Source organism: Loxodonta africana, chromosome 4 (assembly GCF_030014295.1).
Source record: "Loxodonta africana isolate mLoxAfr1 chromosome 4, mLoxAfr1.hap2, whole genome shotgun sequence".
Taxonomy (NCBI): Eukaryota; Metazoa; Chordata; class Mammalia; order Proboscidea; family Elephantidae; genus Loxodonta; species Loxodonta africana.
In genome coordinates, this window is record NC_087345.1 from 13,860,952 (window position 1) to 13,931,866 (window position 70,915).

General features: G+C 49.6%; 1 protein-coding gene across 2 annotated transcripts; it reads right to left on the minus strand.

Moving 5' to 3' along the window:
- Window positions 1–8,651: 8,651 nt before the first annotated feature.
- On the minus strand, window positions 8,652–40,110 carry SYNGR1 (synaptogyrin 1). 2 transcript variants are annotated; one of them, XM_003419754.4, is made up of 4 exons: window positions 39,985–40,110; window positions 20,027–20,273; window positions 18,205–18,350; window positions 8,652–13,428 (listed from the first exon to the last, which is right to left on the minus strand). In XM_003419754.4, exons 1-4 carry the CDS (start codon window positions 40,081–40,083, stop codon window positions 13,207–13,209), a joined length of 714 nt encoding a protein of 237 aa, XP_003419802.1. In that variant the 5' UTR covers window positions 40,084–40,110; the 3' UTR covers window positions 8,652–13,206. The 2 variants fall into 2 exon arrangements, with proteins under 2 accessions (XP_003419802.1, XP_003419803.1); XM_003419755.4 differs by lacking the exon at window positions 8,652–13,428 and adding an exon at window positions 16,479–16,802.
- Between the last annotated feature and the right edge of the window lie 30,805 nt (window positions 40,111–70,915).

Here is a 70,915-nt window from a genome sequence, read left to right on the forward strand (position 1 = left end):
TATGGTTTTGGCCTTCAATGTTATGCTGTGAAAGGCCTTCCCCACCCCAAACTCGTGTAACATGAATTTAAATGATGATCTTTTCTCCATTTGGACTTTTAATGCAGTTTGAGGGATCTGACTTTATTGTTTCCAAATGCAGAGTTATTTCATATTAAAAGAATTTATTTAATAGTCTCTTTTTCCTTCCACTGCTTTGAAAGGCTGCCTTTATCAGTTTTGTAAATCTTACATGCCGGTTTCTTTGTTTTGAAAATCCCTACCTCACAGGGAGGCTATGAGGATGAAATGCAGTCACATCTTCAAAGCCATTGGCACAGAACACAGAATGGTGGTTCTCTTTCCTTCCCCTTCTAAAACCCGTCTCCCCCGTCTTCGTGCCATCTGTTTCTGCCATTTGACTTTGGGATGCTGGGAACAGCTCCAGACACACAGAAGGGGCTTACTAAGGCTTCACCGTTAGGCCCCCAAACTGCTTTTTGGCCTGTTATCTCCTCAGCCAAGGTGCCCTTGTTCATCAGGGCTCTGACAAATAGGATGGAGTCCATTACGTGTGAAGCCTCAGGAAGAGGAGAGCACAAAACCAAAACACCAGTTGCCATCAATTTTGACTCATGGCACCCCTGTTTGCGTCAGAAGAGAACTTTGCTTTATAGGTTTTTTTTTTTTTTTTTTTTTAGTTTTATTAATTTTGTTGTTGCTGAGAACACACACAGCAAAACATACACCAACTCAACAGTTTCTACATGTATAATTCGATGACATTGATGACATTCTTCAAGGTGTACAACTATTCTCACCCACCTTTTCTAAGTTGTTCCTCCCCCATGAACATAAACTCACTGCCCCCTCAAGTCCCTACGTAATCTTTCAAGTTGCTGTTGTCAGTTTGATCCCATATGGACAGATCTTAAAAGAGCATAATCCTCAAGGCAGATGTTCTTTACTCGTTAGGCTAAACCACTGTTTGGCTTGAAGACTTCAGGGGATGGTTTTGGTTTAAGGTTTAAAGATTATCCTACGACACGCAATACAGAAGAGGTCAACACAAAAGCAAAGAAGTCACTGGAACAAACTGAATGCTTCAGAGGCCAGAGTAGCAGGGGCGGGGGTTTGAGGACCATGGTTTCAGGGGACATCTAAGTCAACTGGCATAATAAGATCTATTAAGAAAACATTCTGCATCCCACTTTGGAGAGTGGTGTCTGGGGTCTTAAATGCTGGCAAGCGGCCATCTAAGATGCATTAATTGGTCTCAACCCACCTGGAGCAAGGAAGAATAAAGAACATCAAAGACACAGGTAATTATGAGCCTAAGAGACAGAAAGGGCCACATAAACCAGAGACTACATCAGCCCGAGACTAGAAGAACTAGATGGTGCCCGGCCACAACCGATGACTGCCCTGACAGGGAACTCAATAGAGAAACCCTGAAAGCGCGGGAAGTAGTGGGATCCAGACCCCAAATTCTCATAAAAAAGACCAGACTTAATGGTCAGACTGGGACTGGGAGGACCCCAGAGGCCATGGTCCTCAGACCTTCTGTTAGCCCAAGACAGGAACCATTCCCAAAGCTAACTCTTCAGACAAGGATTGGATGGAAAATGATACTGGTGAAGAATGAGCTTCTTGGATCAAGTGGACACACGAGACTATGTTGGCATCTCCTGTCTGGAGGGCAGATAACAAGGCAGAGGGGGCCAGAAGCTACCTGAATGGATACAAGGAGAGAGAGTGGAGGGAAGAACTGTGCTATCTCATTAGAAGGAGAGCATTTAGGAGTGTATGGCAAAGTGTATGTAAATTTTTGTATGAGAAGACTGACTTGATTTGTAAACTTTCACTTAAAGCACAATAAAAATTAGTTAAAAAAAAAGATTATCTTAGGACAATATTTTTGGGGGTTTATCCAGCCTCCATGGCTCTAGAATGTTTGGATTCCAGCTCCGTAGGGTTTTCAACGGCTGATTTTTTTTGAAAGTAGATCACCAGGCCTTTCTTCTGAGGCATCTCTAGGTAAACTCAAACCACCAGCCTTTCAGTTAGCAGGCAATCACGTTAACCATTTGCACCCCTCAGGAAAGGACAAGGAGGGGGCAATTAGTTCTGCCAAGGGAACCTGGGAAGACTTCACAGAGGAGGTGACTTTTGAGCTGGGTCTTGGAGGGGTCAGTAATTGAGCAGGCAGAGAAGGGAGAAAGGGCATCCCAGGCAATGGGCACGGCATGATCAGACCTGGGCAGTGGTTGGACAATGGTGAGAAGCATGGCGGGAGGGCGGGAGGCCGGGGATGGACGCTTCAGGGAGGGGTGTGCATACAGGAGGGATTGGACTTTCTCTTGTAAGGTTAGAGATTCATTTAAGCAGAGGAACCACAGGACAGGATCCTATTTGGGTTTTAGGAGGATCACGCTGGGCCAGGCTGGAGCAGGGAGAGCAGTACTGAGAGGCTGCTGAGCTGACCCTGATAAGAAGGGGTGGGGCCTGGACTAGGGTGGTGGCCATGAGGATGAAAGGAAATGGGCGGTTTCAAAAAATATCCAAAGAGATAAAATAGAAAGCCGCTGGTAGTGGACTGGAAGTAGAAGAAAGGGGAGTTGAGGATGGATGCTAACTGGTTCCTGGCTCGGGTAGCTGGGTTGATAGTGGAGGATTTGCTGAGGTGGGAGCACCAGCGAAGAAGCAGGGGTCGGGGCCCAGGGGATGGATCAGGAAGTGTGGAGGATGGAGAGGACACAGAAAAGTTGAAAATATGCAAAATGCAGCACTTTACCGACGGCATTCCAGGCATCAGCCGTAGATGGCAGAACGAAGGCAGGGGCAGAGGATGTCGGGAAGTGGGCAGTTTGAGACATATTATAGGAAGTACAGTCAACAAGATCTGGAAATTGCTTGGATTTGCAAGAAGAGAGACAAGTCTGGGATAATACCCAGGGGGAGGCCTGCGGCGGGGAGGGGGGGCTGCTGTTGGTACCTTTCACTGAGATGATGAACACAGAGGAAGGAGTAAGTTTGGTGGGAAGATCATTCATTCATTCAATTCTCACTTAAGCACCTACTATACTATAGGAAGAAACCCTGGTGGTGTAGTGGTTAAGATCTATGGCTTCTAACCCAAAGGTCAGCAGTTCGACTCCACCAGGCACTCCTTGGAAACCCTATGGGGCAATTCTACTCTCTCCCGTAGGGTCGCGATGAGTTAGAATCGACTCAACTGCAACGGGTTTGTTTGTTTGTTTTATACTATGGGAAGTATAGGAAGACCCTCAACAAGATGGATTGACACAGTGGCTGCAACAATGGGCTCAAGCATAACAATGATTGTGAGGATGGAGCAGGACTGGGCAGCGTTTTGTTCTGTTGTATATAAGGTTGCTATGAGTTGGAACTCACTCGACGGCACCTAACAACTGCAACAACATATGATAGGGAGAAGCCCTGGTGGTGTAGTGGTTAAGCATTTGGCTGCTAACCAAAAGGTCGGCTGTTTGAACCCACCAGCTACTCTGCAGAAGAAAGATGTGGCAGTCTGCTTCTGTAAAGATTGCATACAGCCTTGGAAACCCCATGGCCAGTTCTACTCTGTCCTGTAGGGTCGTTAAGAGTTGGAAACAACTCGATGGCAATGAGTTTTTGGTTTTATATGTCAGAATATGGAGTCCTTGGGTGGTGCAAATGGTTAAGCGCTTAGCTACTAACCAGAAGGTTGTTGGTTCGAATCCACCCAGAGGTGCCTCAGAAGAAACTGAAAAAAAAAAAAAACTGTTGCCATCCAGTCGATTCCGACTCACAGGCACCCTATAGGGCAGAGTAGAACTGCCTATGGAGTTTCCAAGGAGCGCCTGGTGGATTTGAACTGCAGACCTTTTGGTTAGCAGCTGTAGCACTTAACCACTACGCCACCAGGGTTTCCCTCAGAAGAAAGGCCTGGTGATCTATTTTTGAAAGATCATAGTCCTCAAAAATCCTTTGGAGACCAGTTTTGCTCTGATACACGTGGGGTTCCCATAAGTTGGAATCGGCTTGATGGTAGCTGGTTTGGCTTTGGTATATGTCAGGACCCAAAAACCAAACTCGTTGCTGTCAAGTCGATTCTGACTTATAGCGACCCTATAGGACAGAGTAGAACTGCCTCACAGAGTTTCCAAGGAACAGCTGGTGGGTTTGAACAGCTGACCTTTTGGTTAACAGCCTAGCTCTTAACCACTGCGCCACCAGGGCTCCACCAGGGTTCCATTCCCAGCCACCTGTCTGTCAGCGGAGGCTCGTCCGTTGCTATGGCGCTGAACAGGTTTCAGCAGAGCTTTCGGACTAAGACGAACTAGGAAGAAAGGCCTGGTAATCTCCTTCCTAAAGTCAGTCAGTGAAAACCCTATGGATCACAACAGTCCAATCCACAGCTGATCATGGGCATGACACAGGACTAGGCAGCGTTTCATTCCACTGTGCATGGGGTTGCCATGAGTCGGGGCTGACTCAATGGCAGCAACAACAGTAACAGTCAGGAATTTTGCATTTGGGACGGAACACTGACAAAATTCCTGCCTTCATGGGGCTTACATTCAATGAGAAGAGACTGGCGATAAAGAAATAAGCAAGTAAATATGTGTCAGGTGGTGACAAGTGCTAAGAAAATAAAGTGGGGGTGACCAGGGACTGCATTTTAAAAAGGCATGACCAGGGACAGTTCCATAGACCATTTGAGCAGAGACCTGGAGGAAGTGAAGGCTGGAGCCAAGCAGCAATCTGGGGGACGTGCATTTCAGGCAGAGGAAACAGCAAGACCAAAGGCCCTGAGGCAGCAATGTGCTAGAACAACTAGGAGGCCAGTGAGGCTGAAGCAAGGGGGAAGACAGCGGCGGGGTACGGGATGGGAGAAGTAGCAGGGAAGACCCTGTGGGGCCTTGTAGGCTATTGAGAGAACTCTGGCTTTCATACTGAGACACACGGGAAAATATTCTTAAGAGAGTTGAGCAGAGGAGGGTCATAAGCTGACTTGTATTTTAAGAGCTTAGTGGTTGAGACTACCTTGGTTTGGATCCTATATCCACCATTTCCCGGCTGGTTGACATTGGGCAAGTCACTTAATCTGTGAGTCAGTTTCATTATCTGTAAAATGGGGATAATAATAATATCCACTTCATATGGCTATTGTGAGGATTAAGGTTAACATACAGAAAGTTCTTAGAACAATGTTTGGCACATGTTGCTGTCAGGTGCTGTCGAATCAATTTTCAACTCACACTGACCCCATGTGTCAGAGTAGAACTGTCCCATAGGGTTTTCTAGGCATTCCATGGACCGCCAGAAGAACAAACAAATCTGTCTTGGAAGAAGTACAGCCAGAATGCTCCTTAGAAGCAAGGACAGCGAGACTTTGTCTCACTTACTTTGGACATGTTATCAGGAGGGACCAGTTCCTGGAGAAGGACATAGTGCTTGGTAAAATAGAGGGTCAACGAAAAAGAAGAAGACCCTTAACGAGATGGATTGACACAGTGGCTGCAAGATAAGCTCAAACATGCCTAATACTGTGAGGATGGCGCAGGACTGAGCAGTGTATCGTTCTGTTACACGTGGGGTCGATATGAGTTGGAATCAACTTGACAGTACCTAACAACAACAACCATCTTTACAGAAGCAAGTCTATAGATCTTTCTCCCAGGTGGGTTCGAACTGCCAACCGAAAAGTTGGCAGTTGAGCTCTTAACCACTGCACTACCAGGGCTCCTGTCTGGAACATACTAAGCGCTATACCAATGTGAGAAGTTATTACAATAACAACTGTTATCATGGCTACTTGTGTCGAGAATAGCCTGGAGGTGCGAGGGCGGAAGCCGGGACACCAACCGGGAGACTACTGCAGTGGTCCAGGAGATGGATGAGAGTGGCTTGGACTGGGGAGCCACAGTGGAGGTGGAGAGAAGTGGTCAGAATTAGGAACAGTTGACAGGATTTACCAATGGATCAGATGGGAAACATGAGAGAAAGAGGAGCCAAGGATGACTGCAAGGATTTTGCCCTGAGCGCATGGAAGATGAAGCTGTCATTTACTGAGATGGGGAAGGCTGGGGGAGGAGCAGGTTTGAGGAGGGGTGTCAGGAGTTTGATTCTGAGCATGGTAGATGGGAGATGTCAATAGCTCAGTGTCGAGGTAGGTGGACATGTAAGTGGTCCAAGCTGGGGATGTACATGTGGGACCTGCTAGTGTACAGTGAGTATTTGGAGTCTTGAAACCAGATGGAGAAGACACCCAAGAATAGGCCTGGGATCCGCTATGTTGAGAAAGTGGGACACCGAGGCTCACCTGATGCCACAGCCCAAGGGATGTAATTGTTGAAAGCCTGCAGACTGTTGAAAAAGTTTGAGTGAAAAGACTTTCAGTTTTGTCCACCAGCTCTCAAATGTTTTAAGTCACATTTCTAGGACACATAATTGGGACAGAGCTTGGGAAGACACCAGAGGACAGAGAGGCAGATCTAGAAACATGCAGAGCTGGGGGAATTTCATGTTAAGAAATACAGGCTTTAAGGACATAAAAGTTACTGAAAATGTCTAAAAATAATTTAACAAAAGGCAGCAAAGTGGATGAGAGCAAGGGTTTTGAAGCTAGACACACTGTAAGCCGATTTAGGCTCTGCCATTGGGTGAGTCCAGCTGTACACTTCTCTGGCTCAGCTCCTCATCTGTGAAATGGAAGGATTGCAGGGCCCTATCACAGGTGACTGAAAGACGTGAAATAAATGATGCCTGTGACATGCTAGCATAACTCTGGCCCACAGCCAAGGGTAGGTATCTAATTGACAAGGAGATTATTAAAAAAGACAAGAAAAAAGATTCCAAATAGAACAAAGGGGAAACGGAGAGGGGGCTGGAATCAGCATTCGGAGCAGGACCAACTAATGGGTGTGCACTTGGGGGCCCCGATCTCAGGAGGGGCCTTGCACTGGTTTAATGTTCTGCTGTGCCCAACTTGAAATCCTTGAGTAATTTTATTTTGCTTTTTGTTATTTTTTTTGTTTGTCTGTTTTATATGCAAAATAATACAAGTGTTTTGTAAGTGAAGTCCCCTTGGACGATGAAGCATGTACGAAGATACACCAGGCAGCAATGAGCAGGTTCAGGCCAGGAGGCACAGCGAGCAGCGGCTGCATGGGTGCTGAGCAGTCGACCTGGTCGCCTGGGATGGTCCAAGGCGCTGTGGGGCTGCAACGGCGTGGCCAGGCCAGGATCTGGGGCCAGACTGGCAGTGGTGACTGTGGCAGCAGCGACAGAAGCAGTAGTGGCGGTGGCGGCAGCTGGGCCTCCACATGGGGCAGCGTGGGGCCCTGATGCCAGGTCAGCTTGCCTGTCCAGGCTGAGAGCTCTCGCCTGCAGTGGCTGCACAGATACGAAGTCTCCAGCCAAGTGTCAGGACAGGAGCTGCCGGCGCTGAGGCTGTCAGCTTTGTCAGTAAAGTATTACAAAACGAAAGCATACACATAGATGCTGCCATGGACCAAGGCTATCGGAATTCTTCAAGCAGTTTGGAATCTCTGGTCTTGAAAACTGCTGCAACACTGGAAAACAAATATCCACAGGCTTAGAGATAGAAAAGAAATTTCAAGATTGTCGCACTCTACAGAGAGAAATAGCATTTCCATGTGAAGTTTCATTATTAACAAGGATGACAAATTTTAAAATTAATTTTCCCTTGTGATTGAAGACACAGGGATAAAACGTATAAACAGGTGCTTTGAATTATATAGAAATTATGCAGTCACTTTCGGTTTCTTGTATGACCTCCACAAAGTACAGGGAATATCAGAGAAAACATTAAAATGTCACTGTATAAACTTATATTTAACATTAAATTCAGACTTAAGCAAAACTGACCTGTACGAAGAGTTAAATCTTTTTAGAAAAAGTGTTCCACGAGTATCCTCAGCTCTAGATGTGCTACTTGTATTTGGAAAGCATTTATCAGAAATTTCTCTGCATGTCGTGACAGCCTATAAAATATTCTTACCACCTCCAGTAACAGTTCCATCAGCAGAATGATCCTTTTCAAAATAAAAAATTACAGAAAAAAAAAATTAGTTGCAATTTTGCATTGGCCGACCCAGGTAGGTGACCTGACGTGGGGTTGATCCCGGAGCCCACCGTATAGCAGGAGTCTCCCATGTGGTGGGCGGCAGCCACAGCTTTGAGGCTTCCAGCCTGAGAGCTCTGAGTTGAGGGTGGGATCTCTTGATTGCGAGGAATCGCGGCCAATCCCTCTGCCCTATTCTGGAGGGACGCGACCTGATTGGCTTAGCTATCATTCTCTTCCGAGTGGGTAACGGTTTTGACGCCAAGACATTGGGACTCCACCAGCCTATAGAGGGCCAGGTTTTGGTTAAGGCGTTCACCTCTGTGCAATCAGAGGCCTAGTGGCCCTTCCCCTGGCTGGGCCTGGGGCAGGACTTTCAGACAGAACCGAGGTGGAAGAGAAAGCATGGTGACTGAGAGGTCCATACAGAGGCCTGAGCTCAAGCGTTCTTCCACCCGAGTCATTCTCACACCTACCTCACCCCCTTTATTCAGTCCATCAGCGAATCCAGTAGGCTTTCTTCAAATGTATCTTGGCTCTGTTCACTCATCATTGCCATGGTGAGCATCCTGTCGGAGCAATGAGCAGCAGCTTTTTAACTGCCACGTGGTCCACCAGTGGTCTATTTGAAGCAGGTGTCAGGATGGCATCCCTCCTTCAGTGGTTTCCCACATCCCTTAGAATGAACCCAAACTCCTTACAGGGTGCGACCAGACTGTCCTCTAGCCTGTTCCTCACTCTCCTCTCCCCCTAAGCCTCCACCACCCCTTGCCACTCCCAAGCTCCTCCCTGTCCAGGGACCTGTGTTCCTGCTCCTGTCCAGGACGTTCACCAGTGCACCCCTTGCTGCCTAACCCCTGCTTGATCTGAGGGTCTCGCCAGGCTCTGAGCCCACAGCCTAAATCTTGTCTTCTGACATTCTCTTACCCTACCCCAGCAGTTATCACAACTTCTATTTTTACTTGCAAGTTTCTTTAAGATCCACCTTCCCCACTAGGCAAGGGCAGGGACTGTGTCCATCTTGTTCGATGTTGAACTTCCAGGGCCTAGCAGTATCTGACATTTAAAGGCTCTGGATAAATACGTCAGCCTAGAGTCACCAGCTTTAAGAACAGGTGCTGTACACATATGTGTGTAAAAACATGGAAATGGCCTGGAAGGAAACAGGCCAAGCTCCTAAACCTCGTTACCTCTGGGAATCCAGGAACAGCCCAGGCCGGGGAATGGTGATTGTGTCAGTGTGTGTGTTGGGGGTTTTGGCTTCAAATGTATTGACTTTCTAAGAGTATATTTATAGGTTTTTTTTGTGTAATTAAAAACTTATTAAACAATGAGCAAATAAAATATGGTCCAGGTTACGGGAGACACTGGGGATGGGCAGTTCCATGCCACACTCACCAAGAACAGAGACACACCAGGACACACTTGCAATCCCCTGGTGGGTTTTGAGTCTTCACTTTATTACTGTGTCACCAGAAGTCACCACCTTCACTTGGTTCACCACAAATGGACAGATGTCATAAATAAGGGTGCCATGGGGCCACTGGATTCACTCTTGAGAGACTGCACTAGGTGGTGGGGGAGTCTAGAGTGGGGGTCCGGGGGGGACCGCCCTTCACCGCGCACACACACACACACACACACACACACACACACAGATATATTTGTGGAGACTTATATTATACATCTTATATATAGAAAATATATATATTTATACTATACACAGGCAGTAATGCTGCAGGAGGGGCCAGGGCACCTGCGGATGGGGTGTCAAGTCAGGGGCATCGCTGGGAGATGGCTGGACCAGTCCATCCCCCCATAAACTCTTCGGAGGGGTGTTTCCCCTTCGTGTTCCTTGGAATCAAAGGGGTCTTGGGTCAAGGTTGGGAGGATTCCCAAGGAGTAACAAGCGGGGGCTCTTGGTTACATGGGGGAAGCCTGGAGCCCCCATGGGTCTTTGAAGATCAAGATTCACCAGGGAAGGATGGAATGGGTAACTGATACTGGTCCCCTGGGAATTAGTCCCTCAGTGGTTACACTCCCACCTGGAGCTGGACAGGGGCCACACAGGCAACACAGCCTGTGACTGAATGAGAAGAATGACAACTCGGGAGGCAGGAGACCTGGCTCCCAAACCTCCAGCTCTGTATCATGACCTTGGACAAGTCACTGTCCTCCACCCCAGACTCCACAGTCTCTAAGGGTCCTTTTTGTGTGGAACCCAGGTGTCCCAGGCCCTCTCTTGTGCTTGGTGTTGGGGGGGGTGGGACCCAAACTCTGCAGGGCCAGGGTGCAAGGGCCCTTCTCCAAGGAAAGGCTTGGGAGCAAGACAGTGGCAGGGAGGATAGTGGGAGGGAAGAGGGGATACCACTGCCCTTGAGTGTAGGCTCTGAGCTTGAGGCTCTGGGGGGTGTCCTCCATTAACCTCCCAGGACAGGAGTCAGGAACCCTGGAGCCCATCCAAACCCTGCCCTCACCTGCTGCGCGCCTTCGTACATCTCTCACCCTCTCTGTGTGCTTTCACCTCCACCACAAGGCTGGGCCCTGGCAGGAGGAAGGAGGTCTTATAGACTTTTCCAGTCTGGAGGGAGGCAGGCAGAAGGGTCTGTAATATACACTCAGGGGCTGAGTGAAGTTTAACAGGTACCTGCCTCCGGCCCCATTACATCATTACCCCATTACACGGGAGAAGCAACTGAGGTCTATAGAGGGCGTGATCCACATGCAGCTGGCTGGTGCCCCAGGAGCAACAGGTGGGCAGCACGCTGGGGTCTCCTCACACCCATGGGCAGGGAAGGTTTGTGGTGGGGAGTGCGCAAGGGGGACTTGCACAGCCTCCTGTGGGTGGGCACAGACTCTCACCCTCCCAGAAACATTCATGCCCACCCACACCATCACCGGCTTCAGAAACCTCTGGTCTGGTTCAGATACCATCTGAGTCCCTTCAGGCCACTGGGGGATGGAGAACCAGGGACGGAGCTCCTTCCCCAGACTTAGGAAATGGCAGTCAGCAACAACCAGAGGTCACTCAGCTGTCTGAGGTCCTGTTCTGTCCCTGCTGTCCTTGGGCCTCCAACAGTCCTGGGTTCAGACACAAGCTCCACCGCTAACTCACTTATGCCCCCTCAGCTTCGGTTTCCCCTTCTGGGAAATGGCGACGCCGTGCTGCTTCTCTGTCCAGGGTGTCCCTCCTCCCCTCACTGCTGTGTTAACTCCTGCCCACCCCTGGGGCCCTGTCCTCAAGGGAGACTTGGGACCCTGGCTAGCACACGCACCTGCAATGGACTCTTCGTATAGCTGTTTAGTGCTCATCTTCCCTCACAGACTGCAAGCTCCGTGAGGGCAGAGACCACGCCCAGCACCCAGCGCCCTGCACAGATGCCCGATAACTGTCTGCTGAACCAATGAGCAGATATTACCTGCCTTTCAGGGTTCTTGGGCGGGGAGGACAGGGAGTGGTGGTGGAAACAGCAGCACCGTGCCCGACCCACAATCCCTTGTGATCTCCTCACAGGGAGGGCTCTGAAGAGAGGTGTGGACGCTGGGCAGACAGGATGGACCACAAGCCTCTCCTGGACCTGGTTACACTACTCCATCCCCCGCCCCTGTGCACCTGTTTCAGGTCTCCCTGCCCCCTAAGGCTCAGCTAAGTGCCCACCTGTGCAAGAATCCGTCCCATCCCTGGGGCCCCACAGTCCTCTGTGTGCCTTTGGGGACACCTGCTGCCTTCTCCCCTGCATCCATGGCCTCCCCCAAGCCTACTATGCACAGGGGCTCTCATCCATGTCATCCCAGGGGCCATGCACCCCACAGCAGCAGCTCACGCATGGGGACATAGAGGCCCGTGCCAGCCTGGCTGGTCCAAAGCCCCAGTGCTGTTCACTCTGCCCCCACCAGGAGCCGGCCCCAGAGATGGCACAGCGTCCCAGATCAGGTTCCGTTTCCTGGGCGGTCACGAAGGTGGAGAATTGGGTCACCTGGTGGGGGTGGGGCTGGGCCTCACTTGCTGTGCCCTTGGGCCAGCCCCTCCCTCCTTCTGGGCCTCCTCAGCCACCTAGGCCCTGGGCAAGCACTCAGAACGCCAGCCCAGATGCAGGGACAGTGCTCAGTCCTTCAAATGCCACAAAGTGGGGTGGGTCTCCTGAGCTCCCGGGAACGAGCTTCCACGAACACACAGAGCAAGGAGCAACACACAGGAAAAGGAGCCACGGGGCTGGCGGGGGGGTGGGGGGGGGTCTCGGTTCCACCACCTCCAGAGGAAGGCCAAGGGCTGGAATGGGCTGCTGGATGTGGGACGGGGGCCCAGAGGCAGGACTGCCCCAGCTGGGGTGGAACAGGCCCCTGCTTGCAGCAGTCAGGGTGTCCTATGGGGCTGAGGCCCCCAAGGGCTCCCAGAATGACAGTAACACCGAGCTCCAGGCCGGCGAGGGGGTGGGGGTGGCGGGGTCGGCAGGGAGAGCAGGCACTCTGCAGTCCTCGGCCTGGGCTGGGCCTCGCTCCCCACTGGCTGCTGAGTGACCCTAGGCGAGTGCCCCTGACCTCCCGGGCCTCAGTTTCCTCCCCATCATAGGGTGGGGAAGCCCCAACTCTCCTAGTAGGACTGTTGAGAATGGAGAAGGCTCTGCAGGTGACAGCCCATGTCCCGTGAGTATTTACACTTGCCCTATGGCCGAGCCAAACCTTCCCAGCATGCCTCCCCAGCCCTCCCAGGTCTATTGTTCCCCTCATTCTCATCTCTGGTGCCCACGGCCCCTCTTCCTCATCTCATTTTTCCCCATCTGGGACCACTTCTGCCTCCTTCACCACCTGTGCCAAGCACCGGCCTGACACACAGTAGGCACCCAATAAATGCTCAATGACGCAATGAATGAATGCAAGCACCCCTAGTCACCACCCTCCAGGCCCGTGCTGGGCACATGCCCTTGGACGTACTTGCACACACACGTGGACAGCCCCCCAGCAGCTTGCTGCCTGCATCCCACCCCAAGCCTCCCTGGAACTCAGTGGGACAACTCCGAGGCTAAAGAGGCACTGGGCAGGGTGGCCTGGGAGGGAGCAGGGGGCTGGGTGTGGAGGAAGGGGCATAGATAGGGTCGGTGGGGCAGGGGCGGGCAGGGGGAGGCGGTCACTGTGGCTCAGTAGCCCTGTGACTGGTAGCCCTGGGGCTCGGCATCGAAGGCGTTGGCCGGCTGCTGGTAGGTGCCGCCCATGCCAGTAGGATCTGGCCCAGCGGTGGGCTCCACGTAGGGGGCGTAAGGCATGCTGGAGTCCTGGCTGGGGTCCATGTAGTCCTGGGAGAACAGGGCCGAGTCGGCGCCAATCTGGTACCGCTTGAAGGCCAGCACTGCCTGGCCCACCTGGGGAAGGCCAGCAGGGACAAGGATAGGCAGGTAGGGATGGTTAGGGGAGAGACAAGAGAGACAGACAAGAGCACTGGGTTAGTGACAGTTAGTTCACAGGACAGAGGCAATAAGAGGTTAAAGGTCCTTTAGAACCAAAGAGGAAACCTAGCTGGACCAAAGGCAAGGAAGACCATCCTCACAGCACCCCCCAGGGCCCCAGACACATTGACCAGCTAGAAAGAAGCTCATCAGTCACCCCCTGATTCCCCCCAATCTCAGTAGCCACTCTGGGCCTCCACTGTTGAATGTTAAAGTGGCCCAAGAGCCTACAGTATCCTTCTTAAGCTATGTTCTCAGGGGTGTTACGTGGAATGGGGAAAAAGAATTTCTTGGTGGGGCAGAAAACTGTTGGCATCTCCTAAAAGCCACTCTTCTTCGTCTCTCTTGTAGCTAGGCATGGTCATGTGACTATGTTCTGGCCAATGGGGCATCCATGTTCTTCATTTCATCCTTCAACCTGATGCCTGGAATGTGGATGTGATGGCTGGAGCTCTAGTTGCCATACTGGACCATGAGGACACAGGGCAAATTGTAGAGATGGAGGAGGCCTGGGTCACAAAGGACTTCTGGAGCTGGTATGTCAGCCCTGGGCTGCCTCCCCAGACCAAGGCCTGGCTGAAGTCACTGTGATTTGGGATTTCCATCAATTGTGACTAAATCTAATTCTAACCAAAACATTTGGTCAAAGAAGTTTGCGAAGTTGAGTTAAACAGAGTGAAATAGCTTGCAGAACCACAGGACTTGTCAGAGCCTTTGCTACTTAGTGCACGCCGGGAGTCTCCAAGGGAGAAACTATGGCAAGCAACATTCGCCAAGCCTCTGCAACCAACCGCAGATACCCTTTTTTCATAGAACTCAGTTTAGGGAAGACTCGTCTCTAGCATCCATGCATAATTAGGAAATTCTTTTTTGATAAAAGCAATTACACTGTTATTAAAGACAATGGCACTGGCCACACTGAGCTAGGGAGTAAATGACCTTCGTCAATAAGAATGATTACAGAGTTTACAGGTTCACAGTCACAGCCTTCCTCCGGAAGCGTTCCAGCCCAAGGAAACCTGCCTGTGATGAGAAAATGCTAATGCCCTACCTACGCCATTTTGGGGCTGGGGAGATTGAGGCCTAGAGAAGGCTGAGGCCTGTGGCAGTCGGGTCCAGAGTCCAGACCTGGATGTGGGGGTCCTGCTCCTTCCCAGGCCAGGGTTCTCTCTGTCTCCCTCCCTTTGATCAATCTCCTGACAAGGCACTGAGTTAACCAGGAACTCGTGGGGGTCCTGCTCCTTCCCAGGCCAGGGTTCTCTCTGTCTCCCTCCCTTTGATCAGTCTCCTGACAAGGCACTGAGTTAACCAGGAACTCCAAAGGGTCACCTGGTGAAAGCTAGGGAGAGAAGTGCGCTTGGCATTTTATTTCAGAAAGTTCCAGAAGCCCAGTGACTAGGCATTAGTTTCTGATTTGTGCTGATTTCAGAAAGAGCTGGGGGGAGGATTCCTGGGAAGTGGCTGTTTAAGGCCAAGTGCTAGGGTCTGGGAAAAGGAGACCAGGCCTAAAGAAGTTGGGCTGTGGGAAATTAGTGTGGCCCCCTTCAGTTTTTCCACTATGTTGGTATGAGGCAAACCCTGGTGGCATAGTGGTTAAGAGTTTGGTTGCTAACCAAAAGTTCGGCAGTTCGAATCCACCAGGTGCTCCTTGGAAGCCCTATGGGGCAGTTCTACACTGTCCTATAGGATCACTATGAGTCGGAATGGGGTTTGGTTTTTTTGGTTGGTATGAGGTCCTGGCTGCTAAGCGCTCAGACGCTGGAGCCTCGAGAAGCGGCGGGGGCAGTGAACTGCCCTGGGCAGGGGTCAGGTCTCAGGCAGCCTAGGCTGTTGGCAAGTCCACAACAGCAGTTAGGGAATGAATGAAAGGTCTGCAGACTCGCTTTTCCCAGAGCTCCCTGGCTTCACTGTCCAGGCTGGTTTCCTGAGGAGGCAGACCTCTGTGGACCCTTCCAGGGAAAGGCCTCTGGCTACCAGCACCTAGTGCTGTCCCTGCCATCACTCCTCTGCCTCCGCCGAATCAAGGTCCACCTTGGCCAACTAGCTCAAGGGGCCACCAGACAGGAGCAAAGGAGGAACATGGGCCCCTGGTGGGCTGGGGTGCCAAGGGAAGGCTGGGCATTCTGCTCAGAGCCCAGCAACCTGGTGGGCCCCTGGTCCTGCTTCCCACAGAGTAGGTATACTCTGCAGCATCTCCACTGTGCAGCAAGCAGCCTGCACTTGTATGCTCCCAATGCCGGGAAGCTCACTGCCTGTGCGCTCAGCCCCTACCATGGCTGAGGAGTTGCTTGGGGGGCCTGTTGCTGCTCTACTACCTCCTCAACTCCTGCAGAGAGTGGAGGGATGGGTAGGTTCCTGCTCAGGCAGCTGATGGTCCCAAGAAAGAAACCAGTGGAGAACTGGGGGCCAGAGTCCTCTGGAAGAACAAAGATTCCCCACATGAAAATCACTCCGGAAGTAGAGATTATGGAGGCGCCCCTGACTCCCTGGAGAGAATGAATAAATGAATGAAGGAACATGAGTTTACATTTATTGAGCATTCCTGTGCCAAGCCCTGTCCTGGGCTTTCTTTCATCCTCACCATCATCACCATTATCACCCCCTCCAGGATGTGGACTGAGCCTCAGAGAGGTGCAGGGGTTTGCCCAGGGCCACACAGCCCGTGAGAGCAGAGTGGGGCCAGGGGCCCTCTGACGTCCTAAGCCAGGCCTTCCTCGGCAGCCAGTCTCCCTGGGGACTGTGAAGACCATCCTTCACGCTACCATCATGGGATGGGTGGTCAGTTCTCACAGCTCAGCACCTCGAACCTTCGACACCCCTGGCAACCCATGTGTGGAGCCACCTCCAGCCCCTTAACAGCCCATGGCAGTCCATTTTGGGAGACTTAGCACCCCAGTCTTGCCCCTCCCCAGACTGTGGGCTCCTCGGTCAGGGACCCTGTCTGATTCACCACTAGGCACAAGCCAGCTGCTCAATAAATGTTTACTAAGTGAATGAACACACGGAGAACACACAAAGGAGGTGATGAATGAATGAGTGAGTGGTCACTCCGAACTGGCTCCTCAAGCCAGCCCTCCAGCCCTGGTGTTCTGGTTGTTCGGCCCTCTGGGGATAAATGCATTCCAGGCACTAGGTGTGCCCCTGCAACCTGGCCACCGGGCATGACACAGGGCTCCTGCTCCTGTGAACCGGGAGGCCTAGGGCTGTGCCATGCTGGGGAACAGCGTGTTGTACTCTTCCTGGAAGGTAAGGTCCTTGAATCTCCGCACGGCCAGGGCTGCGGTCAGGCTCTGCCAGGAGAGAGTGGGGGTGAGGCCGGCAGGGTCCAGCAAGGAGGCTGGCTTCAGCAGTGGGGCAGGTGCCTTTCAGTCAAGGTCCTTCAGACTCACTCCTGGAAATGCTGGTATCCAATCACCCACCAGCCTCTGTGAGCCAACCCCACCCCCATGTCAGTGTACACATCGCCCAAACTCCTCCCTGTTGGGCTGGGTGGTCCCCACTTTAGGCATCTTCTCTGGCCTGAGATCCCCTGGGGTCACTTGGTTTTTCCTATCCAGCCTTGAGGACATCAGGGGCTAAAGTGACCACAGCTGGCCTGCCAGGGGCTGAACCACAGGCCCCTCTATACTCTAGCTCCCAATATGATAGTGGGGGGACCAAGGAAAATGGACATACAGGGACCTTCAAAGAAAAAGAAGCCACCCCAGGGTGGGCTCAGGAGGGTGAAGGAGCAGGGGGGCGCTGGCTGTAGTGTGGCTTCACGGAGTGCCAAGGCCCCCTCCTCGTAGAAGGCTGGGCCAAGGACTGAGGGATGTCCTTGGTGGGGGGTGGGGTGGGGGGTGGAGGAGGTGGGGGGGGGGAGGGGGGCCTGGAATTGAGTGGCCCCAGATCTCTGAAGGCAGGAGTTTGGGTGAGAAGAAGAAAGACAACGAGATTGGCTAGAACCAGGGAAAGGGAGGGGCCAGCATTGCTGTCCGGCTGTGGGCCCTCAAAATATTTTTTTAAACTTGAATAAATGCCTGACATGTAAAGATCAGATTTCACATTACAATTCAGATTTCTGGCTTCTGTGGCCTTGGGGGTCCCCATTCCTGCTGGCACCAGGAGCCAGGCAAAGGGTGTCCTTTCTGAACAGGCAAGAACATGGCACTGGCCTGCCTCACCCATCCCCACATCCTGCCTGGCCCTGTAGGTTTCTGAGTTTGTGACCGCTCTGCATACACACCCATATCCAATCCCACCCCCCCCCCCCCATTTTACAGATGGGAAGATTGAGGCCTGGAGAATTAGGCACAGCCCCAGGATGTGATCCAGGTTTCCTGACTCCAGGCCTGGCTTCTTCCCAGCCTCATATCTTTGAAGGCCTCAGCTTCCTGTCTAGGCCTTGGCTTTCTTTTCTATAAAAGGGGGTAATAAATACCAACCACCTAGAGTAGTTGAGGGTGTCCATGGCCTACAGGAAGGATGTTCTGTACCAAAGCGAGAGTCTGGTGTCACCAAGTGGCTGTCCTCCTTAGCAAATGCAGTGGTCTCCTTCCCCAGGGAGGAAGCACTGTGCTGCCCGCTCCAAAGGTAAGTGGACCGAGAAAGGAGAGGACAAACAGACGCCAATCCCTGCTATGCTGAAAGGCCACCAGCCTGGGGGCTCCACTAGGGGCAGATGAGTGTGGCTCAGTGGGTGGCTGCACTCACCCAAGTGAAGATGGAGAAGAAGGAGAAGGTGATGGCGGCCCGGGCCGCGTCCGTCCCTTCGTTCAGCGGGTTGTCCTTGGGCTTGGAGACCTGCCACTGGTTGGCTAGGAAGCAAAAGCCCACGAACCAGAGGAAGGCCCAGAAGGCTGGGGGCATCCACAGGGCCACATACGCAGAGAGGGGGTGAGTGGGGAGAGAACGGGGGGCCGAGGAATGAGGAGAAGTTCAGAGCAGGTCTCCCACATCATCCCACCCCCAAAGGAATAGGTCAAGGGTGGGGTGAAGGAGAAGCAAAGAGAAGAGGCAGCGAGAACCGAGACATGAGTGAGGTGCAGAGGGGACAGACCATTGGGAAAAGACAGATGAGGGCCAGGAATCACAAGAAGGCCAGGCAGTGAGCAGGGAGGAAGGAGGGAGACACAGGGTATGAGAGAGAAGACAGAAGTCAGTCAGCTGAGGCCAGCTTTTGTCTCCCAGCTAACCCCAACTCAGGGCCCCTGTCCACACCCAGGGCCTGCGGCTCTCCAGGGAGGAGCTCCCCCTTCTCCCCCACGCTGTTCTATTGCAGTCTCCCAGGGAAGTCGGGAGACAGGGGTTATAAGGAGGCTGGATAAAGGGGTACCTCAACCTCAGCGGGTCTGAGCAATGACTTCTGACTTGCAGCCTCACCAAGTTGTCAAATTTAGTGCAGAGTCCTTTGAGAACCAAGGTGGGGATGGGTAGTAGTGAGAGCCTGTCGTCTTCCTGTGGGTGGCCAAGGCCTACGCAGCTAGGACCAGAGCTACTCAGGATGAAGTGTGCATGGGCCAAGGGTGTGGGGAGCCTAGAGCCCAGCCTACCTCCCAGAGGCACTGCCAGGGACCCCTGGGGTGTCGTGGGACCACGACTTCAGTCTAAGCCCTTTGAACTAGAAAGGAGAGACTGAGGCCCACAGAGGACGAAAGACTGAGCCCAAGAGAATAATTTTATTCCAAATATAGGAGCGTGACATACCTAACCCCAGTGTCAGGCAGGAGGGACTCAGGTCTCTGGAGTGAACAATTTTCCAGAAACAGCTTTGGGTTCTGCTCTGTCCTACTGGAAGAAGTGGGCAGAGACCCTGCCACTCCCTGCGCTTGTCCCAGCACCCGGCAACAGGGCCGCAAGAAACTCGGCGTCCCCCAGGTGCTGAGGAGCAACGTGACCTGAGGGGGAGCTCACTGGGATGGGGGATGCCTGGGCCTCAATGCCTGACCCAGACCTGGAAATGGGGGGAGGTCCCAGCTGGAGACCCAAGTCCTGGCCCTTCCACCCCGCCGAAGCATCCACCAATCAGATTCCTAGAGCTCATGGGGGCAGAGGTCAGGACGCCCAGGCAAAGACTATTTCTGGAGGGCAAAGGTTGGCAGGTCAAGTCAGCTCCCCAGCCCCAGGTTCTGACTGATCTCCTAGGTCTGGCTGTGTGCCAGGGCCATACAATCACTGCCTTGCTTAGTTCTTAGGGAACCCCACCAGGCAGGAGCATAGAAGAGGCCATGGAAACAAGAGGTGACGCCTCTGGACATGGTACAAGCCCATCCCACTGTGCACTCCCCTTCCCTCTCCAGGGGCTATTCTGGGGTCTCTGGTCTTGCCATGGTCCCATCCTTCCCTGCTCCCTGTTGCCAGGCATATGGCTCCAAGTCAGTCCCTTCACCCGCCTGGGCCTCAGTTTCCTCATCTGTAAAATGGGAAGAAGGCACTGCTGCCTAACATGTGTGAGCAAAGATTAGCAGACCACGGCCAGGTGGTCCTCTGTAGACTACCTCACGCTGAGGGGATGCCCACTGGGGCAGGGGCTCACCCGAGACACCAATGTCGGACAGGACTGCCTTCTTTCGATCCTTGACACTGCTGATCTGTGGGAAGTACACGTCCAGGGCCAGGTAGAGCAGGCAGGTGAGAAAGGCCAGCACGCCCACGGTCACACCGTAGCTGCAGGCGTTGGGGTTGCGGTTGTAGATGCAGAATTCCTTGCCCCCCTCAGCCTCGTCGGGAATGTTGAGGTAGCCCTCGTTCACGATGGAGCCGAACACCACGATGGAGAAGACCTGAGAGGTGGAAGCAGGGGTGAGACCTGGGCAGGACCCAGCCCGGCCCCAGCCCCTACCCAGTACCAGCCCTGGGGGAGCAGGAGGCATCAACACCCCCACCTGGTACCTGCCCCTCTGAGTCTGTTCACCAAGGTCAGCCACAAGGCCGGCATTTCAGACGGGAGGCCCAGAGAGGGACGGCAACTTACTTGGGTCACACAGTGTCAGGGACGGGGGGGGGTGTCAATCACTTACGCCCTCAGTCATGGGAACTGAGGCCCTCCAAACACAGATGTGCTCCCCCTCCCCCACACTCAGCTAGGTCCAGAGAGGTCTTCCAGGTCTTCTGGTCATGGGTTCTGTTTCTGAGGGGCTGGACCCGGCCTCCCAGACCAAAGGGTCCCGGGCTGTCCTGGCAAACCTGCCCCAGTCTCCCAGGCTGACCCCTCTGAATGCTGGCACATACCTAGCCCCATCTTGTGCTCCCTGTGGGCTGTCCTGGGGTCTCAGGCCCTGTCTCATTCCACCCTTCCCTGTTGCCTGGGCCACCAAGGCCTCAGAAAGTGAAAAGAATGATGAGTGAAAAAGTAACACCAGTCACAACCCTGCCAATTACAGGCTACCCTGAGTGTGATACACGCACTGCCCCATTCAACCCTCTCCACAGCCCTCTGCGGCCCCTGAGGTGATTCCCAAAGAGGCCCTGTTAGGAACTGAATTGTGTTATAGATGTGAATTGTGTCCTCCAAAAATACATGTTGTAAATCCTAACCTCAATGCCTGAGGTTATAATCCCATTTGGGGATGGGTTGTCTTTGTTATGTTAATAAGGCAGGATTAGTGCAAGGTGTGTCTTAACCTCTTTTGAGATATAAAAGAGATTAAACAAGCAAACTAGAGCAATAGAGATGGGGGAACATGGATACTAAACCACGTGGAGATCTCTAAGAAACCAGGAAACAAGCTGAAGAGACAAGGACATCTCCCCAGAGCCAACAGAAAGAGAAAGCCTTCTCCTATGGCTGGCGCCCTGAATTCGCATTTCTAGTCTCCCTAAACCGTGAGGAAATAAATTTCTGTTTGTTAAAGCCATTCACCTATGGTATTTGTTTTAGCAACACTAGATAAGAGAAATTGTATCCCCCAAAAATGTGTTGTAAATCCTAATCCCTATACTGTGGATGGAGCCCTGGTGGCGCAGTGGTTAGGAGCTCAACTACTAACCAGAAGGTCGGCAATTTGAATCCACCAGCTGCTCCCTGGAAACCCTATGGGGCAGTTCTACTCTGTCCTACAGGGTCACTGTGGGTCGTTGGAATGGACTCATGGCGATGGGTTTTTATACTGTGATGTAACCCCATTTGGGAATAGGGTTTTTCTTTATGTTAACGAGGTCATACCAGTGTAGGGTGTGTCTTAAGCCAATCGCCTCTGAAATTTTTAATGAAAAAACCAGATTAGGCATGGAGAGAAGCAAGCACAGATGGGCGAAGATAGATGCCACACCACACAAAGGTCGCCACGGAAACCAGGAACAGAAACAAAGAGACAAGGACCTTCCCCCAGAGCCAAAAGAGAGACAGAGACTTCCCCTGGGGCAGGTGCCCTGAATTTGGACTTCTGGCCACCTCAACGGTGAGAAATGAGGCCCTGGTAGCACAACGGTTAAGCGATCAATTGCTAACTAAAAGGTTGATGGTTCAAATTCACCAGCAGCTCTGTGAGAGAAAGTCTTGGTGATCTGCTCCTGCAAAGATTACAGCCTAGAAAATCATACAGAGCAGTTCTCTGTCACATGGGGTTCACCATGAGTCGAAGATGGATTCGATGGCACCCAACAACAACAATAAACTGTGAGAAAATAAATTTCTGTTTGTGATATACCACCCACTTAGGGTATTTCTGTTACAGCAGCACTAAAAACTAAGACACCCCACCTCCTGGTATTCACACCCTTGTGTAGATCCCTCCCCTTTAGTGAGGGCTGGATTATGACTTGCTTCTAACAAACAGAATATGGCAAAAGTGATGGGATGGCACTTAATGTTAGGTTGCAAAAAAGACAGTGGCTTCCATCTTTCTCACTTTCTCTTGCCCCGTTTCGCTTGTTTGCTGTGATGGAGTTCAGTTGGTTTTGAGTCCACCCAGAGGCACTTCGAAAGAAAGCCCTGGTGACCTACTTCCAAAAAAGCAGCCATTGAAAATTCTATGTAACACAGTTCTCCTCTGACACACAAGGGGTCGCCAGGAGTCAGAATTGACTTGACGGCAACTGGTTTTTGAAGAGGCCATGTGGCAAGGAACTGAATCCTGCCAACAACCATGTAAATGAGCTTGAATGCAGATCCGCCCTCAGCTGAGCCTTCAGATGAGACCTCGGTCCCCACCAACACCTTGATAGCAGCCTATTAGAGACCCCGAGGCAGTGGTACCCCGCTAAGCTGCACCCAGACTCCGGACCAACAGAAACTACAAGATAATAAATGTGTGTTGTTTTAAGTCACAAACCAATGTCACAAAACGATACGTGTATTGTTTAACGAGAAACTAATCTGCTCTGTAAACTTTCACCTAAAGAACAATTGAAAAAAAAAAATACGAGAGGCACTATGAATACAGTGAAACCTGTGAGAGCCAGAACTCAACAAGACTGCCTTGTTTTTCCGGGTCTCACAAGTTTTCTGCCTTTGACAGGGTGCAGTCTTACCACCTTTCTACTGCTCGTTTCAGTGAAAAATATTTGAGTTTTGTTTCTTTGACAGGTTCCTGCCTTACACAGTTCTGGCTTTTGCAGGTTTTACTGCGTTATTTTTATCATACCTTTTTAAAATGCCTATACTTTATATAGGTCTTCTAGTGTATAGGATACGTTACTGCAGTAGTAATACATATAAAATCAGTAGATCTACATGTAATGGGAGTTGGCTCAAAATTTGTTCCCGAAAGAACTACTCTGACACTCATGAGGTCACCATGAATCAGAATCGACTTGATGGCAAACAGAAAAAAAACCCCAGAGCGGAGCAGTGCACAGTAGGAGTTTGTTGCTGTTAGCTGCCATCAAGTCAGCCCCTGACTCGTGGCGCCATCCCCATGACTGGTTACGAATCAGACCACCGTGATCCATAGGGTTTTCACTGGCTGATTTTTGGAAGTAGATCGCCAGGCCTTTCTTCCTAGTCTGTCATAGTCTGGAAGATCCACTGATACCTGTTTGGCATCAAAGCAATGTGCAAACCTCCACTGACAGATGGGGGGTGGCCGCACATGAGGGGCACTGACTGGTAGTCCAACCCAGGTCTCCCGCATGGAAGACAAGAATTCTGCCACTGAACCACCAGTGGCCCCAGGAGGAGCTTAACCAAACCAAACCACTGCCATCAAGTTGATTCCATTCATAGCAACCCTACAAGACAGAGTAGAGCTGCCCCACAGGGTTTCCAAGGCTGTAAATCTTTACAGAAGCAGACTGCCACATCTTTCTCCTGAGGTGGGTTTGAACAGCAGGCCTTTTGGTTAGCTGAGCTCTTAACCACTGCGCCACCAGGGCTCCAATAGGATATTAAAAAAAAAAAAAAATTAGTAAGGGTTAATTTCCATCTCCTGACAGCCCTAGGAAAGTGAGAACACTACCAGGAAGGCCCCTGTGAGCAACGCTTCCTGAACAGACACACATTCCCCGGGAGCAGCAGAGACGCCGCTGCCATCAAGGTGGGAGTAAGATGTACCCCTCTTCCAAAACAGAAAAGGCCAGGAGGCCAGCACAGGAGGGAGACAGCAGGCGGAAGTCCCGGCCTCTGGGACAGCAGAGGAGGAACCATTAATACCTGGGCCCTCTTGAGGGACAGAAGCAGGGAGTCCTCAGAGAGGCTGGGAGGAAAGTGCTAGAAACAGAACAAGATCAAAACATCCTCGGAGGGACCAGGCAGCGGGGCCCCAGGGGCTGTACAAGGAAGGAGGCAGCTTCACTCCAGCTCCTGCTGCTGCTGCCTGCCCCTCTTGCCCCTACGCCGTCCCCTCCATCCCAGGCTCCAGTGGATGGGGGCCTTGGGCAGGATTCATCACAGGTCAGTCTTCTCAGCGCCTGGCACTGGGCTGGGAGGTGACTCCAACTGTGAAGACCCTGCTGTGGGGGAGCTGGCCATCTCGGGGGGAGCAGTTAGGTGGGCAGGAGCCTGGGCTTGGGGTCAGACCACCTGAGCTGGCTGAATCCCTGCTTGGCTGCTTGACCAGCTGGGTGACCTTGGGCAAGTGACTTGATCTTTCTGAACCTCAATTTCCTCATCTGTAAAGTGCAGGTAACAAGACACCTGAACTGTGAACAGCACACAGCACATAGTAAGCACCCAAAGATGCTAGGCTGACATTACAGCAAAGCAGACAATTACAGCGATGACAGACACTGTGAAACACTGTGAGGGAAGCCATGGTGGTCAGGGAAGGTGCCCTCTGAATTGACACAGGGAGGAGCCACCCACGCAAAAATCGGAGGGAACCGAGTTCCAGGCAGAGGAACAGAAAGTGCGAAGACTGAGGTGGGAATAGGTTTCGCATGGCAGGAGCAGTGACCAAGGGAACTGGGGCTGGAGAGGCATAGGGGAGGGGAAAGAAGTGGGATGGGAGACAGGACCATGTAGGGCCTGGTTGGCTGTGGTGAGGACCTTGGATTTAAGCGCAGTGCGAAGCTGTGGTGGGGGTGGGGGGGAGGGCGGTGGGCAGAGGTGTGACCAGATCTGACTCCATGGACCATGGCCCTCTTCTCCCAGTCCCATCCCCTCCCATCCGCCCCCACCCTATAGCACAACGGTCACTTCAGTGGCTCTCCACCACCTTCAGACACAGCCCAAGCTTCTAGGGAGGCCTCATCTCAGGGCCAAAGAATTGGGGAGTGACATGCAGTTACTGACTCATTTAACCATGTTTACTGAGCACCTAGTATAGGTCAGGTCCGTGCTGAGGCTGAGAACAGAGAGGAAGGCCTCTGTTCTCACAGACGGAGACAAATATGTACATATGTCGTTACAAGTGTCACAAATGATACGGTGTTGCAAGGAGAGGGGCCAGGTGGCTGGGGACATCCCGTGATGAAGTGACCTTTGAGCAGAAACCTGACTGAAGTGAGGGACCGGAGCCATGAGGACATCTGAGAGACAATGTTCCAGGGAGGAGAAGCCACTAGTGCAGAGGCCCTGGGGTGTGAATAAGCTCGGTATGATTGAGAGCATCACGGAGGCCAATGTGGCTGGTCCTGAGGCACTGGACAGTCAGGGCGAGGACCGGAATTTCACTGAGTGAGTTTGAGAGCCACTGAAGGCTTCACAGCAGTGAGTGACTTGATCCGACTTAGGTTTGGAAAGGACCATAGTGGCTGTGTGGAGAGAAAAGACTGTAGGGACAAAGGGGGAAGCAGGGAGACCAGCCAGCAGCGACCGCAGCACCCAGGTGAGGGCGTGGGGGGCCGGGGCCTGTGGTGCCATGCTGCATCTGTCAGATCCAAAATGGGGAGTCAGGGAGCCCCTGGAGGGATGGGGCTTCCTAAGACCTGGGTGTGGACAGGTTAGGTCCCCAGTGCAGGTGATGCTCAATAGGCTGATGGTAAAGGGAAGAGAGGCGTTTGCCTGAAGCTGCCATATCCACAGCAGGCCGAGGGGCTGGGCCAGCAGGAGAGCCTCACCTGGACCAGGTCTGATACTTTACAGATGGAGAAAACGAGGCTCAAAGAAAGGAAGGAGCGATGCCAAGGTCACAAAGCCACCTCCTGGTGACCCCCAAACCCCCTCCAGGATACATTTAGCCCCTGTCTTCCCAGGCCAAGCAGGAGCCCCTCCAAAAGCAGGGGACAGACCTCAGGCTCCTGCACCTCATCTATTCACAGCAAGTGGTGGGTGGAAGGGGGCCCAGTCAGGACCTACTACATGCACTAAAACGCAGTAAAATCTATGTCAACCAGAACCGATGGGACTGCTTTGTTTTCCGGGTCTCACATGTTTTCTGCCCTTGATGGGGTATCGCTCTCTTTGTTGTGGAAAATATTTGAGTTTTCCTTCTCTGACAGGTTTCTGCCTTACAGATTCTGGCTTTCACAGGTTTTACTGTATATGCTCTAAATCTCATGAGGTTGGTATTCTTATTCCCATTTTACAGTCGAGAAACCAAGGCACCGAGAGTTCCAGGAACCTGCCCCGGTCACGCAGCTGGTGAGGGATGAAGTCTGGACTCAAGCCTGCATCTCTTTGGCTCCAAAGCCAGTATGCCGCCCCAGGCGACCTCCCTGGGTGATCTGATAAGGCTAGATCTGCAGGGATAGCAAGGGACATGCACAGCAGCCGTGAGGAGCCACCCAAGAGCCGGAAATTAAATGAGAATGAAATTCTAGACTGGTCACCGAGACTGAGACAACTTGGCCAACAAGCGGGTCAGTCTGCTGTGGGAAGGGAGACTGTGAGACAGGCGAGAATGGAGGGAGGCCACCTAAGGAGGACATGTGGAGGCCACTGACCACCAGCAGGCCCAGGAACAAAACCCTCTTTCCCTCACGCTAAAAAAGTGCCAAGGGAAACAGGCCAAGCCTCTTTGTTTTCCTTGCCCTCTCCAGAATCCAATCCTGGTCTTTGTGAAAACTGATTCCAGATGGCACTCGGTGCAGATCCACACCAAACTCAGAAAAACATTTGGGAAGGAATCTCAGGACCTCGGAGTTGTGGTATCTTGGGTTACTGGATTCAGAGACACAGAAACAGAGACCTTTGTGATCCCACTCCGCCTCACCACCCCCCACCCTACCCCACCCTACCCTACTCGATCGCCCTGAAGGGCCTGGGGTTACACATCCACAGGCTGCTTGATGTCCCATAATTTTGCACCTGCTGATTCCATCTCCCAGAATGCCCTTCCCCACCTTCTTCATCCTTCAAATTGGAACAAACTCTTCACCCTTCGAAACCCTGCTCAGATGCGGTGGGGACACCCTCCTCCCCAGTCACTCTCTCCCACTCCGAACTTTGTTCACACACCTCACTGGGATTTATTTATGCGTCTGTCTCCCCACGAGACCAGGAACTCTGGGTGGGAAGCTTCTGCAGCATCCTCAGGGCCTGACAGGAACAGTAGCCCTGGTCAACGTGTCCTACACACACCATCTATTGCCTCACCAAACCTCTTAAGAGAAAATAAATCTAAAAAAAGGGCTCTGTACTTTTCGTACAATTTTTAAAAATAAAACTAAAACAAAAGTCTATTAAAGTCTAAGAAATTAAAATAGAAAAAAAAAAAACTCACAAAACATTTTACAGAAGGACTCTGAGGCTGAGATCAGTCCTCTCTGGCCAGGCCTCCCTCCACAGGTAAGCAGAGACCCCGGGCCTCCTGCCCAGGCCTGCCCTGCTCCAGCCCCATTCCAGACCATGTGCCTTAAGAAAACTGCAGAATTCTGAATGCTAGGATCAGCATGAGACCAAAGAACGATGCCTGCTTACTCCCTATGGCACCTCAGACCAGAGGTCCAGAGCCTGGGTTATCACCCGCAGTGCACAAAGGGGCCGGGCCGCTTTACTTGAGGAATTGCAGAGGGTCTCCAAATTCACGGGTGTTGCTGACTTAGGCATGCCAGGGGCTCACTGCTGGGCATTGGTTAATGAGGCGGCCTGAGACCAGGGCCCCCATCTTCAGCTGTGGTAGCGGTATGGGGCAGAGGGCACTGTCGTTCCCCTGGACCTTCCTAGATGGCTGACTTTAAATGTCTTTAGGCAAACATTAACTTTTCCCTAGATAAGCTTGTAGGGAGATGACATCTGGAGCCCTTGGCCCTCCTGTCCTCCCAGCTCCAAACTGCACCCTTTATCTCCCCTGTACAGGGGCATCTGTTCCTAAACCGGGTGGATGGGAGGAGTCCCAGGTCTCTCCCCACGTCTGCCTGTTCAACGGCTCCACTCCTTGGTTTGGCAACTGTCTATGTCCAGGGGGCCATAACCTCCTCTCCGGCCTCCTCCCAGACCTCCTGACTGCCAAGCCATCTCTAGGCAGCAGCTAGGGGGAGCCCCAAATCACCCAGTCTGTCCCCTGGCTGAGGACATTCTTCCTCCCAGGATGGCTCAGAGGTCCTGCTGTTTGAGCCTCCAGCCTCTCCTGGCCTCCTCAGCGACCTCAGATTGTGGCCGCTCATTTGCCCGCTCACCGGCTCCCACTCAGCTGTTCAGGCCCCCAAACCTGAACTTGTCCCTGACTCCTCTCCTGCTTACTGCTTCCTCATCCAATTTCACAGTTGGGAGTGTTGTTTCAACCTCTCTCAAATAACTCTTCAGCCTGTCCACATCCTTCTCCCCAGTCCAGGCCACTGTTACCTCTGGCCTGGGCAGTGGTGGCCTCCTAAACAGTCTGTGTGGCCGCTCTGTCCCCTGCACTGTCCCCTTCACTGCAGCCTGAATGATCCCTTTAAACCTAAGCCAGGCTACATAACCCGCCTGCTCCAAACCCTCCAATTGCTCCTCCCGGGCTCCTAAACGCAGGGAAGCCCCCTCCCCACTGCAACCCCATGTCCTTCGCTTCCTCTCAGACTCAGCGCTCCTTCCACCACTCCTCTCATTCCTGCTGCAAGGCCTTTGCACTAGTCCATTCCTCCTGGGAACACCACTTCTCCAAGCTGGCTCCATTTGCATGCAAGGCTCCATGTAAATGACACCTCCTCTGAGAAGCCCTCCAGACAGATTTCCAGGCCTAAAGTATTTTTCTTCCCCCACTCACTTGGTAGCCCCAAGCCCCACTGCATTTTAATTATAACATTATTATTATGGAAAACTTCTATTTATTGTTTCAGTTGTTGGATATCTGTCCTCCTCCCAGACCCAGGGGGAGGGTCAGAGAAGGCTTTGAGGGAGGGAGACAGCAAACTTGATAGGATGGGCAGAGGGACAGGCAGCATGAGCCAGTAGAAAGGAGCATTCCCTCCTCAGCATCCCTGGTTGGCACCTCTGCTTGCACACCCTGGGCCACAGAGAGCTCACTCCCTAAGGAGGGGCTGCCGAGTCCTCTCCCTTACCACCACCTAAAGCTGCCTTCCTGCCAGCGTCCCCACCACAGTCCCTATTCCTGCTTCCTGGGCCCTGGAGAAAGCTGAGTGAAGAAAGGAGTGGCTGTGCTTTTGAGGGATGAGTCAGGCTGCCAAGGGGCCCCTCCTTCACAGGAACCAGGGACCTGCCTCTACCACCTCCCCGCCCCCACCCCCCGCAAGAGTCATGTGAGGAAAACGGCCAAAGTCAACACACGGGCGCGTGATGGTGCTAGGGCAGTGGCTCGGCTTCCGGAAGAGCCTCCCTCAGAGTGCAGGGCGAGTGGGGCTCCCAGGGCCCCTTCTTTCCTCCCTTCCCAGTGGCCCCGCTCAGTGGCCTTGGAAGTGACCTGCTGGGGATTAGACTGTAATCTTCCTGCAAGCTGTCCCCACATCTTCTCAGCAGTGGGGGCGGGGAGGGGGCGTGGCTGGGCAGGGGCCTGGGTGAGCAGACCCCTGCCTCTGAGGTACAGAGACTCTGCCTGGGTGACTGGTAGGTGCCTGTTTCTCTCCACAGATCGTCTGCATTGTCACCATACATGGCTGCACAATCATAAAGGGGCCCTGGAGCCTCAAAGAAATGGGGAAACTGAGACCCAGGGAGGGCGACCTGACTGACCCTGGGTCACATGGTCAGTGGCAGAGGTATCTGGACTCCCACCCCATGCAGCCTTCCACACCACACGTCTTTCTTCACCCCAGGTCCTGTCACCTCACCCTTCCTGAGGAGAGGGTGTGTGTGGCAGGGGCGGGGACAGCAAGGCAAGCATGGCCTGAGCCCTTCACAGGCAGGGCCTCATCTACTCTCCCAAGAGCCACATAGGTATGTACTGCTATGCCCATTTTACAGGTGGGGAAACCAAGGCTCCATGAGGTCCCTCAGCTGGTAAGAAGGGCAGGGTTAACTATCCAGTTCTGTCTGTGCTTCCTCCTTCGAGGCCTTCTTCTGCCCTGCCACTACCTACCTGCCTGACACTGTTCACTATCTCCTTCTAGAAATTCCAGTTTTTCAGAGATAAGCCAGTCCCAGGCCCTCCCTCACCTTCTAGAAGAAAGATACGAAGAGGGAAAAGCCCCCTAGTTCTGATGGTTCTTAGACCCATTCACATCAAGCCCAAGGGAGGAGAGCAACCTGGGCGGGGGGATCCAAGAAGGCTTCACAGAGGAGGTAATATTTGCATTGGCCTTGAAGGCTGTTACCGGACCAGAGGACAGAGTAGAACTGCCTCATAGGGTTTATAAGAAGTAGCTGGTGGATTCGAACTGCTGACCTTTTAGTTAGCAGCTGAGCTCTTAACCACTGCACCACCAGGGCTCAGGCTCCATAGGAGACCTGAATGGGGATGGTGGGTGAAGGAGGGCAGAGTTGTGCAGTTCACCATCTATTCCACCCACATGTGGAGCCCTTACGAGATCCCAGGAACCGCTCCAGCACTGGGGATATGGAGTGATGCAACAGACGGAGCCCTGCCCTCCAGAGCTCACGGTCCAGGAGGGCGACAGCCACAGTCACTGCTCTCATTCCAGGAGGGCGACAGCCACAGTCACTGCTCTCATAGGCCCTTCCTTCTGCCTGGAATTCCCTCCCCTTCTCCACCTGGCTGGCTCCACCCACCCTCTCATCTCAATTCAGTGTCTTCCCTCATCCCTGAGCCTATACTGGAGTTCCCTGCCCTGCAGGCATTTGCTCACCTCCATAACTGTTTCTCCACTAGGCTGTGTGCCCTCAGGGGCCAGGCGCCCAGCATGGCTCACTGGGTGCAGCAGGCAGGGGACAAGGGGGCTGTCCAGCTCAGTGAGAAGACACGTAAACCCTCACTTCCTGCAAAATGCTGCGGAGAATTCCTAAGAATAGGCCTGGGATTTGCCAACATGAAGGTCACAGATGATCCTGACGAGGTGGCGAAGTTGGGGAGCAGTAGGGTTAGAGGTGGGGAAACGTGAGAAAACGGAGGAGAAAACTGGAGACAGTGAACACAGGTAACTCTTCTGAATAAGCAGAGAGACGGGCCAAGGGAGGGTTTTTCTAAGATGGAGAATAACACACATTTGTACACTAAAGGGGAAGAGCCAGCAGAAAGGGCAAAACTAAGGGTGGGGAAGAGAGAACCGCTGGGTCTGTGTCCTTGGGTGGGCGAGAGGCTGGCCTGGCCACCAGATAGGAGGGAGGGCCCAGGAGGCGGGAGCAGGCATGAGAGCTGGGGTTTTGCCAGGTTGAGCGTGACAACCCAGAGAAGGGCTGGGAGCTGAGATAACTGGGATGACAGACAGAAAATCCAAGCTGGAGAAGGTGGGACTCTGAGGGCCAATACACGGTGGGAGGGTCAACGGCTTGACCGCTGGAAGCCAGGTGGGAAAGGGAGAGAGCTGGAAGGACAGGAAAGGTAGGGCAAATGATACTTAAAATGACAATTACGGGAATGCGCATAGCTAAAGCAAAAGGAAGAAATGATGAAATAAAAGAGCTGAACAGAAGATTTCAAAGGGTGGCTTGAGAAGACAAAAAAAAGTATTATAATGACACATGCAAAGAGCTGGAGATGGAAAACCAAAATGGAAGAACATGCTTGGCATTTCTCAAACTGAAAGAACTGAAGAAAAAATTCAAGCCTTGAGGTACAATTTTCTACGGGGAAAATATTAAATGATGCAGGAAGCATCAAAAGAAGAAGGAAGGAATATACAGAGTCATTATACCAAAAAGAATTGGTCGACATTCAACCATTTCAGGAGGTAGCATATGATCAGGAACAGATGGTACTGAAGGAAGAAGTCCAAGCTGCACTGAAGGCACTGGCGAAAAACAAGGCTCCAGGAATTGACGGAATACCAATTGAGATATTTCAACAAACAGATGAAGCGCTGGATGTACTCACTTGTCTATGTCAAGAAATATGGACGATAGCTACCTGGCCAACCGAATAGAAGAGACCATATTTACGTCTATTGCCAAGAAAGGTGATCCCACCAAATGCAGAAATTATCGAATAACACCATTAATATCACACACAAGCAAAATTTTGCTGACGATCATTCAAAAGCGGCTACGGCAGTATATCGACAGGGAACTGCCAGAAACTCAAGCCGGATTCAGAAGAGGACATGGAATCAGGGATATCATTGCTGATGTCAGATGGATCCTGACTGAAAGCAGAGAATACCAGAAGGATGTTTACATGTGTTTTACTGACTATGCTAAGACATTCAAATATGTGGATCATAACAAATCACAGATACCATTGGGAAGAATGGGAATTCCAGAACACTTAATTGTGCTACTAGACCAAAAGGAAGTTGTTCGAACAGAACAAGTGGATACTGGGTAGTTTAAAGTCAGGAAAGGTGTGCATCAGGGTTGTATCCTTTCACCATACCTATTCAATCTGTATGCTGAGCAAATAATCTGAGAAGCTGGACTATATGAAGAAGAACGGGGCATCAGGATTGGAGGAAGACTCATTAACAACCTGTGTTATGCAGATAACACAACCTTGCTTGCTGAAAGTGAAGAGGACTTGAAGCACTTGCTAATGAAGATCAAAGACCACAGCCTTCAGGATGGATTGCACCTCAACATAAAGAAAACAAAAATCCTCACAACTGGACCAATGGGCAACGCCATGATAAACGGAGAAAAGACTGAAGTTCCCAAGGATTTCATTTTACTTGGATCCACAATCAACAGCCATGGAAGCAGCAGTCAAGAAATCAAAAGACACATTGCACTGGGCAAATCTGTTGCAAAGGACCTCTTCAAAGTGTTGAACAGCAAAGATGTCACCTTGAAGACTAAGGTGCACCTGATCCAAGCCAGGGTGTTTTCAATTGTCTCATACGCACGTGAAAGCTGGATGATGAGTAAGGAAGACAGAGCAAAAACTGATGCCTTTGGTGAAAAATATGAATTTATCATAGAGTGCGAAAAGAACAAACAAATCTGTCTTGGAAGAAGTACAAGCAGAATGCTCCTTAGAAGCAAGGATGGCGAGACTACGTCTCACATACTTTGGACATGTTGTCAGGAGGGATCAGTCCCTGGAAAAGGACATCATGCTTGGCAAAGCAGAGGGTCAGTGAAAGAGAGGAAGGCCCTCAACAAAATGGAATGACACCGTGGCTGCACAATGGGCTTAAGCACAACGATTGTGAGCATGGTGCAGTGTTTTGTTCTATGGTACAAAGGGTTGCTATGAGTCAGAACCAACTCGATGGCACCTAACAACAACACACAGCTACTTGCCTTCCACGTGGGAGACCCACATTCAATTCCAGGCCAATGTACCTTATACGCAGCATCCACCCATCAGCGGTGGCTTGCGTGCCACACTTTGCTATGATGCTGAACAGATTTCAGCAGAGTTTCCAGACTAAGATGAACTAAGAAGTAAGGTTTGGTGATCTTCTTTTAAAAATCAGGCAGTGAAAACCCTGTGGATCATAACAGTCCAATCCGCAACTGATCATGGGGATGACACAGGACTAGGCACCATTCTATGCCATTGTGCATGGGGTTTCTATGAGTTGGGAAGGGGAGGTCAAGGAGCCGAGAGGTTGGGGGAGAGAAGGATCATCCAAGTGGGCACTGAAATGACCAGGAATCCTGGCAGGCGTGGTGCTGCAGGGAGCAGATGCTGGGCCAGGGGATGGCATCTTCAAGGAGCGGGGGATATGATCCAGGCTGGCCTATGATGAAAGGAAGTGGCTGGCACAGGGCTGGCATGAGGTTCAACGATGGGGAGGAATGTTCTAAAAGGAGCCAGGAGGCCCCTATCTCACCTCCAGGCCTGGCAGAAGTAAGAGTCTGAGGGAAAACCAGCCCCACTGAGAAGGCTGCAGGGAAGCAGCATCCTCGGGTGGAGGCCAATTTTCTGTGGGTTTTACAAAAAGGTGACAGGGACAGTCAGAGAAGGGACTAAAGATTGGGACACAGGCCAGGTCCTCATGGCCCTGGACCCCGAGTTCTCTGAGGAGCCCTGGCTTGTTGGGGTGAACATGGTCTAAACAGCCTGGGTCTGAACCCGAGGGCTGTTTCAGACAAACAGTCACCCCTTCCCTCACAACCCCAAAGATGCACAGCCCATCACCCCGGCCTTCCTCCTCAGCAGAGGTGAGGGGAGTGGAGCAAAATTCCATCTCTGGAAGGAGGCTCCCCAAAACACAGCATGGCTGCCCTGTCAGGCTCTACTGACACTCTGCTCTGCTCACAGACTGGGGCCCAGGGCCCAGGCACCGTCTGGTCCAGACTCTTCACAAAGCAAGGGGGGAAGGGGTAGTTCTTGGCATTACCTTCCTTAAAGATCAACTAGTCTAAACATGTCCAGTCTGGAATCTACTGGGGGCAAGAATTGGGTTCGTCGAGGGTGGAAAGGTTGGGAACCACCAGCCCAATCTGACTGTCCCTTCCTTGTCCATTTAGCAGATGGGGAAACTGAGGCCCAGAAAGCACTGGCATTGTGATCAAGTCACATGGCCAGTCAGGGCCAGAGGGGGTGCAGAACTTGGCCTCAGGCCTTCCCAGCCCTACACTCACTCTGCCTCTCCTCCCGCCCTGCCAGCTAGTTCTTCAGGTCTGGGTGCCAAGCACTCTCCTTCTGGCTGCCCAGCCATCTGCCCTCTCTCCCTTTCCTCCTGCCTCCTCCCCCTCCCTCCTCATGGCTTTGTCTCCCCTCTCCTCCCCAGCCTTTGTTCTTTCTCCCCCAGGCTCAGGCCTGCCTAACAGCTTTGCAGGAGCCAGCAGGTCGTGTAGGACTCCTCCATGTGGCTGGGGACTCCCCGAAGCAGGACCACCATGTCCTTGCAATCAGCCGCTGGCTCTGATCCCAGCAACTCCAGCGACCTCTGACCCTTGGCTTCTCATCTAAGTGGGGGTAACAAAATCCACTTCATGAGTGTCCAGGGGGGACTCGCCGCCACCACAGCAGACATATGGCAGGCTTTCTTTCCACAGCATACATTTCAGAAATCTTTGAATCCTCCCCCAAAACCCTGACACTTCAATCCCATTTTACAGATGAGGAAACAGAGGCTTAGATTTTCCAAGATCCCGCTCTGGTGGTTCTGCTTTTGATGTCAAACCCCAGGTTCTCTCAGGCTTACCAAGCCCCGCAATGCCCCTGTACATACAGAAATGCCCAAGACCCATAGCAGAAATCTATTAGCCAACAACCCCTGAAGGTCTCCTGTGCAGCCGACCCCACCCTGGACCCCAGAGAGACGGACCACTGGAGAAGTCCGCCACAGGCAGGCAAGAGGCGAGGAAGATTGCAGGGGTGTCAGCAAGAAATTCCCAGTGATGTGCCAGGGAGGAGGACCATGGGCCCACCTCCATGTAAGTGACGGGCCATACCAGGTGCTGAGAGAGGACAGGCTGGATGTGGCCACACATCTCCTGCAAGGACACATACCTCCAAGCCAACACAACTTTTCCCTGTACAAAATTCCTCCCTGTAGCTCTCCACTGTGGCTCCCCACTGCCCTCAGGTAAAGTTCAGCTTATGAGTCTGTCATCCTGGGCCAAACCCTACCTGTCTCTCCACCCTCTCAACCTGTCACCTCACCCATACACCCTGGTCTCCAATGGCTCACTCTAGCCCCATGCCTCCATGTATTTGCAGATGCTGTTCCCTCTACCCAGAATGTACCACCCAATTCTTGATCAGAACCAGCTCAGGAGTCCCCCCTCCCCAACCCCGCAGGAAGCCCTCCACAGCCCTCCTGGCAGAGCCTCCTGAACTCCGGCTGCTAACTCAATTGTTCTCCTCATTGGACTATGCCTCTTCAGGTGGGACACCGAGCCTGGCACTGAGCAGGGACTTGGTAATTGGGGAATAAATGAGCAAACATCACAGACCCTCTGTCTCCTCCTGGGGTCCCCTCACCTGCTGCGGTGGGCTCCAGAACTTCTATACAGGGATGGCTCGGGGTGTGGCAATCTGCATGGGAAGGGGGCACAAGGGGTCTTGTTTTGAACCTGCTGTGTTTGCAAGGCAAGCTCAGCTCTTATTCAGTGTGCACTTGGGGTGACAGGGGTGGAGGCTGATGAAGATGGGGTACAAAGCCACCCCTCCAAGACACCCTTGTACCACCACAGCCCAGCCAAAGAAGCCATAGGGAGTACACTAAAGGTGGTGCCCCAAAACAGGGTTCAACCTGCGGCTCTGACAGTCCTGAGCCTTGTGTCAGCAGACAAGTCACTTCTTCAGGCTAAGCCTTACTTTTGCCATCTTTAAAATGGGGGCAGTGATATCTGCCCTATTTACAGAATTGGGATATTACAGCTGAGGACCCTGGGAGATCAACTCCGAAAATGGCAAGACTTCAAACGTTTTATTTTGCCAAGACAGAGCTTTAAACAGAACCTCTCACCTACCTGCACCAAGATCTTTCCCTTAGGTTATTTCAGCCCCTAGAAGGTAAGAATGGAAACGCCAAGTAAAAGGTGGCCCTTTCTATCAAATCAACGTGTCTCATGCTGGAACTCCATCTTTCCATCTGGCTTCAGAACAAAGCCATGAGTCACCAACAGGCTGCAGTCACTGACCTGGCCCAATTTCCTCATTCAGATGGGGAGACCAAGGCACGGGGTGGGTTGGGAGACACCTGCCGAAGGTCACGGCTGGTACCTGGAGGTGCCAGGAGTGGCAGTTGATCTCCTGTATCATACCCAGCCTGCAAAGTCCCATCTCCCTCCAACCTGGGTCAGGAGGCAGCAGCCCTGAGCTTGCCCCTCCCACGCCCCTCCCTGCCAGGGGAGGAAGCGCTCAAGTTGGAACCGCCAGAGGGCTCACCAGCTCCCTTCCCACCTTTACCAATAATCACCCTGCCAGGTCTGGCCAGGCCCAGCTCAGCCTGACAGAGGCGGAGAGGAGCTGAAAAGGCCCCTGGGAGGACGCAAGTGCCCCAGCTGGGCCTAGGGGTAACCAGCAGCAGTGCTGAGAACCACCTTGGACCCTCAGCCCAGCTCAGGGGCTCAGAGTTCAGAGGGTAGCCAGGTTGGGGAGGCCCTGAGGTGTTTACCATTTGGGGCCCTCTTCAGGAAAAATAACAAAATCAGGAGCCCGTGGGCACACACTATTGGGCCCTCCAGGGCTTTGTAAGGGGCCTGGGCGCAGGAGCGACCCTGGAGAAAGTGACCAGCTGCCCAATTTGTTCAGACTGAGGAAGCCCCCAGGAGGAGCTGAGGCTTTGTTAACTCCCGGATAACCTTGCCGCAAGGCTTGCTGCAGGGAGCCTAAGGGCAAAGAGCAGGCCTCCCACTGTGTTAAACGTCTGGGCGTGCGTGCCACATAAGACAGAGACTGGAAGGAGATGCGGCCCTCTCCCAGTGGTGGGATCACAGGTGACTTCTATATTTCCAGTAATTGGCAGGTATTACTTCTAAGATCAGAAAACTATATTTGCACAGGAAATCAATCAGCTGGTGCCAGGTGCCTCCACTCACACAAAGGCACTGAGTGCTCTGTCTCCTGTGTGTGAGTGGGCTCATAAGTTGGGGAGGGGCTTTAGGCACTGGATGGGGGTGGGCCCGAATGATCCCTCTGTCCTTTCCAACCTTGAAATCCCAGGATTCCGCACTCCCCTCCTCTAGGAGAAGCACTAAGCTTCAACCGCCGAAGACTTGGGTTTGAACCCTCAGCCACTCACATACTCAGTGATCTCAGGCAAGTCCATTTGCCTCTCTGAGCCTCAGTTTCCTCCAGTGTAAATCAGGCTATTGGGAGAACTAGCTGGCACCGGTGGCTGCTCCGTCACTTACCTTCCCCCCCTCCTGCCTGGAAGCCTCTCTGGCTCAGACATCCACACTCATAAACTCTCTGTACCTTCAAAGGTGCAGTCTGACATCCAAGCTTCGCTGGTTCGCACAGTGGGAGACCCCTCTCCACACTCTCCTGGCCTCTGCCTGCCCGGCTCACCTCTGTCCCGAGCTGCCCGCCACATGGCTGTGTCTGAGTCATGCCACTTTCCCTGCCTTCCCTCAGGGCAGCCTTCCCCTGAAGCAGCAGACTCAATATCAAGCTTTGCTAAATGATGCCACCACAGGCTGAGGGCAGACACCCGCCTACGACCCCCGACAGAGCCAGCGTTCCCCGCTCCCCCCCCCCCCCCCCGCCACCAGTGTCCTAGGGCTGTCTGAAGGGAGCTGTGCACAGCAACAACCTACGTGATAGGGCAGGTGCCCCCAGGCTCCCACCTTTGCCACGGGCTTGTTGGGGTCTCTGGGGAGCCAGAGACTGGCACAGATGATGAATTCAGTGCCACGAACTCTCATGGACGTGCCAGGGGTGCCAGTCATTCCCTGCCCTCAAAGGGCTTTCCATCTGGGGCATCTGACAAGGAAGGGTTTACACGTGGTTGCCCTGCCTGGGGCACGAGGAGGAGGTTGGAATGTTTTTTAGACAAAGGAAAGTAGCTCCTTCCCTCTCCGGGAGGCCAAAAATAAACACCCAAGTTGTCCCACTCACCCAGACCCTAATGGTCTTGACAACCGGGGAAAGGAGGGGCGCTTGAGCACTCCGAGGTCGCACCTGGACTTAGCCTTAGGTCCCTGGGTCTGTTAACAGTGCTGCCACCCAGCAGTCCTGGATCCAGGCTCCTCTGGTCTGGGCCCACCAGGAAAAGGGCCCAGGCCTGTAAAGGCGGCCCCTCTGGTGAGGATGTTGGGGTGTAATGGCCAGCAAATCCCAGGGAGCCCCAGGCACTCCTCCCCAGCTGGAATCCTTTCCCTGGGGTGCTTCCCAGGCCATCTGAACCCCTCTAGTCTGTGCCCACTATCTCTGTCCCATCTCCCTCACCCCCAGGTCTCAACAGGGACTCTACTCCACCCTCAGGGCTGGAAGGAGGCCTGCCTCCCACAAGGCTGGGGTAGGTCTAGAAGGGCCTCTCTGCTCCTGGCTGTGGGAAGGGGACCTTTCGTCTAGACATCACCCCCCATCCAGGTGTATGTTAGGAGGGGAAGGGATCATGAATTCACGAAATGTCAGACGCCGAGGGGGCCTCAAACAGGCTCCTCCCACCCTCGCTATAAATCAGAAAACTGAGGCACGAGAGGGGAGGTAAGGCTCTCCACCTCGGAAATGAACTCGTTTCCCGTGGACCTTTCTCGGGTGGTTCCCAGCCCAAGGTCACGCCGCGAAGGAGAGGCAGTTCCCGGGTGGGGGGGGAGGGAGGAAGCCAGGTATTCGGCTTCCAAAGCGTAGCCCCACAGCGTCCCGGCTGAGCAACAGAACCCCTGTTCTCGGCCTCTCCTCCCCGAACGCTCAGGGCACACGCGCCGTGCCCCTCTCCCCCCCCGCCCCCGACAAGGTGATCCACGCCCCTGATCCACCTCCAAAAAAGGCCACCTGAAACCTAGGCTCTGTCCCCACGGTCGCCGGTCCGCTCAGGCGGCCGCGCGCAACGCGAACCGCAGAGCCGCGGCCTGGAGGTCACGGCGCTGGGAGGGGGCGCTGGGAGGGGGCGTCAGGAAGCACCGGCTCCCAAAGCCGAAGCGGACGCACCCCGCGTGCTCCGAGACCCCCGCCCGGGACTCGGGAGAAAGAGGGGTGGAGGCCGGCACCAAGGCAGGACCGCGCTCCGCCCGCGACTGCCAGCCTGCCGGGGGTCCGGTGGGGTCTGAGTCGGTCCGGGCACGCCGCCCTTGCCCTTGCCCGCGCCCCCAGCCCTGGTCCGGCCACCCGCCGTCCTTACCCAAGACACGACGCGTAGGATGGTGTGCGGCTGCCGGACCAGGGTGTAGGGGTCGAAAGCGCCCCCAGCTTTGCCCGCTCCGTACGCACCCCCTTCCATCGTGGCTGCACCCGCACGGTGCCCCCCGCTCGGCGCGCGCCGCCGGCCCTTGCGCGTGCGCGGCGCCCCCGCCCCGGCTGGCGATGCCGGTGCGGTGGAGGGCTCCCGCCAGGGGGCGTCAGCGAGCAGACGGGGGCGGGGGTGCGTCTCTTTCGCTGGGGCGTGGGGGCTGCGGACCCGACGGAGGGTGCGCCTGTGGCGTGGTGACCTCTTTGCAAAGTCGAGGGGTGGCAGCAAATGCAGGACGCGTCCCCGCCTCGGGCGCCCTGTCCCCGTCGCAGCTCCTCGGAGCCCTTGGCTAGGGCTGAAACGATCTTCGTTATTTATTTGTTGCGTGTTTCCTGCCGCCCTGTTTCCCCCAAAATACAAGAGGGCAGGGTCACGTTTGGCTTGGCATACAGTGAACACTGCATGACTATTTCTTGAACGAATGTATGGACTAGGAATGAGCTGCCTTTCTCTCGGAGTCCTCCAAAGCACAGCCCCACCGCCACCTTGCTCTCACGCTGACGTCATCCGTGTCCCTGTGTCTGCACACCCCAACCCCCAGCCTGGACGGGCCCTAGGCCTGGCACAGAGGGCAATACATTCTTGTGAGACTCCCTGCCCACCCCCCACCCAGCACACTGTCCTCCTTAATCCAATCATTAATTACATAATTATTTGTTGATTGTCTCCCCTGCTGGGCTGTGGGCTCCTGAAACCCAGGTTTTGTCTGTCTTGTTCATGGCTGGATCCCAGGGCCTGGCACACCATAGGTGTTTCATAATGACCCTAGTCCCCACCGCCCCATCATGGCTTGGACTCTAGCTCCATGGCTGGATGAAGGAGTGCTGCTGCAGTGGGAAGAACTACCTTCCAGGCCTGGCTCTTCTGATGACCTGCGGTCCTTCTGGCCTCTTTCTGTCTCCTCTTCCTCTCTTGATTCCAGGAGCAGTTTAGACAGGAATATCTGCAGAGGCCTTTTGCCACCTTCTGTTCTGTCCTTCTGTGATGACCGGACACCAGTCTGTGCAGAGGAAATGGGGAGGGGGAGCATGAGGGCACCTCTAGACATTATTGTTGTTAGTTGCTGTTGAGTGAGCGCTCATTCAGGGCGACCTTATGTATAACAGAATGAAAGGTTGACAGGTCTTGCGCCATCCTCGCAATTGTTGCTATGTTTGAGTCCACTGTTTCAGCCACTGTGTCAATCCATCTCACTGAGGGTGTCCCTTGTTTTTGCTGACCCTCTCCTTTACCAACAATGATGTCCTTTTCTAGAAATCGGTCTTTCCTGATAACATGTCCAAAGCAAGCAAGCTGAAGTCTCACCTTCCTTTCTTCTCAGGTTGCATCTCTTCTAAGACTGATTTGTTGGTTCTTCTGGCTTGTTGTTGTTGTTGTTGTTAGGTGCCGTCGAGTTGGTTCCGACTCATAGCGACGCTATGCACAAGAGAACGAAACACTGCCCGGTCCTGTGCCATCCTTACAATTGTTGTTATGCTTCAGCTGATTGTTGCAGCCACTGTCAATCCACCTCGTTGAGGGTCTTCCTCTTTTCCGCTGACCCTCTACTCTGCCAAACATGATGTCCTTCTCCAGGGACTGATCACATGTCCAAAGTATGTAAGACACAGTCTTGCCATCCTTGCCTCTAAGGAGCATTCTGGCTGCACTTCTTCCAAGACAGATTTGTTCATTCTTTTGGCAGTCCATGGTATATTCAATATTCTTTGCCAGCACCACAATTCAAAGGCGTCAACTCTTCCTTATTCATTGTCCAGCTTTCACACGCATATGATGCGATTGAAAATACCATGGCTTGGGTCAGGCGCACCTTAGTCTTCAGGGTGACATCTTTGCTCTTCAACACTTTGAAGAGGTCCTTTGCAGCAGATTTGCCCAGTGCACTGCGTCTTTTGATTTCTTGGCTGCTGCTTCCATGGCTGTTGATTGTGGATCCAAGTAAAATGAAGTCCTTGACAACTTCAATCTTTTCTCCGTTTATCATGATGTTGCCCATTGGTCCAGTTGTGAGGATTTTTGATTTATGTTGAGGTGTAATCCATACTGAAGGCTGTGATCTTTGATTTTCGTTAGTAAGTGCTTCAAGTCCTCTTCACTTTCAGCAAGCAAGGTTGTGTCATCTGCATAACACAGGTTGTTAATGAGTCTTCCTCCAATCCTGATGCCCCATTCTTCTTCATATTGTCCAGGTTCTCATATTATTTGCTCAGCATACAGATTAAATAGGTATGGTGAAAGAATACAACCCTGACACACACCTTTCCTGACTTTAAACCAATCAGTATCCCCTTGTTCTGTCCGAACAACTGCCTCTAGATCTATGTAAAGGTTCCTCATGAGCACAATTAAGTGTTCTGGAATTCCCATTCTTCACAGTGTTATCCATAGTTTGTTATGATCCACACAGTCAAATGCCTTTGCATAATCAATAAAACACAGGTAAACATCCTTCTGGTATTCTCTGCTTTTAGCCAGGATCCATCTGACATCAGCAATGATATCCCCGGTTCCACGTCCTCTTCTGAAACAGGCCTAAATTTCTGGCAGTTCCCTGTCGATATACTGCTGCAGCCATTTTTGAATGATCTTCAGCAAAATTTTGCTCGCGTGTCATATTAATGATATTGTTCTATAATTTTCACATTCAGTTGGATCACCTTTCTTGGGAATAGGCATAAATATGGATCTCTTCCAGTCAGTTGGCCAGGAAGCTGTCTTCCATATTTCTTGGCATAGACGAGTAAGCACCTCCAGCGCTGCATCTGTTTGTTGAAACATTTCAATCGATATTCCATCAATTCCTGGAGCCTTGTTTTTCGCCAATGCCTTCAGAGCAGCTTGGACTTCTTCCTTCAGTACCTTCGGTTCCTGATCATATGCCACCTCTTGAAATGGTTGAATATCGGCTAATTCTTTTTGGTACAATGACACTGTGTATTCCTTCCATCTTCTTTTGATGCTTCCTGCATCATTTAATATTTTCCCCATGGAATCCTTCACTATTGCAACTCGAGGCTTGAATTTTTCCTTCAGTTCTTTCAGCTTGAGAAACGCCAAGCGTGTTCTTCCCTTTTGGTTTTCCATCTCTAGCTCTTTGCACATGTCATTATAATACTTTACTTTGTCTTCTCAAGAGGCCCTTTGAAATCTTCTGTTCAGTTCTTTTACTTCATCAATTCTTCCTTTTGCTTTAGCTGCTCGACGCTCAAGAGCAAAGTTTCAAAGTCTTCTCTGACATCCATCTTGGCCTTTTCTTTCTTTCCTGTCTTTTCAGTGACCTCTTGCTTTCTTCATGGATGATGTCCTTGATGTCATTCCACAACTCGTCTGGTCTTTGGTCACTAGTGTTTAATGCGTCAAATCTATTCTTCAGATGGTCTCTAAATTCAGGTGGGATATACTCAAGGTCATATTTTGGCTCTTGTGGACTTGCTCTGATTTTCTTCAGTTTCAGCTTGAACTTGCATATGAGCAGTTAATGGTCTGCTCTTTACTTTCCACAGTCGGCCCCTGGCCTTGTTCTGACTGATGATATTGAGCTTTTCCATCTTGTCTTTCCACAGATGTAGTCAATATGATTTCTGTGTGTTCCATCTGGCGAGGTCCATGTGTACAGTCACCGTTCACGTTGGTGAAACAAGGTATTTGCAATGACGAAGTCATTGATCTTGCAAAATTCTATCATTTGATCTCTGGCATTGTTTCTATCACCAGGGCCATGTTTTCCAACTACTGATCCTTCTTCTTCATTTCCAACTTTCGCATTCCAATCGCCAGTAATTATCAATGCATCTTGATTGCATGTTCGATCAATTTCAGACAGCAGCAGCTGATAAAAATCTTCTGTTTCTTCATCTTTGCCCCTAGTGGTTGGTGCGTAAATTTGAATGATAGTCGTATTAACTGGTCTTCCTTTCGGGCGTATGAATATTATCTTATCACTGACAGCGACAGCGTTGTACTTCGGGATAGATCTTGAAATGTTCTTTTTTACGAAGAATGCAACACCATTCCTCTTCGAGTTGTCATTCCCAGCATAGTAGACTATATGATTGTCTGATTCAAAATGGCCAATACCAGTTCATTTCAGCTCACTAATGCCTAGGATATCGATGTTTATGCATTCCATTTCATTTTTTACAATTTCCAATTTTCCTAGATTCATACTTCATACATTCCAGGTTCCGATTATTAATGGATGTTTGCAGCTGTTTCTTCTCATTTTGAGTCGTGCCACATCAGCAAATGAAGGTCCCAAAAGCTTTACTCCATCCACGTCATTAAGGTCGACTCTACTTTGAGGAGGCAGCTCTTCCCCAGTCATCTTTTGAGTGCCTTCCAACCTGGGAGGCTCATCTTCCAGCACTGTATCAGACAATGTTCCGCTGCTATTCATAAGGTTTTCAGACACATGGGGGTGTTCTTCTGGCAGTCCATGGTATATCCACTCTTCTTCACCACCATAATTCTCCACCGTAATTCTAATGTGTCAATTATTATTCTGTCTTCCTTTTTCATTGTCCTGCTTTTGCATGTATAAGAGGCAATTGAAAATACCATGGCTTGGGTCATGCACACCTTATTCTTCAGAGTGACGTTATGGACATTTTGAAGGCAAATGTCCGTCTGAGGTTCAATTTACTGAGCATTTACTCTGTGTTAGGCCCTGGGCTAAGGGCTTTACATCCATTACTGCATTTAATATAATAATCTCACAAGGTAGCTACTATGATTATTTACAACTTCTAGAAGACAACGTAAGAGAAAATCTTCGTGACTTTGGGTTAGGCAAAGATTTCTTAGGTCCAAAACCAAAGCATGGTAAAAAAAAAATCCATAAATTGGACTATATTTAATTAAGAGCTTTTGTTCTTTGAAGGATACTTTTAAAAGAATGAATAAAAAGGCAAACCACAGTCAGGGAGAAAATATTTACATCCCAAATGTGTAAAGAACTCTTAAAGCTCAATAATAAGAAAACAATGCAATTTTTTTTTTTTAATGGGCGAAAGATTTGAACAGACACACACTTCACCCAAAATGATATACAGATGGCAACTAAGCACATGAAAAGATGTTCAACATTAGTCAGTGTGATGTCAAGGTCGTGTGTCACCTTGGCTGGGCCATGCTTTTCAGTGGTTTGTTAGTTATGATGTAGTTTGGCAGTCATATAATGATGTGATCACTTCCGTGATGAATTTTGATATAATGTGATCACCTCCATGCTGGGATCTGCTGTTAGTATCCAAGCGGTTGAAATGGAGTTTCCTTGGGGGTGTGACCTGCATTGAATATAAGCGGACTTCCCTGCTTGCTCTGGATCCTGCAGCTGGCCCCTGTTTGTCTGACCTCTGGTTCTTGGAACTTGAGCAAGCAGCTTACCTGTCGTCTTACCTGCCGATCCTGGGATTCCTCAGTCTTCACAGCCTGTGAGGAAGAACCCTGTGGTCTGATCTGCCAATCTTGGGTTTGCCAGTCCCTGCAGGTCCGTGAATCAGGAGAGGCCTCTATCCTAACCCACAGACTTGGGATGTTCTAACCTCTATAATCAACCACATGAGCCATTTCCTTGATATGAATCTCTCTAGAGAACCCAGCCTAAGATAGTCAGTCACTAGGGAAATGCAAATTCATGCTACAATGAGATACTACCACATACTTATTAAAATGGCTCATATTAAAAAAATTGACTATCAAATGCTAACGAGAATGCAAGGAGCTGGAACCCTCATCATTGCTGGTGAGAGTACAAAATGATATAACCACTTTGAAAAACAATTTAGCGGTTTCTTATAAAGTTAAATATACATTTACCTTAGACTCAGCAATCCCACTTGTGGGTATTTGCTCACATGAAAGAAAACCCATGTTCACGCAAAAACCTGTGCAGGAATGTTTATAGTCATTTTTTGTGTAATAGCCAAAGCCTGGAAACAGCTAACTGCCCCTCGACTGGTGAACGTATAAGTAAACTGTAGTATGTCCATACGATGGAATACGCAGAAACAAACATTACCATTGAGTTGATTCTGACTCATGGTTACCCCATGTGTTACAGAGTACAATTGCTGTGTAGGGTTTTCTTGGCCGTAGTCTTTATAGAGGAGCCCTGGTGGTGCACTGGTTAAGTGCTCAGCTGATGACCAAAAAGTTGGCTGTTCGAACCCACCAGCTGCTACATGAAAGAAAGATAGGCAGTCAGCTTCCATAAAGATTACAGTCTTGGAAACCCTATGGGGCAGTTCTATTCTGTCCTATAGACAGAATTGACTCAATGGCAATGTGTTTGGTTTGGTTTGAATAGTCTTTATGGGAGAAGTTTTGCAGGTCTTTTTTTTCTTTTTCGTGGCACCGCTGGGTGGGTTTAAACTGCCACCCTTTAGGTTAGCCAATCACAAATCATTTGCACCACCCGGGCATCTCAATGGAATACTACACAGGAATGAAAAGGAGTGAACTATTGATAAACTCAATAATATGGGTGAATTTCAAATGTGTTATGCTAAGTGAAAGAAACCAGACTCAAAAGGCTACACAGTGCATGATTCCATTTACGTGATATTCTTGCAAAGGTAAACAACTATAAAAACAGAAAACAGATTAGTGGTTGCCAGGAGCTGGGGTGGGGGGTGGAGCATTAACTACAAAAGTGTATGGGGAAATATTGGGAGGTGATGGAATCATGCTATACTTTGTTTATGGTGTTGGTCGTATAACTGACTGTATCATATATTTGTCAAAACTTGCAGAACTGTCCACAAAAGGGTGAATTTGCTGTATATAAATTACATCTTAATTGTTAAAATGGAGGAAAACGTATGATGGGGCATAGATCCATCAATAATATTCATTCATTTATTTTCAACAAGTATTTATTTGAAGCCCACCTTGCATTGGGCTTGTACTAGGAACAGGGGTATAAATGGTGAAGAATTTAGAGATCGTCCCTAGTTATTCCAACATTAAGATTTTGTATGCTAATGGATTAAATTTCAGAAAGGGTGGTATTTAGTAGCCTGACCTTCCAACTCAGCCATCCTTGGGTCGAAGTCCCTGCTGACCCACGTACTCAATGTTTGACCTTGGGTAAATGGCTTCACCTCGCTGGACCTCTCCTCATCTGAAAAATGGAAATAAGCATAGTGTCTGCCTCCGAGGATTATTGTCAGGTTTAGATAAGAATGCACAAGGCATGCTTGGAACAGTGCCCGACACACCAAGGAGCTTGGTAAACCTCATTAGCTTCATCATCATCATTGGTTATCAAGACAGATACGTATAACAACCACCACCCATCTCTCAGTTTGTCATACTGTGCTGGCTTGTGTGTTGTTGTAATGTTGGAAGAAGCTATGCCACCAATATGTCAAATACCAGCAGGGTCACCCATGCTGGACAGGTTTTGGCAGAGCTTTCAGACTAAGACAAACTAGAAAGAAAGGCCTGGTGGTCTACTTTCAAAACTCAGCCAATGAAAACCCTATGGATCACAAAAGAATGTTGTCTAGTATAGTGTTGGAAGGTTAGCCTCCTAGGTTGGACGGCACTACGCAGTAGCTGTAGCAATGAACTCAAACATACCAACGATCACGAAGATGGTGCAGGCCTGAATAGCACTTCCTTCTGTTATATGTAAGTTCACCACGAGTGGAAGCTGATTCAAAGGCAGCTGTAGTGCAGTGAACTGCTTTTATATGGCCCCTCTAGGCATGGTTTTGTAGCTCCCTCAAAATGATTGGGTGGAACTATGCAAATAAGGTGTGTAAAACTCTTGCTGGGATTGCCTGGGATATGCAAATAAGGTGCCTGTGGCCCACCAAGGGGACTGGTCAGTTTTGCCATCCCACTAGGCTTAAAAAGAGTCAATACCAGAGGTTTAGTGGTGGGGGGTGGGCGGGGAGCCTCACTACCATCAAGAAGAAAAGCCAGGAGTGGAGCACTTCGTTTGGACCGAGGATCCCTGTGCTGAGAACCTCCTAGATCCAGGAGGCAGAGTAAGATCTGTAACACTGAAGAGGGCATGAGACGACAGCAGCACAAGGTAGCAGCAGCAGGGGACTGGCAGGCTAGGCGTGCTGACCCATGGAGCAAGAGAGCTGAGTACCTTCAAGTAGGAGGCTTCCTGGTGGAGAGGAGTGCCTCTCGGCACTTATCGGCAGAACTGAAACAAGAGCTGTAACACTTGCCCAAGCAAAGCAGAGGCCAGGCCCTGGGCAGTACCTGGTGGTAGCAAGGCCTTAAGCAAAGCCCTGCAGCAGCAGCCAAAAAGAAGCTGCCCTGATTGGAGAGCTGTCTCCTGAGTTGTCCCTGTTACTTCCAAGTTGACCTTTATCCTGAATTGTAACCTGTTACTTCCTTAATAAACCCCATAATCGTGCGTATGGTCTGTGAGTTCTGTGTAGTCATTGCAACAAATTATTGAACCCAGCAGAGAAGTAGAGAGTGCCATCAGGGGGATGGCTGGTGTCAGAATTGGTAAAGTTTGAAGAGCGGAGGTATGTCTGTCCTCCACCTCGTAGGAATCAGCTTTGGGCTGATGCTGATGGTGATTACCTCCCCGCTCGTGAATTTGGACAAGGTCTGATGCCACGTGTCATTTTGCAGCAACCAACAACAACAATGTACAACAAGGTATGTAGGCATTTTCTTAGAACCACAAAGCTATAAATGGTGGGTAGGTTCCCAGGTTTGCCCATGAACTTCGACTTTATATGCACCACTGCAGGTTATAGAAATACTTTTCTCTACCACCTGTATTTATGTGTTCCGTATAGTGGCAAGTCAAAGGAGGAAGTTGGGCGGTTCATTGTAGGTGGGCCTTTTGCAAACCCAGGCCTGCCTGGACCATTTCTTGTTCTGTGGGCAGTTCAAGTTCCCAGCCCAGGCTGAGCTGTAACTCACCTTTGCACCTTCTTTCCTGCCCCTTGATACTGGTTTGCTATGGAAGCTGTTAGGTCTGTGGGTGCCTGGAGATGGAGTTGATTGGGCAGTAGGGCGACACATTCATTGCACTTGAATGGATGAGCCACAGCATAATTATAACCTTACAAATTATCTGGCACAGGCACCTTTCTGCAGAACTGTTAGGCAATGTGGTTCAGTTGCCTAAAGAATGTGCTGTTTGACCCAGCAATCCCATTCTTTTCCCAAGGATGTGATGAAGGAAGTGCACACAGATGTAGTTAGCTCTATGCTTGTGTATCGCAGCATGCACCTTGTCATTTGGTCAACACACACGTAACACCACTGTGTGCCAGGCCATTGAAGACCCTTGGGATCCAACAGTGACAGAGAACAGGGCCTCTGCTCTCAAGGGTCTCATAGTCCAGGGGAAAAAATAAACAAGTGTGCAGGATTGAATATGGCCACAAATTCTGCAACACTCTGCCATCGAGAGGTGGGATCTATGTCTCCTCCCCTTGAATCTGGACAAGCTTGTGACTGGTTGATCCATAGAGTGACATTGTGCTGTTTTCCTGGCTTAGGCTTTAAAAGAAAATTTCGCTTCCCATCTCTTGGAATATTCTCTCTAGCAGCCCTGAGCCATCATGTAAGAAGCCTGGCTGTCTTGAGACCACTGAACTGGAGAGGCTTCATGTAGGTACTACAGAAAAGAGTCCCAGCTGAACCCAGCCTTCTAGCCATCACTACCACTATCTTGAACTCTCCAGATTAACCCATATACCAGCTGAATACCACCAAGTGACCTTGGTTGATGCCACATGGAAAAGAAGAACCACCCAGCTGAACCCTGCCCAAATTCCTGAAGCACAAAGTCATGAGACATACTAAAATGACTGTTGTTTTGAGCTGCTACATTTTAGAGTGATTTGTTATGCAATAGTAGATAATATCCATTATAAAAAGTCAACTGAAAATAACAAGTCAACAGAAACCTTTATACCATAGAGCAATGGTACATAAAATGTAAGAAGGGAAAACTAAACAGACCAAGCCAGGCTCAAAAATAAAAGCAACTCTAGAGTAGAAGTGCAAAGCAGGGAGAGTGCTGAAGCCATAGGCTCTTAGGCTCTGGGTCTAAGTAGCCGCCAACGCTTTGGCTTTTCGCAAGGAAATGGAGACTAAAATGCTCCACAAGAGACAGCCTGAACCAGGCTCCTGCCTGAAGCCAGTGGCAGGGGTGGGACTCTACAACTGGGGAAGGAGGCAAGAAAATAAAACTGCAGATGACACCTGTCTAGGACTCTGACTTAGAGAAACAGGTGGGTCCAGGGAGGTAGGACAAAGATTTAGCCTACCCACTGGCTTTGCAGCTGAGGCTGCAGTATCTCCAATATGTCCATAGGAATGAGCCCTAAAACATCATTGTAAGATCTGCACTGGATTGTGGGCCTGGGCGTGGCAGAGATAACAGCAACTCTGCTGGGCAGGGAGGATATTACTGATTGAATTTTGTCCTCCAAAAGTATGTGCTGTAAATCCTAACCCATGTATCAGTGGAAACCTTGGTGGTGTAATGGTTAAGAGCTATGGCTGCTAAACAAAAGGTCACAGTTTGAATCCACCAGGTGCTCCTTGGAAACTCTGTGGGGCAGTTCTACTCTGCTCTATAAGGTTGCCATGAGTTGGAATCCACTCAACCGGCAATGGGTTTTTTGGGAGTATACCTGTGTTATAATTTAATTTGGGAACGGATTTCTTTGTTATGTTAATGAGACTGTGTAGTATAGGGTGTGTCTTGAGTCAATCTCTTTTGAGCTATAAAAGGAGCAGATTAAGCAAGGAAGCACATTTGGGGGAAGATAGATGTCACATGAAGGTCACCAAGGAGCCAAGGAATGCCAGGCCTACAGATGATGAAAAGAGACAAGGACCTTCTCCCAGAACTGACACAGAGAGAAAGGCTTCCCCCCGAGTGGGCATCCTGAATTTGGACTTCTGGCCTCCAAACTGTGAGAAAATAAATTTCTGTTTGTGAAAGCCACCCACTTGTGGTATTTCTGTTATAGCAGCACTAGAGAACTGAGGCGGTGGGGTAAGCACACAACTCACACACTCCAAATGAGGCTGTGAACCAAAACTCCAGAAGACTTGTTGAACTCTGACAGGCAACAAATTCAACAGTCACAGCGAGCAGAAAATAAAGTCACTGCCAAGTCACTGCAGAAGAGATTAATTTATAGAAAGATTAAAAAAACTTTAAAATAAGTGTGCTTGTAATCCTCAAAGAAAAATCCCAAACTGAGAATTTAGTGTAAAATGGGGCTGGATTGGTAGCATCCTTTGGTGACTGGAAGATGCAAATCTTCTCTCTAGGAATGTACCCTCAATCCAAGCCTTAAAGAATTTCTGCAGGTAAAATTTCGACAAGTAAGAATGCACAATCGAAAATCACAAAACACATGAATAAACAAGGCACCGAGATTAGGTCAGCAGAAATAACGAACAGCAGAATCAGACTAGCAAAGGATTCCAATCTCAGAGCATTAGATGCTCAAATATAAAATGGGAATAATTAATGTATTTGGAATCAAAACTACTGGCAAGGAACCACAGACTATCAAAAACAATCAGGCAGATTTGAAGAGGACCCAAACAGAATTTTTAAAAATGAAACGAAAGAAAAAGACAGACCAGGAAATACTAACCAAAAGATAGCTGATGTATCTATATGCATATTAGACAAAATAGAATTTAAAGGGAAAAATATTGCTAGTGATAAATAGCATTGCTACCTAATGCTATGAAGTTCAACTCACCAGGAAAATATAATAGTTCTAGACTTGTATATAATACGTATATAAAATAAAATAGATGCAAAATATGCTCACTAAAAATTAAGAGATATTCATAAATTCTGCATCATAGTGATTGTACACACCACCCTCTGAAACTGATAAAGTTATTAACTTTGTAGAAGATGTAAACTTACAATTAACAAGCATTGTATATCAGTACTCAACAACTGGAGAAAAAAATTAACTGAAAGCACTCATGGAAGGCTCACCCAACAGCCTTCAAACACTTCTTCGGTATAATGAATTACTTCATACGGCCCTGCTAGCTGTGGTCTTTGTGACTCACACACAATGATTGAGTGGGACTATGCAAATAAGGTATATGAAACCTGTGATGGTTGGGGTTATGTGTCAACTTGACTGGGCCCTGATTCCCAATACTGTTTGGTTGTCCTCCATTTTGTGTGTTGTGGATCCTGATCTCTACATGCTGATAAGGTAGGACTGCTGTAGGGTGTGTCTTCTGTCGAGCCCTTGGAGGAGGGCATGAGTCAAGTCCCACACTTACTAAAGTTAAGCCCTTCCCTGGGGTGTGGCCTATATATAAGGTATATGTGAGTATCCTGGCCTGGCTCTCTCTGCATCTGGCACCCGTGTCTGCTTCATGATCAGTTCACCTGTGGCTCTTGGGATTTGAGCCAGGGGCCAGCTGTTTGACCTGCTAATTCTAAGATTCATGGGTCTCCACAGCCCCATAGGCCATTGGGTTATCGTCTGACCTGATTAATCAGCTTCCACAGCCTTGTGAGCCAGCAGCCTGTGGTCTGAATTTCCAGTTTGAGTTTGTCAGCCCCTGTAGCCAAGCGGGTCAGGAGGAGCCTATACCTAACCCGCAGATTTGGGACTTGCCAGCCTCTACAACCAGGTGAGCCATTTCCTTCATATGGTTCATGAGTTCTGTGAGATGTTGCAGTGAATTAGGGAACCCAAAGACAGGAGAGAGAGTACTGAGGGGAAACGGAGTAGTTGATGTTAGAGATGATGGAGTGGGACAGAAGTTTGGAAACGTTGTACATTTGGGACATCCTTAACCTCCAACTCATAGGAACCAGCTTTATGCTGATCCTTATAAAAGAAATTTCTAAGAATTAGTAACGTAAAGATTACTTTTCTTGACCGTAATACAATTAAGTTAGAAATAATTAACAACAACGAAAATCACTTAAAACCTCTATGTGTTAAAAATTTAAAACAGGCTACTAAATAACCTATGGATGAAAGGAAAAAAACCATAATTTAAGTTAGAAAATATTTAAGACTGCAAAATAATTAAAATAAAAAATTTGAGGGCTGTTTGCCATGTGACTGTAAGAACTGGATGCTGCCTGGCTTCCATTACTGACTGTTTTGATCAAAGATTCTATAGAAGAATCCTGATCAAAAGAGGGGAAATGCAGAACATAATTTCAAATTCTCACAGATTGCAGACTTCCTGGAGTCGTGGAGGCTGGATAAAACCCCGAAACTATTGCCCTGAGATAATCTTTAAACCGTAAACCAAAAATATCCCCTGAAGTCTTCTTAAAAACCATATAATAAAAAAAAAAAAATAATAGTTTAGCTTAACTAGTAAAGAATGGCTGCCTTGGCAGGTCCTGGCTGGAGGGGAGATGAGAAGGCAGCGGTGGACAGAACCTGGCTGAATGGACATGGAAATACATGATGGAGAGAAGGAGGGTGCTGTCTCATTAGGGGGAGAGCAACTAGGAGAATATAGCAAGGTGTGTATAAATTTTTGTATGAGAGACTGATTTGATTTGTAAACTTTCACTTAAAGCACAATAAAAAGTAAAAAAAAAGAATATCTGCCTTGAGCATTGTGCTTTTTTAAGATCTATCTCTATGGGATCTAAGTAATTAATTACATAGTTCTGGGGAAATTGGCTATCCATCCCAGCTGCCTCACGAGAGAAAAATGTGACAAAATGCTTCCCTAAAGATTACAGCTTTGGAAACCCCATGGGGCAGTTCTACTCTGTCCTATAGGGTAGCTGTGAGTTGGAATTGACTCAAAGGCGACAGGTTTGAAATTGGGTTCCTACCTCACGCCATTCACAAAATCAATTGTATGTGTGGGTGGCAAGTAGTATCAGTGCCAATCAAAAGCTTCACCGATGTAAGGTATTGTTGAACACAGGTGAAGACTGACTGACCAGCTGCCCTCAGGAGTCCCTCACCCATCCTAGCTGTCCAAATCAGCAGGACTGGGGACAAACGGTGGCAGCCTGCTGCGAAACTGCTTCACTCTAAGTACTTCAAGGTGAAACCATGATTACCTGGGGCAGTGTCAGCAGGTGGGAGTGCTTGCACCTGGTTTGTGGAGTCTGGTTGGGCCAGTCTGAGACCCTCCTGAGTGAGTCGTTGTTGAACAAGCATCCATAGCACCAGGGAGCTTCACAGCTGGGAGGAACCCTTCTCCAACCCTGGCATTTCACAGATGGGAAGCTGAGCCCCAGACAAGGGAGGTGACTTGCCCAAAGTCACAAATTGGGCTTGTTCGAACCCCAAGGTTCCTAACTGGAAGTCCAGAGCTCTTCCCTCAGTATGCCTTGCCCTAGTCTTCCCCAGTAGAAGACAGCTTAGATACAGGCACCCCAGGCATGTTGACAGGAAAGAAAACTGTGACCCTGGACCCCCTGTTATGGGTCGAGTTGTGTTCCCCAGAAATAAATGTTGAAGTCCTAAGCCCTGGTACCTGCGAATGTGACCTTTTTTGGAAATAGGGTCTCTGCAAATGTAATTAGTTGAGTTGAACCCCTAAATCTAGCCACTGGTGTCCTTATTAGAAGGCCATGTGAAGACACAGAGACACACAAGGAGGAAGCCATGTCACTCCCGAGACAGAGATTGGAGTGATACAGCTGCAAGCCAAGACATCAGTCACCTAGGGCTGCCATATCAAAATATTGAAGAGTGGCTTTAAAGATCAGGAATTTATTTTCTCACAGTACGGGAGACTAAAGAACCCTAGTGGTACAGTGGTTAAGCCCTTGGCTGCTAACTGAAAGGTTGGAGGCTCGAACCCACCAGCCGCTCCTTGGGAGAAAGACAGGGCGGTCTGTTTTCATAAAGATTACAGCCTTGGAAACCGTACTGGGCAGCTCTACTCTGTCCTATATGGTCACTGAGTTGGAATGGATTTGACAACAACAGTAGTGGGTTTCTGGAGGCTAGAAATCCTAATACAGGGTGTCTGAGGGACTATGCTCTCTCTCTCTGTGTTAGCTCTAGGGGAAGATCTTTCCTCATCTCTTTTAGCTTCTAGCAGCCCTGGACACTTCTTGGCATTCCTTGCCTTATGGGCGTATCCTCTCATGCTGTCTGCCCTATATGCGTGTGACCTCTTTTATAGGACTCCACTCAGAAGGGATTAGGGTAAGACCCACTCTACTCAGGTATGACCTCCTTTGATTTAACTGGTAATGAAAAAAACTCCTATTTCCCCAAACAAGGCCACATTCACAGGTATAGGGGTTAGGACTTCAACATACCTTTTGGGGGACCCAGTTCAGTCAATAACACCAAGGAACACCAGGGATTGCTGGCAACCACCAGAAGCTAGGAGAGACACATGGAGCAGATTCTCCCTCAGAGCCTCCTGAGGAACCAACCTTACCAACACCTTGGCTTTAGACTTCCAACCTTCAGAACTTGAGAGAATGATGTTATGTTTCAAACCCCCAGTTTACGGTAATTTGTTATGACAGCCCTGGTAAACTAATGCACCCCCTTTTTCTCCTTATCTTTTTCTGATGTATTTGTATTTTTTCCACTTTTTATTTTGACAAGATGTAAAGTAACAGAGAAGAAGATAGAGTAAAATGAAGACCTACGTATCCTTCTTCTAGACTTACCAAGTGTTAACATTTTGCCACGTTCGCTTTGCCTCTCTCCCCAAACACACACAAATATGTATATATGCACTGTTTGTGTGAACCATTTGAATGTTAAGTTGCAGACACCGTGACACGTTTTTCCTAAATACTGCATCTTTTAGGAAAATTCTTCTACATAGCCATAGTGCCATTCTCACACGTAAGAAATAAACATCAGTCCAGTAATGTCATCTAATATATAGCCCAGAGTTAAGTTTTTCCATTTGTTCCAAAAACATCTGTTAGAGTTGGTTTTATTTTCCAGGATCCCATCCAATGTCACCCACGGTATGCAGTTATGTGTCTTTACCTTTTAAAACCTGAAGTAGTATCTTCACCTTTTTTCTTTCTTTCTTTATGACATTGAATTTTTTAAAAAAAGAGTCTCGGCCATTTGCCTTGTAGAGCGTCCCACATTCCCGGTTTTCTGTCTCTTCATGAGACTTAGATCAAACATTTGGACATTAATAGTTCATAGACGATGCTGTGTTCTTTGTAGTGCACCCCATTGGTGGGGCGTGGTGTCAGGTTACCTCACTATGGGTGATGTTGTTATTTAAGGTGTGACTACCAATCTCCTCATTTTTGAAGCACATGTCCTTTGTAATTAATAAGAAATTTGCTCATAGAATCCAGACTTCCTGGAGCCATGGAAGATGGATAAACTCCCCCAAACTTTTGCATTGAGATAATCTTTAAACCTTAAACCAAAGATATCCCCTGAAGTCTTCTTAAAACCGAACAATAGTTTAGTTCAACTAGTAAAAATTGTCTGCCTTGAGCATTGTTATGGATTGAACTGTGTCCCCCCAAAATGTGTGTCAGTTTGGCTAGGCCATGATTCCCAGTATTGTGTGATTGTCCACCATTTTGTCATCTGATTTTCCTATGCATTGTAAATCCTACTTCTATGATGTTAATGAGGCAGGATTAGAGGCAGTTATGTTAATGAGGCAGGGCTCAATCTACAAGATTAGGCTGTATCTTGAGTCAATCTCTCTTGAGACGTAAAAGAGAGAAACCAAGCAGAGAGACAGGGGATCTCATGGCACCAAGAATGAAGAACCAGGAGCGGAGTGTGTCCTTTAGACCTGGGGTCCCTGTGCTGAGAAGCTCCTAGACCAGCTGAAGTTGGATAACAAGGACCTTCGCCCAGAGCTAACAGAGAGAAAGCCTTCCCGTGGAGCTAGCACCCTGAATTCGGACTTTCAGCCTCCCAGCTGTGAGAGAGTAAATTTCTCTTTGTTAAAGCCATCCACTTGTGGTATTTCTGTTACAGCCACACTAGATAACCAAGAGAAGCCTTATGCTCTTTTAAGAACTATCTATATGGGATCAAATTAACAACAGCAGCTTGAAAGATTAGATAGGAATCTTAGCCGGGCAGTGAGTTTGTGTTAATGGAGGAGGAACAACTCAGAAAATGAGGGTGAGGATGGTTGCACAACTCAAATAATGTCATCAATGTCAATGAATTGATGTATGTTTTACTGTGTGTATTCTTGACAACAACAAAAATTAGATTAAAAAATTAAGGATATGTAAATCATTTTGAAGAAATAAGTAATCTGGATGATATTTTGTATGACTATCGTGTTTTCCAACTGCATTTCAAAAACAAACAAACTAGTTGCCGTCAAGTGGATTCCAACTTATGGCCACTTCACGTGTTGCAGAGTAGAACTAAGCTTCATAGGGTTTTCTCGGCTGTAATCTTTATAGGAGCAGATCGCCAGGCCTCTGTTCCATGGAGCTGCTGGGTGGGTTCAAACTTCCAAACCTTTCGGTTAGTAGTCAAGCACAAACTGTGTCACCCAGGGACACCCAATAGTTTAAACATCTCTTGGTGATCCTTGTCTGACTCTAAGAATTGCAAAGGGACGATTTGCTATTTTTACTGTATATTTTGTTTTTAACAACATAGTAGCAGGCTTTTGGCTGGTTAGATTAGAAACATTTCCGACCTAGAATTGTAAAACGGAGGTGGAAGGAAGCTCAGACTACCCATGAACTAGATTCTTGTCTAAACCAATCACTTTACAGATGAGGACCTGAGTGGCCCAGAGACAGGAAGGGGCTTGCTCAAAAGCTCCCATTGTGAGCTTTTTAATGTCCTTGAGGAGGTTTCTGGTGCACAGAAAAGACTTCCACAACTACTTGGGTTTTAAGCTTGCATGATTCGCCCAAACCTAGTGGTGCTTAACTGGGCGTGCCTGTTACTATCACCTGCGGATCTCTGACAACAAGCCTGGGCCTCCCCACCCCCAGAGTCTGATTCAGCCGTCCCCAGGGTGGTATCTAGATTTGAAAATGTCCAGATTCCTTTGTTTTGTTTCTTTTCAAAAGTTCATATTAAGTTTTATCTTTAGAAATTGCACAATTAACAATGAGTACATTCTCACTGTCAACAGTACAACAGGGTACCCAGAACCATCTGGGAATGAAAACCAACTTTCACACTCACTCCTGGTGCCCTCTGTGCTCCTGAAAGGTATCCACAGTTTGAGAAGCCACCTTCGACTCAGCTGTCTGTGAATGTAATCACTCTATGAACATGGACATGCATATGATCTTTAGGTAAATGGGATCTCAGTATTTATAAGTTGTTCCATGACCTGCTGTTTTTTAACTTCATGATGTGTCTTGACAGTCTTTTCATCTCACTCTGTATTTGTTGTTAGCTGCTGTCAAGTTGGCTCTGACTCATGGTGGCCCCATGTACAGCAGAAGGAAACGCTGCCCTGTCCTGCGCCATCATCATTGGTGTGTTCTAGTCCACGGTTGCGGCCACTGTGTGTTTTGAGCACCTTTTAACCTAGGGGGCTCATCTTCAGCAGTATGTAGGACAGTGTTCAGTTGTGACTCATGAAGTTCGTATTAGCTAATTTTCAGAAGTAGACCGCTGGGCCTTTCTCCCTCTTCTCTTAGTTGGGGAGCTCTGCTGAAATCTGTCCATTATGGGTGACCCTGCTGGTGTTTGAAATACTGGTATCTAGCTTCCAGCATCACAGCAACTCACATCTACCACGGTACAACAAACTGATAGATGGTGGTGGGTAACTATATATAGATCTTCCTAACTGTACTTAATAGGCCGCAAACAATTCTATCTGAGAGGGTCCTGAGCAGTACGAAAGGGATCCTGCCCACAGAGGACTCTGAGGAAGAACCAGAGTACCTGACTGAGCAGTGACCTGGACCAGGAAAAAACACACCTGGCTTCATGGTGTCAATCAAAACTCATTAACTAGTACAAAAGCCACCCCACTGATCATCGTTTAGGCTCCTCTGTTCTCCCTACACGTTAGTGTTCAGACAAAACGGTGTATAAGCACCCGGCCGTCACTGCCGTGTGTGGACATTTACCTGGGCGATATTGGGCGTTGTGATATCCAACGCAAGAATCTTGGTGCTGATCACTGTATGTAAGTTCCCTAATAAAGCCTTGTTTGATCAACCTGGATTTTACTGCCTCTTTTTTTTGGAATCTGGCCTCTTAGAGCCACTCTTTCCACTGGTCTGGTGGAGTACAGAAATACCGTTAATAATTATTATTCTTTGCCCACCTCAAGTGCAAACAGTGGAGTTAATCAGTGTCCTCAGTTCACAACACATTGCAATTTTCAGGCTAGATCAAGCCCCTTTCTTGTTTTCTTTTCTTTCTTCCCTCACCCTCCCTCCTAGGCCCTCTCTACTGTAGTCTAACACAGTGGTTCTCAGACATTGGTGTGACCTGGCCTCCTCAGGAGAGCTAAGACGGTGGTGAAACTCGTCAAAGATGTGGTGAAACCTAGGTGAAATTGTGCACTACAGGTTAGTAAGTAGACACAAGTAAACCATGGGTACCTTGCTTACTGGTTAATCCACCCCGGTGTGACTCATACGTCGCAGTACCCATCTCCATGGCGATAGACACTGGGGTTGCCTCCAACTCCTGCTGCTTCCAACTCCCTCTTTCATTTGATTCCTGAATTAAAGCAAAGGGAAGAAAGGGGGCTGCAGTTCCCCCCTGAAAATGTGCCTGAGAAACCTCTACATAAGCTATCTTTCTATATAAATATATATATAGGATGACCGGGAAGGAGATGGTCAGGGAGAGCCCTTCCAGCTTAGAAATGAAAAGCCAGGTTTGGTGAAGGTGATTGCTGTTCAGTTTAGGGTAGCCTGCCTGCCTGCTGAAAAAGAACAGGTCCAAAAATGTGTCATGGCTGCCATGTAATAGGCATATATTTCTAGCTCATGTAAATGGCCCAAGGCAGTCAGGTTGAGCAGGGGTCTCCCTCACAGGTCACTGGGGAACCAAGAATGACATAGGCTCTGCCATCTTCAACATGTGGCTTCTGATGACACACGGAACACGCTAAACATGGAACCAGCTGGAGGGAGGAAGAAAGAGCAAGGAGATAAAAGGTGGGAGGTGACAATGACTAGGCCTAGAAATGGGGCCAGGTGGGGCCCTCCTCTCTGCCCCATTCCATTGGTCAGAACTCAGCTACATGGCTGCAGCAGCTGCGAAGGAGATGGGGAAACGAAGTCTTCCCTGTATTTTTCTTACTGATTTGTAGTTCCCTTTAGTCTGCCTACGAGCCCTGGTGGTGCAGTGGTTAAGAGATCAGCTGCTAATTAAAAGATCAGCGGTTCGAAGTCATCAGCCTGTCCATGGGAGAAAGACGTGGCAGTCTACTTTCATAAATATTGCAGCTTTGGGAGCTCTATCAGACAGGTCTACTGGGTTGTTATCAGGTTGCTATGAGTTGGAATCAACTCCATGGCAATGCGTTTGGTTTTTTTTTTGGTTAGTTCTACCTACATATCCCTTGCTAGCAATTAACTCTTCCCAGTCTGTGATATGTATTCTTAATCTGGGTTTATCAACTCTGACCTGCTGCCAGTTTTTGTGTGGCCTGCGAGTGAAGAATAGTTCTTGTATTTTTAAATTATTAGGTGTTGTGGAGTCAGCTCTGACTCACAGTGACCTTGTATATAACAGAACAAAATGTTGCCCGATCCTACTTCATCCTCCCATTTGTTGTTATGTTTGAGCCCATTGTTGAAGCCGCTGTGTCAATCCATCTCACTGAGGGTCTCCCTCTTTTCCACTGACCCTCTACCAAGCATTATGTCCTTTTCTAGCAATTGGTTCCTTCTGATGACAAAGCCCAAGTAAGTGAGATGAAGTTTTGTCATCCTTGCTTCTAAGGAGCATCCTGGCTGTACTGCCTCCAAGACTGATTTGTTCCTTCTTCTGGCAGCCCATGGTATATTCAATATTCTTTGCCAGCACCACAATTTGAATGCCTCAGTTCTTCAGTCTTCTTTTTTCGTTGTCCAGCTTTCATATGTGAGGAAAAAAAAAAAGAGTGACATTTTGTGACATGTAAGAATTACATGAAATACAAATAAGTAAAATTTTATGAGCTCGTCATCCATGCTCCTTTGTTTACATATTGCTGCACTACCATGGCAGAGCTGAAAAGCTGGAAAAGAGACTGGTCCACAAAGCCAAACATAGAGTCTCTCTGGGCTGTCACATAAAGCACTCACCAATCCCGGCTGTCAAAATCCTTTAACAGCTGTGGCAACCTTGATCTCTTTGAGCCTCAATAATCTGGGCTGTAAAATGGGGGAAATGAATATGTATGTAGGAACTTGCTACTTAAGGTGTCATCTGTGGACGTACCGCCTTGGCACCCCAGGCCTCCTGAATCAGAATCCGCCTTTTAACCAGCTGCTCTGGTGATTTATGTGCATATTAAACTTTGAGAAGCACCGTTTTAGGGGATTTTGACGACGGATTGAGGTGATGAATGTTATAATTATGATTACATAATGAAGTATATGGAATGGTTATAACAGAGTCTGGCTTATAACAGGCACTCCGGATTTATTCGTTGAATGATTTCATGAATGAATGAATGAATAAATCTTCTCCCAACAGCCTCTTGCTTTAGGCTTCCCATTTTACACATGAGAAAACGAAGGTTCAGATCCCTACTAGGTGAGTGAAACTAGTAAAAGTTGGAGGCACTGGGTGCAGTGGGCGTGTGTGTTTGCGGTAAGGGCTAAAGGGGAATCCTAGAGAGGCCACTACACAAAACTGCACCAGGGATTTGTGTGTGTGTATGGGGGCTGGGGGACCTTCTCATCTTCACATTCCCCCAGGGAAGAGGAATTCCTTTAGCTCACAGAGACCGAGATCTAAACCTTAGACTCAACTGATGATATTTACGTATCCAAAGAACAAACCTGCCCACCCTTTCATTTATGCACAAACATTTACGAAGCCCTACTATGTGCTTGAGGGCGGTGACGGTTCAGGGGTAGAACTCTTGCCTTCCACTCAGGAGACCCATGTTCCCTTATTGGCCAGTGCACCTCACATGCAGCCAGCACCTGTCTGTCAGTGGGGACTTGGTGTTGTTATGATGCTGAACAAGTTTCAATGGAGCTTCTTGATGACTAGGAAGAAATGCCTGGTGATCTATGTCAAAAATCAGTCACTGAAAACCCTACGGATCACAACGGTCCAAATTCTCGACTGATCATGGGGATGGTGCAGGAGTTAGGGTAATTCTTAGGGAGGGAAGAGCATTCTACAATTTACAAATAGCTCATTTTCGTACATTCTCCTCTCCCTAGAATCCTATTATCTCCATTTTGCAGAAAAGGAAACTGAAGCTGAGACGGTGAAAGAACCTCCCCCAGGACACACGGTGTCCCAGCCCAGCCCCCGTATGCATGTGGCTTGCGTGTTGGGTACTACCCAGCCTTGTCTCCAGCCCAGTGAAGGTCTAAGGGGACAGGTATGACCCCGTTCAATCTCCTGCTGACAAAGCAAGCCAGGGGACACACCGGAGGCCGGCCCGTACTTGATCCCTTTAAGATCTACACAAAGAGCGACCCATCATAGATACACAGGAGAACGATGAGAACACAGGCTGCCTTGACTTGGTGTGCAAGGGCCTGCTTGGATGGGGACCTGGAGGTTGTACTGCTTGTCGTACGGCTCTGGAACCTGGTGTTGAGGAGCATGCCCACGGCCCTGAAGCCGCAGCCTCCTTCTCCCTCACTGGCTCCTCACCCCCAGCCACTAGGCACAGACTGATGCAGTCTAGCGAGAGCCTGCTCAGTGGGGCTGGCTCAGGTCCACAGGAGCGCTGCCTGAAGGGGACGGCAGTGGCTGGGAGGATAGTGATGACCGCATCCAGATCTTCAGAGGTCGTCCACTCCCAGCATGGCAGGCCACTGTGCTGCATGGCTCGGGCCACGTGCCCCATGACTACCCACAGCCTGTCCAGGCAGCGGGCCAGCAGGGACATTATCACCTGCTGCAGCGTAGCCCGCAGGAGTTCCACTGCCTTGCTGTTCTTGTGGTGGAAGTCAACCAGGCTGTGGTAGGCCCACTGGGCCATGGAGAGCAGGGCCAGGCTGGTCTCCCACTGCACTGCAGTGATGCAGGGTCTGCAGGGCACAACGGTGGGCTCTGTGGATCAGGGCGGCAAGCAGCTGCAGGCCCCAGGCCCACACCATGCCCAGTGCCTGCCACAATGCCTGGGCTAGGCAGAGGGCGAGCCCCTGGCTCTCCTGCAGGCTGTTGCCTCACAGGATGCAGAGGCCCAGCACGCAGACTGACAGCCAGCAGGCAGCCCCTTCCACTGTGGCTGCCCTTGGCTCTGGCAGCAGCATGTGGATCTTCATCAGGCGCACGCTTCACAGGAACAGGGGCAGACACTGCGAGGCGCTCCTGCCCAGCCAGCTCCCACTTTGCTGGGCATCACCCCTGCAGCCAGTGGTGGAAGAGCAGGGATGGGGGCCTTCATGCCCCAAAGGCTCTGTGCCCAGGCTTTCGCCCTGAGGGCATGAGGCTAAGCTCGTGCCACAAGCTCATATTAACTGACCCTCTGGCTCAAACGTCCTCTCACCTGGCCTGGGAGGTTTGGCAACAATCAATGACAGCACAAAAGACCAGGAGGTGAGCTCATGTTCAAAGAGGGGGCATTACTGCTTCAAGGGGGTAAGACAGGTGACTTTTTTAAATAGTTTATTTTATTTTTGTTGTTGTTGAAAATTTACACAGTAGAACATACACGAATTCAACCGTTTCTACATGTACAATTCAGTGACATTGATTACACTCTTTGGGTTGTGCAAATATTCTTACCCTCCTTTTCTGAGGTGTTTCTCCCCCATTAGCATGAACTTAAAGCCTCCTAAGTTTGGTAAGTATCTGAGTTGCTGTGTCAATTTGATCCCATATAGATAGATCTTAAAAGAGCTCAGCACTCGAGGCAGACATTCTTTACTAGTTAAACTAAACTATTTTTGGTTTAAAGAAGACTTCAGGAGATATTTTTGGTTTAAGGTTAAAAGATTATCTCGGGGCATAGGTTCAGGGGTTCATCCAGCCTCCGTGGCTCCAGAAAGTCTGGAATCCATGGAAATTTGAAATTCTGTTCTACATTACCCCTCTATAGACGCTTTGATCAAAACGGTCAGTAATGGTAGCGGGCACCATCCAGTTCTTCCGGTCTCATGGCAAAGAAGCAGTTGTTCCTGAAGGCAATTAGCCATTCTGTTTCCTCCTCCTATTCCTTAGTCTCCTTCTTTCTCTGTTGCTCTAAGTGAATAGAGACCAATTGTTGTACCTTGGATGGCGACTTGCAAGCTTTTAAGAACTCAGGTGCTGTGAAACGAGCTAGGAGGCAGAACAGAAGCACTAACGAATTAAATGGGATGTGCCCGAAAACCACCACCCTAAACCTCCAAACCAGGGAACTAAATCCCACGAGGTGTCTGGCTGTAGGCAAGTAACTTTTGAAAGTGAAATTGTCATGTTCTAGGTTGGGCCTGCCATGTCCATGCCCTTATCCCACAAACGTGACCCAGAGGCTCATCTGTGCTAGGCTCTGTGCTGGGCGCTGGGCGTGGGGGGAACGGGGCAGAGAAGACTATCATCGTGAAGCTTCCAGCTTAGAAGGGGAGATAGACATTTAAATAGTGTCAAGACAAGGCAGTTTCCCTCAGCTCTTCTCTCTTGGCCTTCAGCCTCCCCAAACCTAGCTCCTTCTCAGTCCCTCCTGACCTCCCACTGAGGTTAGAATCAGCACCCCTGGTTTTACCTGGCAGCAGAGAACGTTTGAGCTAAACCTTGGACCTTCTTCTGCTGCTTCCTTGAAGTTCCATTTTGAAAAGTAGTATTGATGCAGGACCATTTACCAATGAAGTCAATCCAATTCTTTTCAGGCTCTGGATTTTATCTTTGGATTAAACCAGATGATTGGTTGTTTTGGCCACTTGTTACGGCCACTTGGGTGTGTTGCCATGAGTTCACTGGCTTCCACTGACTGTACACCGCTGTTGTGTGGTCTCTGTGGGATGAAGCTCCAGGCATCATTGACTGCATCCCATTCTGGCCCCTTTAGGAGGACCCCCCCCCCCCCCCGGGACAAATGTCTTTCAAGCTTTATTTCAGCCATCGTGGGCTTTTTCTGGTCCCTGGTTTTGGGTGGTTTGTTTTTATCATGAGGCTATTGTGAGCCCTGGTGGAGTAAGTGGTTAAACTTGGCTGCTAACAGAAAGGTCCACAGCTTGAACCCACCAGCTGCTCCGTGGGAGAAAGATGTGGCAGTTTGCTTTTGTAAAGATTTATAGCCTTGGAAACCATATGGGGCAGTTCTACCCTGTCTGACAGGGTCGCTGTGAGTCGGAATAGACTAGATGGCAATGGGCGGGTAATTGTGAATCATGTTACTAATGTTTACCTTTTTGATTTGACTGCACAGAGGCTCAGAACCAAATGGGAGGACTACTCCTGGCACAAACACAGAGATCTAAAATGTGTACCTTTGGTGTGATCCCACTTCTGGCTTTAACTTATTTCCTTTCCTCCCTTCCCTTTATCTTGTGGGGTTGTGTACATCTTGGTATGTAGCCTGTGATCCCGTCTTGGAAGAAGGAGGGATACAGTTATACCTGTGTTAGATTCTTAGTGCTGCAGTAACAGAAATACCACATGTGGGTGGCTTTAAAGAGTAACCCATATAACCACTGACATCCAGTCGATTCCGACTCATAGCGACCTATAGGACAGAGTAGAACTGCCCCGTAGGGTTTCCAAGGAGTTCCTGGTGGATTCGAACTGCCAACCTCTTGGTTAGCAGCCACAGCTCTTAACCACTACACCACCAGGGTTTCTACTTTTAAGAGTAGAAATGTATTTTCTCACAGTTCAGAGAGGTTAGAAGTCCGGATTCAGGGTGTGGCTCTAGGCGGATGTCCTTCCTAGTCTATTTCAGCTTCTAGTGCAGGTATGGAGCGCTGGTGGCAAAGTAGTTAAGAGCTCAGGCAGCTAACCAAAAGGTGGGCAGTTCGAATCCACCGGCTGCTCCTTGGAAACCCTATGGGGCAGTTCTACTCTGTCCTATAGGACTATGAGTCGGAATCAACTCAATGGTACACGACAACAACAGTGCAGCTATGCATCCCATAATGTCCACTTGGCAACGCTGGACGGCATATACGTCTGTGGTCCCATAAGGTTATACTGTAATGGAGTTCAGAAACTCTGATCGGGGAACAGGACATAGCAGACGTACATTGCTAAGTAAGGTAGATCCTATCTGTCTCTCACTAGCTCTCCCTGTCTGTGTCAGCCCCGGCCCTGGGACAGGAGGGGGAGGGGGTCCTGTTGGCTGCCTGTCCCACTGCACTTGCCTCAGACAGGGACCTCAAAGACATTGCCGGAGCTTTGATTCTTTGAAAAGAATCTTTGATTCTGTAAGAAGGTGCTGTGGCGTTGGGAGAGAGATAGATGCCAGCCCTACCTAGAAGCAGATTCTTTGATGTGGTGAAAATGTGAAATTGTCCACTACAGATTAGTAACTAAGTACAAGTAAGCCCATGCTTACCTTGCTCATTGGATAATCCGCCCCTAGAAGGAGTCAGTAGTGAGCCTGGAGGTAGCGAGCTGGGCGGCCAGTGCATGCCGCTGTGGGGGCTGGACGTGGCTCTCTGAGACCTGCAGCCACCATGCAGGACCTGCAGCAGAGCAGCCAAGGTTCTCGTGCAGTCCCTGCCCAGTGACTGTTCTGCGCGCCTCTCTCCTATATATGATGTGGCGTTGGAACAACGGTCAAATCACGTAACGTTCTGTTTCACAGAACGTATAGTGGACGCGTGCCGGGTAACCGGCAATCCTTGGAGTTCCTGGGTGTGTAGATGGATTTGCCTTCGTCCTCATCTGACAGCCTCTGTCTTCCCCTGTCTACTTCTGTGTCTAATCTGCTCTTTTTATAACTCAGAGGTGGTTAGGTTTAGGAGACACCCTACACTGATATGGTCTCATTAAAATAACAAAGAAAACCCTATTCCAAAACAGGATTATATCCACAAGTATAGGGGTTAGGATTTCAACATATATTTTTGTGGACACAATTCAATCCATAACAACCCCATAAATGAATTCGTAACTACATGTATGAATGATTTCTCCCTTCTAAAGGTAACTCCATCTACCCGATATCCCATAATTGACACCCTCTTGCCCTCACTGCTCCTACCTCATAAAAACAGCCCTCAGAGCCTGACCGTTTCACCTCCTGATTCCATCCCTTTTATATGGCCACCTTCTGTGTCCTCTTCCAAGTCACTGTCTCAGGCTGTGTTCTCTAGAGAAGCAAAACCAGTGAAGCGCATATATATGTATATATATACACACATATATACATTTGTATGTGTATACATACATATATAGACAGATACAGAGAGACAGAGAGAAAGAGGCAGACAGAGACAGATTTACCTCAAGGAAATGGCTCATGTGGTTGTAGAGCCTGGCAAGTCCCAAGTCTGTGGGTCAGGCATCAAGCTGGAGGCTTCTCCTGACTCATGTAGCTGCAGCGGCTGATGAACCCAAGATCAGCAGGCAATACAGCAGGCTGCTGGCTCAAGTTCCCAGAACTGGAGGTCAGATGATGACAAGCCAGATGCAGGATCCAGAGCAAGTGAATAAGCTTTACAGAATGTTTACATATATTGGATGCAGACCACGCCCCCAAGGAAACTCCCTTTTCATCTGATAGGCTGCTCACATCAGCTCACAAAATGGAGGATGACTACACCATTACATAACTGCCAAACTACATTATTATACTTGCAAACTACATCATCACATAACTGCCAAACCACTGAAAATCATGGCCCAGCCAATTTGTCATACAATCTTTAACCATCAAACCCACTCTGACAGCTTGCATGGAATCATGAAAAGGCCATTCACCCTGTCCCCATCTGCTGACAGGCCTCTCCCAATCCAGCTGGCCCTTTAGTGTCATTCTTCTAAAATGCCAGATGCGTGTTCTATTGTTCTCAGGATGAAGTTTCAACCCTTTAGGACTCCGCTCATCTTCCTAAGCTTACCTGCCACTGTCCCCTACTCTCTGGCCACACCAAATCACAGCTAGTCCTTGAGCAGGTCACTGTCCTTTTTTCTTCTGTGCCCTTACACACAGTGTTCCCTCTCCCTGAAAAGCTGTCCTCTTTGCCTGACAAATAGAAATCCTTCAAGACCTAGTTCAAACAACATTTCTTTAGTGGAGGCTTCCCAGGTTTTCCCAGGTTATCCTTTCCCAAGTCAGGACAAATTTACCAATTCTCCCTCCATATTTCAATCCTATTTTGCACAGACCTCTGATCGATAGCTATTACACAGGAAGACTGATCTCTTGGAGGGCAGAGGCTCATCCGCTCCACTTCTGTGTCCCAGAACCCTGCACTAGGCTAAGTAGAGCAGGCTCAATACACATTTGTTGAATGAATGAATGAATGACTCATATGACAGGTGGTGAAACTGGGCCCAAGGCAACAGCCCAGTGAGCTGGGCATGACAGTGCATATCTATTGATGCTGGCTTCTCTCTTGACTGGAAAGAGGGAATTCCTTTGGCAAAGAATAGTTTGCCCAGGTTTGCTTTAGGGGTACTGTTTCTTTTTAAATTAAAACTGTCTTATTTGGTCTGTAATAGTAGAGACCTTGTTTCCTGCTGTATTCCAGGACCTGGTGTAGTACCCAGCCCAGAGCAGGCTTTCAGTAAGAATTAATTTATTTAGTGAATGAGTGGCTCGGGACCTCAGAGCTCCTTTTCTGGGAAGGAGGTCACTGAACCCTGTGTTGAATGTTTTTATGAATTAAATTGTGTCCAAATATGTGTTGTAAATATTAACTCCTACGTTTGTCGTTATGAGCTATGGCGAGCCATGGCTGCTAACCAAGAAGTTGGCAGTTTGTTGCTCCTTGGAAACCCTGTGGGGTAGTTCTACTCTGTCCTGTGGGGTTGCTATGAGTCAGAATTGACTTGACAGCAACGGGTTTTTTAACTTGATACCTGTGGTTATAAACTTATTTGGGAATGGATTTTCTTTGTTATGATTTACTTTTAGAGACAGTATTAGTTTAGGGTGTCTTAAACCAATCTCTTCTGAGATATAAAAGAGGTTAAACAATCCAGCAAGCAGAGATATGGGAAGACAGATGCCAAGCCACACAAAGATTGCCAGGAGCGGAAGTTCAAAAGAGACAAGGGCCTTCCTCCAGAGTTGACAAGAGAAAAATCCCTCCCCTGGAGATGGCATCCTGAATTTGGACTTCTGCCCTCCTAAACTGTGAGAAAATAAATTTCTGTTTGTCAAAGCCAACCACTTGTGGTATTTCTGTTATAGCAGCACTAGATAACTAAGGCAGATGTCATGAAAACTCGGCCTACAGTCAGACACACCTGAGCGCTGTCCTTTATTAACTGTGTAACTTTTGTGAAATTATGAGCCCCTTTGCCTGAAGCTTAGTTTTCTCTGTCAAAAGGGGACAGTGCAGGTCCACAATTGCCTTTTTTGGCTTATTTAGTGGCAAAATCTAAACTGACCAGAATGCTTTAAGCAGCGAAGCCTGCCTCGAGCTGATGTGAGGCTATTTATACTTATCCCACCCCTGTGGATGTTCATATGTCTCCCTGCAGAAATACTAATATGTTTGATTAGAGTACTGGTACGATTACATTACATACAACCCGTGCACCATATTACCTTTTGTAAACTTGAAAAGTGCTGATTTTTGAAACACATCTGGCCCCAAAGGTTTCCAGAAAGTGATTGAGGATCTCTATCTTTGCCGCCCTTCAGGGATGGTGTGAAGATTAAGGGAGAGGATTTCTTCTGTTTGTAAACAATGGTGGGAGCAAAGACTAGGCCCAGAATCATCGAACATGTCTGGGTGGGATGGAGGAACTGGAAGGCAATAGGGGAGCGTGTGAACGTGTGTGTAGTGAGGAGGCTGGGGACTTAGAACCTTGGGCGGCAGCCTCAGGACTTAATGCTTAATCCTGAGGAAATCCGGAGTCACGGAAGGTAACACGATGAGATTGATTCGAAGAAAGATTTGGAGGGAGCAAGCCTGGAGGTAAGGAGAGCAGTTAGGGACTTGCGAAGTGACCCGGGCGCCTTGGGAGAGATGAGGGAGGGCCCTTTCAAGCAGGGGGTCTGGAAGGCAGGGAGGGCTGAGCCTGTCGGCCCACAGGCCCGGCTCTGCGAGGCCGGGCAGCTGGAGCCATGACTCCAAGTTCTGAGACGGTTCCGCAGACACCGGACGCCGCTCGCCGCCTGGGAGACCCTCAGCTCGAGCGCGGGCCACTCCAGCTGCAGATCGGGAAGACAGGAACAGATGGGGTTTGGGGGAGGGAGCCCAAAATCAGGACTCGGAGAAGGCAAGTTGGTGTCGTGAAAAAGCATTCTTAAAAAAAGAATTCTCTCAATTTTTGCACTGAGTTGGGACCCAGGAAACCAAGGTTTTAATCTTTCTTTTCAAGAGCTGGTAAGACCGGCGGAGCTTGTTTCACTCCCCTGAACCTGTTTCTTCACTTGCAAAATGGTAACAACGCAGACCTACTGGGTGGAACTGAAACGGGGTTCGCCATGTGTTAAAGCGCCTTGGAAGCGAAGCCTATAGCAGGGTTATTCAATTGCAGCGGTCACGGCAGCTCACGTGAAAACAAGCGACGCCGCCATTTTTCTTCTGCGTAACAGCGCGTTTTGTCATATTTGGCTGCTGCCGAGCGCCGTAAATCTGTTGCATTGTAAATCTCTTGCTTGCGTCTCAGCAGCGCTTCACCAAGTTTGAACCCAATCACTCGCCGTAGAA

Excerpts from the sequence above, each read along its gene's own strand:
- SYNGR1 (XM_003419754.4), bottom strand. The coding sequence starts at position 40,083 with ATGGAAGGGGGTGCGTACGGAGCGGGCAAAGCTGGGGGCGCTTTCGAC. Across the intron at positions 20,274-39,984 it reads TCCTACGCGTCGTGTCTTGG|GTCTTCTCCATCGTGGTGTT; the intron begins GTAAGGACGGCG and ends TCCACCTCTCAG. Across the intron at positions 13,429-18,204 it reads TCTTCTCCATCTTCACTTGG|GTGGGCCAGGCAGTGCTGGC; the intron begins GTGAGTGCAGCC and ends GGCCTTCCCCAG.